The 62510-nt window shown below is 34.1% G+C and overlaps 1 protein-coding gene, 3 long non-coding RNA genes and 2 other non-coding genes across 8 annotated transcripts; 1 reads left to right on the top strand and 5 right to left on the bottom strand.

The window, feature by feature from the left end:
• Positions 1-5234: 5234 nt before the first annotated feature.
• Positions 5235-5343, bottom strand: LOC113772649. Its single transcript, XR_003468615.1, has one exon. It is a non-coding gene; the product is annotated as a small nucleolar RNA R71 (small nucleolar RNA).
• An 8768-nt stretch (positions 5344-14111) lies between these two features.
• On the bottom strand, positions 14112-14692 carry LOC113772603. The gene is made up of 2 exons (XR_003468577.1): positions 14635-14692; positions 14112-14474 (listed from the first exon to the last, which is right to left on the bottom strand). It is a non-coding gene; the product is annotated as an uncharacterized LOC113772603 (long non-coding RNA).
• A 7135-nt stretch (positions 14693-21827) lies between these two features.
• Positions 21828-26169, bottom strand: LOC113769820. Of its 3 annotated transcripts, XR_003468336.1 has the most exons (5): positions 25961-26169; positions 25692-25848; positions 25508-25588; positions 22637-22692; positions 21828-22181 (listed from the first exon to the last, which is right to left on the bottom strand). It is a non-coding gene; the product is annotated as an uncharacterized LOC113769820 (long non-coding RNA). The 3 variants fall into 3 exon arrangements; XR_003468335.1 differs by lacking the exons at positions 25508-25588; positions 25692-25848 and having other exon boundaries at positions 25961-26165; XR_003468337.1 differs by lacking the exons at positions 22637-22692; positions 25508-25588; positions 25692-25848 and having other exon boundaries at positions 25961-26164.
• Positions 26170-30346: 4177 nt separating this feature from the next.
• On the bottom strand, positions 30347-30814 carry LOC113770222 (acidic endochitinase-like). The gene is made up of 2 exons (XM_027314628.1): positions 30810-30814; positions 30347-30689 (listed from the first exon to the last, which is right to left on the bottom strand). The coding sequence occupies exons 1-2, from the start codon at positions 30812-30814 to the stop codon at positions 30347-30349; spliced, it is 348 nt and encodes a 115-aa protein (XP_027170429.1).
• Positions 30815-37287: 6473 nt separating this feature from the next.
• LOC113772052 lies at positions 37288-41493 on the top strand. The gene is made up of 5 exons (XR_003468463.1): positions 37288-37502; positions 39892-39935; positions 40349-40405; positions 40727-40867; positions 41234-41493. It is a non-coding gene; the product is annotated as an uncharacterized LOC113772052 (long non-coding RNA).
• A 5434-nt stretch (positions 41494-46927) lies between these two features.
• Positions 46928-47034, bottom strand: LOC113772617. The gene has a single exon (XR_003468587.1). It is a non-coding gene; the product is annotated as a small nucleolar RNA R71 (small nucleolar RNA).
• Positions 47035-62510: the final 15476 nt, after the last annotated feature.

Below are 62510 nucleotides of genomic sequence, written 5' to 3'. Positions count from 1 at the left end.
ACAAAACCTGCCAGTTTCCCATAAAGAGCTGGTATGTTATGGGCAATTTATTATTTTTTTTTAACTTTCACATATTTAATTTATGTTAAATACAAAACATACTAGTTTTCTTTTGAACGCTATTTAACCAATTTTTTCTATAAAGAGTTGGTATGTTTTCCATAAAGAGCTGGTATGTTATGGGAAATTTTTTTTTTTTAAACTTTCACATATTTAATTTATGTTAAATACAAAACATACTAGTTTTCCTTTGGGCACTATTTAACCAATTTTTCCTATAAAGAGTTGGTATGTTTCCCATAAAGAACTGATACAAAACATACTACAAAACCTGCTAGTTTCCCATAAAGAGTTGGTATGTTATGGGCAATTTATTAAGTATTATTTTTTTAACTTTCACATGTTTAATTTATGTTAAATACAAAACATACTAGTTTTCCTTTGGGCACTATTTAACCAATTTTTCCTATAAAGAGCTAGCATGTTTCCCATAAAGAGTTGGTACAAAACATACTACAAAATCTACCAGTTTCCCATAAAGAGCTGGTATGTTATAGGCAATTTATTATTTTTTTTAACTTTCACATATTTACTTTATGTTAAATACAAAACATACTAGTTTTCCTTTAGGCGCTATTTAGCCAATTTTTCCTATCAAGAACTGGTATGTTTCCCATAAAGAGCTGGTACAAAATATACTACAAAGCTTGCCAGTTTCTCATAAAGAGCTGGTATGTTATGGGCAATTTATTATTTTTTTTAACTTTCACATATTTAATTTATGTTAAATACGAAACATACTAGTTTTCCTTTGGGCGCTATTTACCCAATTTTTCCTATAAAGAGCTGGAATGTTTCCCATAAAGAGTTGGTACAAAACATACTACAAAACCTGCCAGTTTCCCACAAAGAGCTGGTATGTTATGAGCAATTTATTATTTTTTTTAACTTTCACATATTTACTTATGTTAAATACAAAACATACTAGTTCAATGGGTAAAAATATGTTATGAATAACTCAAAGTTTATACTTTTAATAGTTCAATGGGTAAAAATATGTTATGAATAATTGAAGGGCCAATTTTTTACTATTCAAATAGTTCAATGGCTGCTCAAATAATTTGCTCTTATATAAATAGTAAAAGTATGCAAAGTATATGTAATTTTTAAATTTTGACGGGAGCTTTTTGTAACTATTAAAAATCTCAAGGGATGTTTGTGAAATTATCCCTTTTCATTTTTCATGCTGATTATTTCTTCTTGCCTATTTTTCATTTTATCCTTATGTTTAGCTTTGTTCTCCCCTTACGTACGGGATGCAAGTGTTTATTGATGGATGCTTAGTTAAAATTGCTAAAAGTTGACTGATTGCATGCAGGAAACTGGCAGGTTTTGTTAAAAATGTGATTTAAGTTTACTTAATGGTCATGTGATTTTCACGTGATCAGTTCCGTTAAAAATTGGCTAAATTGCCGTTTGACGATGACATTGGTCAAAAATTACTAATTCAGACATCAAATGTGTCATGCCCAAAAGTTGGGGGACGAAATGTGTCCTTTCCCCAAAGTTTGGGGATGAAAACCGGCATTTTCCCACTTCATAACTGTACATGCTATCACTTAATTTGCTGCCTGTAGAAGCTTAGAGATATAATCATGCTTACATTTCTCATTATATTAAAATTTTTAACAATTAATGGCTTGAATAAAAGTAAGATTGATAAGTTCTGATTATGCACTATATTTTGTGGCTATTTTAGGTGGTTCTTAGCTTTTTTCTCTTGATGAAAATCAAGAGTTGAAGTGGCACTTTTCTTAAGAATTAATGCATGAATTTTGGTTGATTAATGTATTTATCTTTGTCCACTTTTACTCATTTTGTGTGGTCAATTTTTGCAGAAAAAAGGAGAAGGAGAATGAATATATCAAGTCGTCGAGTGGAGGAATGAAGCAAGAAGCTTTGAAACAGGAAAATGGACACAGCACAGAGCAAAGGAACCGGGTGTCTAATAGGTTGAGCGCAAGCTGGTTCCTCTGCCGGTTATGTGAGGAACGGGTCATGCAACCAAGGAAGGCAGAACCGATTCCATCACCGGTTGCATCAGCCGAAATTCTTGATACAAGTTGCATAACTTGTGCAGTTTGATTCCTTTTCAAAGCTACTCTTTCTTGCTTTTGTTAGGAACGTTGACAAGATATTTTCATGGCTAGATAAAGGTTGAAGCAACTTCCTGACATTTTCTTACGAAAGTAAGAATTTCGGCAAATAAACCTAGATCTCCGAGCAATCTTTAAAAGCCGACAACTTTTAAAGATGCCTGGGGGACTTATCTACCCAGACCCTTCCCCCCAAGACCGATGTGGGATTGAAAAAGTGATTGAAACACTTTTTGTCACTCAATCTTTTGAGATTCTATTGAAGCTACCAAATTTGACTTTTGAAAACACTTTTTGTCTTATGTTCACGTGGAAAAGAAGACCAACTTTTGTCTTGTAAATAGAAAGGAAATGGTATAAATAGGAGTGGTATTTAGTGTAGACGGTTAGCTAGTCAGTCTCTTTAGGAGGAGTAGTAAAGAGAATATTGAGGAATCTTAATAGAAGAAAAATCACTGTTGTGCTAGAGTTTGAGGAACAAAGTTGCAAAAGTGAAACTTGAGGAGTAAATTTCATCCAATTGAATAACATTTCTCCAACTATTACTCTTTACTTTCTTGAGTTATCCATGCTTTACTACAATTATATTATGTGTTCTAACATGCTAAACTTCAAGTCTAGCTAAAAACCATTTGCTCCTAGGCTGAAGATAAATTTGTAGTTTCTTGACATGGATTAACTTAGTATTAATTTAGGCTATTTTGTGAACTTGAGAAGCTTGTAGTATTAACTTACAAACTATAAGATGTACATTCTAATATAGGATAGGCAGATAATGTTCACAATTAAACAATTAAATGAATATTTGATTCACTTGTAATTCGTATGGTTGGATACATAAGTAGAGTTCAATTTTAAGTAAATGAGATTTATTAGAAAGAAAATAGAAATAGCATATTATTTTATTTCAAGGTTCCATTTTTCAAATGGTAAGTGCAATTATAAAGAATTCCAACATTTTAGGTGGCAAATGTGGGGCTAGATGGAATACTTTGAAAATTCTGGGGGGAGCAGGCGGCAAAGGCGAGGCTACATTAGGAAGGCTAAATTTTTCATAAGCTATTTTATACTTTTCAAAAAGAAAAAAGAAAAGAAAAGCCTAAGGGGTACAATTGTAGCCTGACAAGGCACAAATTGTAGTTAGATAATTAGGTCTGCGATGAAGCAACTATGCTCTTTTTGCGTCTATAATTGAATAGAATGCTGAATTTGGTGTTATTTTGATGGCACAGGAGAATGAAGTGAATTTGATCAGAAACGGTTAAGACAGAAGCAATTTGAAGATGTCGAAGGAACTCCGGCACTGGTTTTATGACCGATTCCTCCACTAGTGTTGGTCTGATGAAGAGGAGGGTTTGATTCCCGAGGAACTCCGGCACCGGTTTTATCGCCGGTCTTGCCGCCGGTGCTCATCGGGTTGTGCCGCACACACTCGCTTTTAAACTGAAGGAAATCTAATCCAGGGGTGATTCACTTGTAACCTTTAGGGGCTATATATAGGAGTTATTTAGGACGTTCTAGGTAGAAAGAAAACATTAGTTTCGGCTAGGGCAACACAACTTAGCATCTTTTCACAGTTCGCTCATGAGAGATCAAAGCAACGGAAGAGAATCAAGAGGCACACAAGGGAGGAAGTTGGCGACAAGCACTAACAAGTCCCTTCATCCCACTTTACTCTTTTGTGTTACTTCTTGAATTCATGCTTAATTTCTTCATGATGCTGCACTAAACTTATTTCTAGGGTTAGGGTTTATGAAAGAGTTTAGATTTATTTCCCCAATTTAATTTTTATTTTATGCTATGATTTAGTTATCTTGGTCTTATTGCATGTTTATGCTTGATCACCATGAACATGAATATTAGGTTTGTGTCAAATAGAGAAAAGAGATTCAACTGTGCACTGGATAATTAAACACATATAGACTAATCACGAGAGTAGGTTAGAGTATGTGTGATACACCTATATCACCAAGAATCTTAATGGGTTTATTTGAACTCCTATGACCATCGAGAGAGGTGTGGGATTTAATTAAATACACTTTAGATACATCGAGAGGTGGTCTAAAGTATATGCTTGTGATGCATTCACAGTTTAGTAAGAAATTAACTGAGGAACTTAATTCTAGATTCTAGATTATCCCTATACCCTAGGCTCGCGCTCATTGATTTTTTTTCTTTTAATTGGATTGATTCGTATATGTATTACACACAAATTACTCTTTAATTCCTTCTCTCGTCCAATTTCTTATATCACAGTAATTAAAGTAGAGAATCAGCTCGTTCCTATGGGTTCGACCCTTGGAATAATCTAGGTGATTTATTACTATGATTGACTATGTGCGCTTGCAGGAATCTGTCGATCAAGTTTTTAGTGCCGTTGCCAGGGACGACATCTAATTTTTTTGCTTTAATCATCTTTGCTTTAATTATCTCTAGTTTTTCACTTAGTTCTTAATCCTCTTGCTTAGGTGCTTGGTGTATGACCCGATCACAAAAAGGCGATATGGTGTATGACACTGAGATAGAGAAAACTACAAAATATCACAGAAAACAAACGCGTTTGCAGAGACAAACAAAGCACCTACAATTACCTGGAATCAATATTGCATTGGAGTTAGCAGGGTCAACTGAGTCGAACGAAGAAACAATGGCAAACGAAAATCAAGGCAATAATAACAACCAGAACATTCGGCAATTTGTGCAACTAGCAGCTCCACCTACTAGACTTCGTCTGAGGGATTTCCAGCGGTCCGTTATAGCAACATCACTGCTTTGTATTAGGCTTAGTGATGGGACCAGAAACTATGAGCGAAAGATAGTGCATTTCAATATGTTACCTGGCTTTCACGGTTTGGCTAATGAGGACCCGCTTACCTTCATTCGGGAGTTTTATTTTATAGTACAAACCTTCCTGCTAAATGGCTTATTAGAGGATGAATTGCGGATGAGGTGTTTCCCGTATTGCCTCAGAGATTGAGCCAAATCTTGGCTATTGAACTTACTAGACGGATCACTAGCAACATGGGAAGATATGTATAACATCTTCATGACCAAGTATTACTCACCACAGAAAATGATAGATTTGTGGAATAAGATATGCACATTTTCTCAGATGGAAGGGGAACCTATTTATAAGGCTTGGGAACGATTTGAGTTGTTACTTGCTCAATGCCCCCATCACCAATATCCATTGGCACTGCAAGTACAATTCTTTTATGATGGGTTAACCTTTACTACCCAATCATGGTAGATTTCACAACAGGAGGCTACACTGGGGATAAAACCCCAGAAGAGTTAGTAGGAACTTATGAGTTATTGTCTAGCAACTCGCAACAAAAGGCGATCTGGGGCATGAGAGCGAGTGTCCATGAAGTATGTGTGCAAAAAGATTTGGGATTGTAGGTGGCTGAACTGAATAGACAAATGCAGCAAATGTAATCCTTACTCACCCGTGAACCTTAGCAGTTAGAGGCTTGCGCTAATTGTAAAATGTTTGGGAACTCTATCGCAGGATGTTATAATAGGGAAGCCTCTACTATGGTTGAGGATGTGAATTTTACCGGAACATATGGAGGAGGTCAAAGGATGCTACAAGGGAATGACCCTTTCTCCAATACGTATAATCCAAGATGGTGCAACCATCTAAATTTTTCATGGAAAGGGCAAGGGAATAAACCTTTAGGGCCACTAGGGTTTCAAGGTCAACCTCCAAGGCCTTAATACCCTCCCTAACCTGTGCAAAGAAAAGAAATTAGGCATGGAGGATGTGATGCTTCAATATATGCAGAAGATGGACCAATGGTCCAATTCCAACAAGCATCCGTACACAGCCTTGAGAAACAGGTTGGCCGATTAGTAAAAGCTCTGAGTGAGAGAGGTCAAGGAAAATTGCCAAGCACCACTGAGGTGAACCCCAAAGAGGCTACTATGGCAGTCACACTTCGATCGAAAAAAGTGCTAGATGAACCAGTGGACAAGACTAAGCCTAAGGTACTAAAGCAAGAGGAGCAATTAGAGGAAGAAAGATGAGATGAGGCCAACGAGAAGGAGCTTAACCAGGGCAATAACGTCCCAAAGGGTAATACTCCGGCAAAATTGCCAGAGATCAAGCCATATGTGCCACCAATTCCATTTCTGCAAAGGCTCAAGAGAAAGACAAATGAAGGTAGATATCAAAAGTTTTTAGAAATGTTCAAGAAGTTGCAAGTGAATATCCCATTTGCCAATATGCCAACATATGCAAAATTTCTCAAAGAAATCATGTCTAACAAGCAAAGATTGGAGGAATTCGCTACAGTACCATTATCTGAAGAATGCATCACCATGGTTAAACACTGCCTTCCTATAAAGAAACAGGATCCAGGGAGATTTACAGTACCTTGTTCCTTAGAAAATATTCATGTAGACAGATGTTTAAGTGACCTGGGTTCTAGCATTAATTTAATGCCCCTATCTTTTTACAAGAAGTTGAAATTTGCTGAGATGGTACCTACAACGGTAGTTCTTCAATTAGCTGATCATTGAGTGTGATATCTGGTGGGAATAATTGAAGACATGCTCATAAAAGTGGATAAATTTTACTTCCCAGATGATTTCTCTGTACTTGAGATGGACGTGGATCTTAGCATTCCTATTATTTTAGGTAGAGCATTTATGGTCACAGGCGGGGCATTAATAGATGTGCCAGAGGGGAAGCTAATTTTGAGAGTAGGTGAGGATAGGTAAGAGTTTAATGTGTTAAACTCATTAAAATGTCCCTCTACTGATGAATCATGTTTGCGTGTTGATATGCTTAATTGGTAGTTCATGATACGAACACACATGAGTTTTATAGAGACCCAATTGAGCATGCCATTGCTCTTAGTCTAAATGAGCAGGTAGCGGATATCAGCTTGTTAGACTCGATAAAAAGTTTGGAAGGACAAGGGGACTTAACTTTTGCTAGAAGTCAGCAATTTGAAAAATTTGTGAATCTAAGTGACAAGTCTTGTCCTAAATTAGAACTGAAGGCATTACCTTCTCACTTAAAATATGCTTTCCTTGGTGTTAATGGTTCATACCCTGTTATTATTTCCTCTTCCTTAATGATATTGAGGTTGATAAATTGCTAAGAGTACTCAAGGACCATAAATCCACTATTGCCTGGAGTATCACTGATATTAAGGGCATTTGTCCATCCGTAGGCCTGCACCGAATCTTACTCGAGGACAATGCGAGGTCTTCAATTGAAAATCAAACGAGACTCAATCCCAACATGAAGGAGGTAGTCCGAGTAGAGGTAATTAAATTATTAGATGTTGGAATTATCTATCTCATATTTGACAGCCTTTGGTGATTCCTGTCCAGGTAGTCCCAAAGAAAGGAGGAATGACAGTGGTGAAAAATAACAAAGATGAATTGACATCAACATAAACTATCACACGGGATGGCGTGTTTGCATTGACTACAGGAAATTAAATGCTGCCATCAGAAAAGATCACTTCCTAATACCATTCTTAGACCAAATCTTGGAGTGATTGGTGGGGCAGCAATTTTACTGCTTCTTGGATAGATATTCAGGGTATAACCAGATTCCAATCATCCCAAAGAACTAAGAAAAGACGACTTTCACATGCCCGTATAGCACATTCGTCTACAGAAGGATGCCATTTGGACTCTGTAATGCACCTACAACTTTTCAACAGTGCATGATGGTCACCTTTTCGGACATGATTGAGGCTTTTATGGATGACTTTTCTATTTATGGTTCTACCTTTGATATTTGTCTAAATAACCTGAGTCGTATCTTAAAGAGATGTGTAGAATTCAATTTGGTATTAAAGTGAGAAAAGTGCCATTTTATGGTGTGTAAGGGGATAGTCCTAGGCCATAAGATTTCAGAAAAAGTTGTAGAGGTGGATAAAGTTAAGGTTGAGATAATTGAAAGATTACCCCCATCGAACTCTGTCTGGGCAGTAAGGAGTTTCTTGGGACATGTTGGTTTTTATAGAAGGTTCATAAAAGATTTTTTTAGAATAAATAAGCCTCTTTGCGATTTGTTGGTGAAAGACGTAGCTTTTATGTTTGATAATGCATGCTTGCAAGCTTTTAATAAAATCAAGAAAGAGCTTACATCTGCACTAATAGTCATTGCATGAGATTGGAACTTGCCTTTTGAATTGATATGTGATGCTAGTGATTACGCTGTTGGCGAGGTATTAGGGCAAAGAAAAGATAAAAAGATATGACCTTGATCTGCTTCCCCTATTTTTGCATCAAGTTCAACTGATATTTACTCGATGATATAGGCTAAACTAGCTCTTGTACAAAACATCAAAATTTTAGCCCTTTGAGTCACCTTTTCAATGCCTCAAGAATCATCCAATTTGAAACTCTTTAGACCAAGAAATTACCAAAATACCCTCGACTGGTCAGAACTCTGTTTCACCTTTCGACAATGAACATGTACTTCTGTATTTTGATTTTTTGACAATGAAAACGACTAAACTGGATTTTGATGTCTTCATGCCAAATGTATATCTATCTCGTATAAGAATCACCTCAATCCAATGCTTTTAGCTCAAGATATAGCCAAAATAACACGAGGTGTCAAAGCTAGAAAACTTCCTTAATTGCATTTCATTTCTTGCACTTCATATTATCTTTTTATCATTTCAATCCATCATCAATCATTCAATTATCTTCTCAATTCACTCCATTTGATGATTGAGTCATTAAACCTACAAAAACATGAAGTTTTCACCATTAAAATCCATAGAAATGCAATTTCCGTCACTTTAACCACAAAATGCATATTTTCACTAGAGACCTAGTTCATTAGCTATAAATATGACTAAAACACCCCAAAACTAAATAATAAAACATGTTTAAAATACTCAAAATACGTAATTATACCTATAATGTTGCATGTTTAATGAGATTTCTTCTCTTTACTTAATTTTGTAAGTAAGTGATTGATATAGTCAATAAAAGCGATACTCTTCCTTTGATTATTCTTACGTATTTGCTACGAGGGAATGTCTATTTATTGTCTTTTGCTTTAAAAAAAAAAGAAAAAAGACAAAAAAAGAAAAAGACAAAAAAAAAGAAAAACAAAAAGAAGAAAAAAAAGGAAAAAAAAAAGAGTGAATAAGAGATTTTGTTTTACTCCAACGATTCTTATACCAAGTAACTGGGGGTTGGCGTTTACAAATGTCGACATTCGAGTAAAAAGGTACTCGAATTAAGAGTATGCATAACAATTTCAGCTAAAAGTGTCGATCTTCGAATCAAAAGACATTTTCACTATTTGAGTAAAAATTAGCGTGATTAAGTCCCTCTAAGTTGTGAAATTTGAGAAAAAGATGATTTTGGGAGGAGGATAGCTATAAATTGACTATGTGATTTACTTATTTGTGAAATTAGGTTAGGATGAGAGATTAAGTTTAATTTGTTGAATTAAGGGTATAGCTATCTTTCCTTTGCTTGATATGATGAGTATTTAGCGTAAATTGAACAATTGTATAATGATTGTTTGCCAAGTCACGAGGAATTAACTTTGAAAAAATACATATAGCGTTTCACCTCTTGAATCACTGTAGTTGATTATGTATAGATTGCTTGAGGACAAGCAATGATTCAAGTGTAGGGGAGTTGATAAGTGATTATTTTGAGCTATATTAAAATGACATTCTATATTATTTTCAGTCACTTTTGCAATGCTATAAGAAGGAAATGGATTATTTTGGCTATAATTAGTTTAAAATGTTCTTAAGTGTTTAAATGAGGTTTATGTCCCTTTTTACTTGTATTTTGTCCATAATTTTTATAGGAGTTGGAAATAGACTTCATTTGGATGAAAAAGGAAAGTTGACAGCTTTGACACATTTTAATATTTTAGCTATAACTTGAGCTACAATGATCCGATTTAGATGATTCTTGAACTATTTTGAAGATAAGAGATAGATCTACCATTCCCATGAATCCGTTTTGAGATTTTCCAGGTCAAAAAGCCGAATTACAGAAGCCAACTTCTATGGTCGAAGTTGAAACAAGGCATTAAGCAGTCAAGGGTATTTTAGTCATTTTACAGCCTATACAAATCCAAATGAGGTGATTCTTTTGCATTGTAAAGCTAACTCAAAGAAATACAAGTGTTATGTTTTGGTCAAGAGTTAATTCAGCTTATATCATCAAGAAAAGCTCAGTTGAATTTGATGCAAAGTTGGAACAACATTTAAGACTGAACAAAAATTGTGAAGCAAAGCAAGGGAGCAATCTGGCCGACAATCCGGCCAGTTTCTGGACGGATATTTGGCTAGATTATGGTCAGAACTTATTGGTCTCCACTTGCTCAACTTATTTTCTCCTTCAATAATTCACAGCTATTGATGGACATGTGACAACTCTTTTGCAGCTGTACAAGTGATATTTGAAACCTCATTTCTTGACTAAATTCATCTATAAATAGCCATGGAGTTGCAAGAAACAAGAGAGCTTGGAGAGTTCAAGAAATACTACAAAAATATAGCTCTTAATTTTCTTAGTGTTAGGTTAGTATAGTATCGGATAGTTTAGTTCAACTTGTTAGTTTATCCTTCTTATTTATTAGTTAGATAAAGATGAAGTTAGATAAAGATGAAGAAGGAGATGAAGATGGAGGAGATGAACTCATGTGACAAGGGTTACATTTCTTTCCAAACTCTTTATCTTTTGTACTTTATTCTATTTTTTTAGTTATTATATAAGTATGGATTTTATGTTTATCATGTCTTTCTAAAGTTTATGCCTTGGGTTTTGGTTGAACTTCCTAGGATTGTATTGTGTTAATTTCTTGGCTATGTGATACTTTTATTTTGAGCAAGTTATTTAGCACTTTAGTTCTCTAAATCATGATTAACTTGGTACCATTAATTGTGATTATCTAAAGGTGTTGTTTATTCAATGAAAATTAGGATTTAACACTAGTTCAAGAAGTGCTAAACCTTGGGATTACACTCACGAGAGGAGAGGTGCACCTTTGTGGCTTTAGTGATTCATTTCTTGTAATTTCATAGAGGTAATTGACTTGTAACTAACTTCAAAACCACGAGAGTAAGTGTGGATTAGTTATAGGTATAGTTGATTCACTATGAGAGTAGGTTTCACATGCATAAGGAAATTAAGCCATAACTAGCCAAGATAGTAGTACTCAATGAGCCAAAAATAGGACTTGCATGAGTAGTTAGAGATACCATAAGTTAAGGAGCTTTTATTTGCTATTTTCTTGCATAAGTTTAGTATATTTTTATTTCCTTTAATTTGTTGGTCGTCTAAATAATAGAAAAGTTTTAGTAGTGCTGGTAATTGACAATCTTCCTTGTGGGTTCGACCCTTAATACCCTATACTCGCTCTCGACCCGTATACTTGCAAAAAATTGCATGTAGGGTATTTAGAAATTTATAAATGTAAAACTTGACTGTGGAATGAGTTTAATTGTTATATATGTACTCCGTGCTCGTCAATAGAGAATTAAAGCTCCAAATGAGTTGTTAAACTTGATATAAAATACTTCTTGAGATTCCCGAAATATTTTTCTTCAAGTCTCCATACTTTTTTTTACAGTTGTAGCTAAAATTCTTGCTGGAATTGAGTTGTAAAAAGTTGTGAAAAATTAGAGTAAGTGGTTGTACAAGTTGCACACATGTTTACAGAATACGCACCCTTAAGGTCGCGTATTGTGGGTGCGTATTGCCTCCTTTGCAAGTTTGCACTTTTCTGATCAGTTTTCAACTTTGTTCTATATTTGCACCAATTTCAACTGATATTGATTCGATAAACGTTGCAGCCCCTTGAGGTATCTTTTCAGTGCATAAAAAATCATCTAATTTGGAGCTCTGTAAACGGATAAGTGATCAAAATACCCTTGACTGGTCAATCATCTATTTCGGCTTTTGACAACAAAAATGGCCGACTGTATTTCGACTTTTTGACTGGGAAAACTCATGAACTAGTTTCTAATGTCTCATAATGATTGTAGAGCTATGTCTTAACTTCAAAATGACTCAAGAATTATCTCAATCCGATACTTGTATTTGAAGATATAGCCAAAATACCAAAAGGTGTCAAAACTGTCAAACATTTCTTCTTTTATACTTGATTGCATTTCAGTTTTTGAACATTTTACACTTCATATTATCTTTAAATCACTTTAAATCTCACTCCATTTGATAATTGAATCATTAAACCTATAAAAATGTGAAGTTTTCACCTTTTGAACACATAGAAATGCAGTTTTTCACACTTTGAACCATAAAATGCATAATTCACTAGAAACCTAGTTAATTAGCTATAAAAATGAATAAAACACACCAAAAATAACTAATAAAACACATAAAATACACACTTATCAAAATTTGCCGCACTTGAATTATACTTAGCCTCAAGCAATAAGGATTACAAACTATCCCAATAGTTAAAATATACTCCCTCCATCCCGTAAAGTCTGTTGTACTTTGGAAACAACGCTTTTTATGTATAGTAACATCCACTTATCTGTAAGTTCTTTTGTTCCAAGTTTGCCCTTCACATTTCACTGAATCGTCCAAGAAACAAATGGGTCAAAGTGGGACCCATCAAAAAGCACTCCATTGTTCCGACTACAAAAAATTCATTTCCTTACCAAAATCTTCCTCATCCAAGAAACAAATGGGTCAAAGTGGGACCCACCAAAAAGCAATACTTTGTTTCAGCCACAAAAAACCGGTTTCCTTATCAAAATCTTCTTCTAGCAGATTTCTTCTCCATTGTTTTTTCTCCTAGTAGAATAACATGCCTTATTATTTTGCTCGTTTAGTTTTTGGATCAATCTAAAATTATTCACTTATTTTTACACTATTTTCTTGCTTTCAAAATGAATTTATTTTGTGAAAGTTGATTATTCTTAACAATTAGTGTATGAAAAATAATTTAAAATTGAAAGGTTTAAAAAGAAAATCACTAATTAAGCCATCTCGATATTCCATTTACTGCAAAAAATCGAAATTATCCTCTTGATAACAGAAGTAGTATTCAATTGAAGTTTGAAAGAGCCATATACACATTCTTGGTGATGAATTTGGCTAGAATCGGAACCAAGAATTTTGCTGGAGTCGGAAGTCAAACATGGTACAAGTTGGGACATTTGGATGTCCTTTGGGACCATACATCAATTTATGGGCCAACTACCACATGCATTGGCATATCATTAGTGAGGGCAGAAATGAGATTTCATAGCTTAAAATAGTTTGAAATGTTAAACATGACAAACATTTTGGGACAGCCCAAAAAGAAAAGTATGACACTTTCAATGGGACAGAGGGAGTATCTCTTTTTGCTTATGTGTCTTTCAGACTCATTTCTCAATGACAAGGTAAATCACTATTAAATAACCATTCATTTCACCACAAATACTCATTATACCAAGTAAAGAAGAGAGAATTATATCAAGAATTAAGATTTGCTCAACTCATTTTCTCCTCTCACTTCAATTTCACCTTTAAGCAACTCATATAGTCAAATTAAGACATACAACTTCCATGATTATCTTTATTTATTCAAAAGAGGGATTTATTCAATACAAACTTCCTCAAGAAGTGAAAATGTCTTTTGATATGAAGATCGACATTGGTAGATGAAGACCTTCGATTACTCAATTTCATCACTAACTAGAGTTGCTTTTGCATACTCATAATTCAAGAGCCATTTTACCCAAAAGTCGACATTTGTAGATAAAGACTCTCAACTACTAAGTTTCAAGAATCATTGAAATGAACATTTTTTTCTTTTTCTTTTTCTCACTTTTTCTTTCTTTTTGTTTTGTTTTCTTTTTTTCTTTTTTTTTCTAGGAACTTCCCTCATATAAAATGATCACAGAAAAAGTAACGCAAATATTGACTATATTCATCACTCAAATTGTAAAATTCAATCAAGATAGAAAACTTATCAAGCATCCAAAATTCAAGACATAATTATTTCCATTTTACAAGATATACTTTCATCATAGTAAAAATCCTGGTCACATAAGAGCTATTTCCAAGTCGAATAGGAAATAAGATTCTTAAGTCACATAAATTTGACTACAACGGGAGAATTTTGACTACTATTGGCTATGGAACTTCTTCTAAAATTGACAAAATTATGAAACTTCTGAACCATTTTTCTCAAATCACCATAATTAAAAAACCCCCACACTTAAAGTGTACAGTGTCGTCAATGTTTGAAAATGAAAGCAAGAGTAAAAGAAATACTCCCTCTATGGTGAATTGCCCTCTTGTTTGGGATTTTCGATGACTTCACCTTTCTTGAATTTCAACTATTACCTACATAAATGAAAGTCAAAGATTGTAAAAGTTCTACATAATAACCATTAGTTTGCAAAAAGTTGAAAATAAAATCAACAAACTTTACTACTAATGTCCAAGAAGTGCATATGATACTTGTATGGTCAAATAATGAGCTATAGTGAGCCTAATGATTTACCATGCACTTAATATGCAAATTTATGCTTCGAACCTCAAAAACAAGTCATATGGAGGCATCTAATATGTTTATACATACTAATGGAAAAAATCATTTGGTGTTGTCATTCAAGACAGGGCTAGCCTTATTTATGACAACACCAAATGTCGTCACTATGTTTATATTTCTATAACAAGTTTTGGACCATCATAGAAAAAGTTGTGACCAAAGGCTCAATTCTCTCCATTTAATGATTTAATCAATAAACCTATAAAAATATGAAGTTTGAACATCTTAAATTTGTAGAAATGCAATTTTCTTACTTTAACCACAAAATGCAACTTTCTGACTAGAAACCTAAACATTTAACTCCAAAATGAGAAAAGACAAACTTAAATACACATAAATGGCCATACAAAAGTATATAAAATCAACACTTATCAATTCACTACAATCATATCCCCATAGTGAATTAATACAGCAAAAAACAAAAATCCTCTCCTAGACAATGACAGCTTTATTGTCATTAAACTAGAATGACTATTTGTGATGACCAAATGTTGCAGCTAAAGAAATCCCCAGCCTTTTAGCAGTGATGACTTCAGTTGTTGTCATTATTGGAACACGAATAATGAAATGTGGTCACTAATATGACTTTTAGTGACAATAATGACACAACGTAACGACACCAAGATCATCATTGAAGAAATGGCTGGTCTTATCTATGACAACACCAAATGTTGTCACTATGTTTATATTTCTGTAACAAGTTTTGTACCATCATAGAAAAAGTTGTGACCAAAGGCTCAATTCTCTCCTTTTGATGATTTAATCAATAAACCTATAAGAATATGAAGTTTTAACATCTTAAATTCGCAGAAATGCAATTTTCTTACTTTAACCACAAAATGCAACTTTTTGACTAGAAACCTAAACATTTAACTCCAAACTAAAACACACATAAATGGCCATACAAAAGTATATAAAATCAACACTTACCAATTCACAAGAATCATATCCCCATAGTGAATTAATAAGGCAAAAAAATCCTCTCCTAGACAATGACGGCTCTATTGTCATTAAACTAGAATGACTATTTGTGATGACCAAATGTTGTCACTAAAGAAATCCCCGGCCTATTAGCAATAATGACTTCAGTTGCTGTCATTACTACAACATGAATAATGACAATGTGGTCACTAATATGACTTTTAGTGACAATAATGACATAACGTAATGACACCAAGATCATCATTGAAGACATGGCTGGTCTTATCTATGACAGCACCAAATATCGTTACTATGTTTATAATTCTGCAACAAGTTTCGAACCATCATAGAAAAAATTGTCTCCATTTGATGATTTAATCATTAAACGTATAAAAATGTGAAGTTTTAATATCTTAAATTTGTAGAAATGCAAATTTTTTTACTTTAACCACAAAATGCAACTCTTTGGCTAGAAGCCTAAACATTTAACTCCAAAATGCGAAAAGACAAACTTAAACACACCATAAATGGTCATACAAAAGTATATAAAATCAACACTTATCAATTCACAATAGGGAAAATCGTTCAAAACGTCTCTCACATTTTATAAAATGACTTTTTCCTCCTTCACTTTTAAAAGTGTACTTTTACGTCCCTTACATATTCACATTGGTCAAATTTGGTCACTTTCTAGGTTTTCGATTAGTTTTTGGACACGTGATCATTTTCTAGGAGCAAAATTATCAAATCAAAATTTATATAGTTCGATCTATAGTCTCTTACATTTCACAAAATGAATTATGTCATCCCTCACATTTTACAAAATAATTTTTTTCATCCCTCATATTTCACGAAATGAATTTTTTCATTCCTCATTGACCATGTGTACGAATAATTTTTTTTTAAATCCATGTATATATCTATTTGATTTCACCTAAACAGTGCGAATAGCACATAATGTATCTCTATTTGATTTCACCTACACAAATTAATTGTAGTTATATATATGATATTCAATAGATATATGCATGGGTTTAAATCTAACATTTTTGTTGTAGACCCATATATATATATTTATATCTATTCAATTTCATCATGTGAATCTATTCAATATTTGTAAGCTTTTCTCTTTTGGTAATAATTCATTTATTGAGTTGTGCAATAAGACCATCTAATTAATCGGTCCTATTTCGAATTCTATAGTAATACTAACAAATTGCAGTTTAAATCTAAAAATTTTACTCATCACCTTTTAGACCAATAGTTGAATTTCTTGCCTTGTGATTGTTTTAAAATTTGAAAGTGTCAATCACTTACTTCTTTTTTTCATACTTTTCTTTTGTTTATTTTTTCTGTCCAAATTTAATTCGATATAAATACTTGATAATATTTAGAATTAAATATCTTCTTTGTTTTCAATTTTCGAGTAAAAGAAAATGAACATGAGTGAAATACTAACAATTTTTTTAAACCCTTGTATATATCTATTTAATTTCACCTTAACAGTAAGTTCAGGCGAAATCAAATAAAGATATAGTCTGAACTTACTGTTCAGGTGGAATTAAATAGATATATACATGAGTTTAAAAAAAAGTTATTCGTATACATGATCAATGAGGGATAAAAAAATTTATTTTGTAAAATATGAGGGATGAAAAAATTCATTTTGTGAAATGTGAGAGAAAAAAATTCATTTTGTAAAATGAGGGACTGTGGATTGGATTATATAAATTTTGATTTGATAATTTTGCCTGTAAAAAATGATCACGTGCAAGGTACGTGGTGGATTCCGACTAAAAACTCGTCGAAAACCTAGATAGAGACTAAATTTGATCAATGTGAATATGTAACAGACGTAAAAGTACACTTTTAAAAGTGAGGAATGAAAAAGTCATTTTGCAAAATATGAGGGACGTTTTGAACGATTTAATAAGGCAAAAAAAATCCTCTCCTAGACAATGATATCTCTATTGCCATTAAACTAGAATGACTACTATTTGTGATGACTAAATGTTGTCACTAAAGAAATACCCAACACATTAGCAATGATGGCTTCAATTGTTGTCATTTTTGCAGCACGAATAATGACAATGTGGTCACTAATATGACTTTTAGTGACAATAATGATGTAACGTAATGACACCAAGATCATCATTGAAGACATGGCTGGTCTTATCTATGACAACACCAAATGTTGTCAATATGTTTATATTTCTGTAACAAGTTTTGGGCCATCATAGAAAAAGTTGTGACCAAAGGCTCAATTCTCTTCATTTGATGATTTAATCATTAAACTTATAAAAAAATGAAGTATTAACATCTTAAATTCATAGAAATGCAATTTTCTTACTTTAACCACAAAATGCAACTTTTTGACTAAACCTAAACATTTAACTCCAAAACGAGTAAAGACAAACTTAAACACAAATAAATGGCCATACAAAAGTATATAAAATCAACACTTATTAATTCACAATAATCATATACCCATAGTGAATTAATAATGCAAAAAAAAAATCTCCTAGACAGTCATTGAACTAGAATGACTATTTATGATGACCAAATGCTGTCACTAAATAAATCCCCAGCCTATTAGCAGTGATGACTTCAGTTGTTGTCCGTATTGCAACACCAATAATGACAACATTGTCATTGATATGACTTCTAGCTTTCACCTGGGGTTGGCGCCAAACTTTTAATGGCAATAATGATGTAACGATACCAAGATCGTCAATAAAGACATGGCTGGTCTTATCTATGACACCACCGAATGTCGTCACTATGTCTATATTCTTGTAACAAGTTTTGGGCCATCATAGGAAAAGTTGTGACCAAAGCTCCAATTTGAATATATTTATAGAGGAAAAAACCTGGGGAGCCCTTAAACTATTATCGTTGTTAACTTTTGGCCCCTCATCTAAAATTTGTTTCCGATTGATCCTTAAACAATTAAAAATGCATACTTTGAGGACTTCCGATGACTTTGAGCACAAATCTGACCAGAATTAAAGGGCATTTTTGTCTGTTCATGTTTTGCAGATTTGTGCTTAAATTCATCGGAAATTGCAGAAGAATCTATCCCCGTTTTTGCAATCTGCCCAACCAATCTATCCCCGTTTTTGGTATAGGCCACCACAGAAAGCATCGTTCTTTGCCCTTCAGCATTAGTAACTATAGTAGGCTTCCCTCCTTCCATGGCAGCCATTGCTGAATTCGTTGTCCCCAAATCAATCCCAACAACCTTTTCATTCACTACACTCAAAAACCTATAGAATTGAGGTTTATAAAAATGGAGTTTTATAATGCAAAAATGGGTTCTGAAATTGGGTTGCTGCTGCTGCTGATGAAGACGCCATTTTTATCAACTTTCAGGCTGATTTTTGGGCCAAAAGATAAACTTTATTGGTGAATAATTTGAGCAAAATCGAGGGAACAGATTGGTTCTTAATTTTTTAAATTTTTCTCTTCACAGAGAGAAGAGAACATAAGAGATCGATTGTGATGGGGAGGACGATTTGATGGCGAGAGAGGAGAGGTTTCTTTTCATCTTCAGTTCTCCTTTAATTCCGGTCAGATTTGTGCTCAAAGTCATCTGAAGTCCTCAAAGTATGCATTTTTAATTGTTTAAGGATCAATCGGAAACAAATTTTAGATGAGGGGCCAAAAGTTAACAACGATAATAGTTTAAGGGCTCCCCAGGTTTTTTCCTTTATATTTATATTGGAAAACAAATATATATCTAATGATACATAGGATACACAAAGAAAATTTTAAATAAGATTTTTTAGTTCTTTTGTTTTTGAGAACATAGGTTTCTGCAATTTAGGTTTTCAACAATCAATATGGAAATAGGTTTTCATCTAGTACCTTTTGCATCTTCTTTTCTTCTCCAACTCCTTTTTTTTTTCACCCTGAAGAACAAGGGAAAATTAGAACCAACCATAATTTTTGCACTTTGTTTTACTGAAGAACAGACACAAATTCAAAATCAAACACAATTGCGTTTCATCACCAACAGTTTTATTTAATCTGGGGATCGATAGCCCATTATTTATTTATCATTTTTGTCGCTGGCATGAACAACCAGGACTGCATTTCATCTCTGTAGAAAAACGAGAGGAACTGATCAGATAGCAGCATAGAACTTATTAATAACGTAAGCACTGATTATTTCAATATAAGTTACGGAGTGATGAAGGTAGGGAAAAATTATGATTCCTCTGTAATTGAAATACTTCCTCACAAAGGGAAGAACGTCACGAATTAGCACATGATGTGGCCATGTGGGATGTAACTGCCCTCAGGTGCGACACGAGGGGATATAGGTAGTGCCAAGAATAATGTATTATCGCCTGGATACGAAGCCGAATCATCCCAACTCCGGAAGAGAGCACTGGTATTGTCAAAATATTCCACCCAATCGTAATCAAGAAGGCCAGTCCTGAATTCTGATAACAGCGTCAAGAGCATGAACAGGCAGAGGCCATTCCGGTGCGGCATCTAAGTGCATCTGCTTCTTCTCCAGGGTATTGTATTCCAATAGTGCCCGAGCAAGATCATCCAAGGATGCCGGGTTTCCACTATGGATATGAAACTCTACACCATCTAAAACAGTTTTGCCTAATGGATGAGAGTCTGAATAACCACCTAAGAAATTGTTCCAGAGATAGGATGCCACTTCACGAGCATCATCGATGGAAGTAAGGTTCGGTTGTCCTGCGAGAGAAATTAACAGTTGGATGCTTTGGTTCTGGCAATCTTCTAACTCTGAACTTAGTTGTGGACAATCACTCGGCGCACAACATTGAGATAAGTTCAATTGAGGTGTTTGGCGACCGCCAAAATTTTCCAGAAAGGCAATATTCGCGCAGTCAACTTTTGGTTTACCGCATAAATCTATCAATCTTCCTTCTGTACCGCTTCAGCCCCAGTAGGCGGAAATTCCAGCAGCTTCGAAGGACCCAATCAGAGAAGCCATCAATAGGAGTGTTATTGCTAAGAACAGTGGTTGCAAACTTGCAAAGAGACAGCCATTCTTTTTTCTTTTCTTTTCAGTAGCTTTGCTCTGGTGAGTTTAGCTGCACAATGATTGGCCATGTTATAGATGAGTTTATCTCAAGTAGATGTTCACCATCTAGAAAACTCAAACATCTGTACACAACAATGTGAATGGTATTATTTCTGTACACAAAAACCTTATCCGTTGGCGTTTGCTGGATGGAGTAAGGTTAATTTCAAGGACCAGAGCAACTCAATCTAAATGGGTTCGAAAGATATTTTGGTAGACTCAATTTCCCAGACTACTTGTGGACTATATAGCCACATCGATTTTCTCTATAATCTAATGCTAGTTATGTCAACATATATGACTTCAACATGACTCTCCACAAATGAACCTATAGATTAGGTGAACCTCAATATTTTTAACTATTGTATTTTCTAAGTCAAGATAAGCTGTTAGTCAAATTCTAAGGATTGTCCTTCTAGGCTGACAATTAACAAGGTTGGGTCAATTACATAATTGCCGAAGAAAGTTGACCATTGGTTGAAACATGTAAATTGGCTCTAACATCCACGTACCCCCCAAAAATTCTGGGACCATCCCATCTTAAATTAATGTGCTTTTACAAACTTTTGGGACCAATCCTTCCCATGCGATTTGTGTTTTTGTAAAATTACTCACATTTTTGCAGGACGGAGGAGGATTCTGAGGAGTTGAGAAAACTGAGATTTCTTTATGGAATGAAGTTACTATATATATTTTGTGAATAAGTTTGCATATGGATTTTCTCCATTGATCTCTCCATTAGTTTATATCTTAATTACTATAATTTTATAACATCAACACGGGTAATAATATATTTCATCACTTATGTCAGTATACATAAAACGATGAAGTTTTAATATGAATTAACAGTGAAAATTTGTCAATTTATAATTTGAATTAAAATGAAGTAGGAGTGTGTATAAAAATTTGTGAATTTATATTTTTTTATTTTATTGACCAACTAGTTTCATTCCCTCGCAAATGCACGGACAAAATCTTCAAGGCTATAAGAGTATTATAATTTAGGAAAAGTTCAACCTATAATTGAACAAAACTTTGTAAAATTCTGATTAGTTATAAAACAAATTATCTCAATAATATAATTTGTTTTAAAAATTTTTAATATTCTATTCAGTACATTAACCTATATATGCTCTTCAAATTTGCTATCAATGGCTTCTCAAGATAAATTAAAGAAATCTTTGCATAACATTTTTTGCTTTAATCGTATTGATCATGTCTATACAAAAGTGAATTGAAAAAAGAAATCCAAAAGGATCAGTTTTCTGCCTATACAAAACATAATTTTGTAATACAAAAGTGTAATCGCAACCTAATTAAGGCAATTCCAAACCACCCTTGTAATAATCAAAATTATCTAGAACCAGTTTTTGCTGTTGTAATAATTCTGCAAAATAATGTTCCAGTCGTCCCACCCTGAAGTTACAGCATAAGTCAACATTTCCATGAGAGCTATTAGAATCTCCTCCTGATTAGCGGCTAACACGTGAATGGTTTTAGTAACAATGACCTGCGAGTTACAATAACTTCAACACCAAATATAAAGATAAGCAACCGCAAGTTGTATCCATTTGCATGACCCATGTAGCAGCAGATCGCTGCACAATTTACTATCAGGGTAGAGCATCTAAACTATTCAAGGTTAAAGTTCAGTTGAGATTCCTATAAACAAAAAGCCCAAGAAAAATGCAAAGATTTGTCCATAAAATTAGATGGCATGACTTGAAAATCACTACATTTCTTATGGCAGCATTTTCAAATATAGTTTACATCAAATAAGGTCCGATGGTAATGTTAACTTTTCTAATGCAGATCATTACACTTGACTCCCCCCCTTTTTTTTTTTTTTTTGGAAAATGACTCCCCACCTTTTTCATGAATGGGTATCTTTTCTTAACGTGGATGGTCTTGACACCTTGCAATTTATATAATCAAATGGCAATTTCTCATTCTTCAGCTGTTTACCTGTAGAAGAGTTGGCCAACAAATCTGACGTGAAGTTTATACACAGACTTCGGCTACTGCAAGTATACAACTCGTATATGAGGATAACGCGTATTCGAATATCGATTCCACAGGGAAAATTGACCAATTATGGACATTATTCGAATTCCTTTATTATCTAAATGATTACAAGTGCAAGAAAGTAAATCTAAACTACAAACATGGAATTCAAGAACTAGAAACAACAGCAAATGACTCCCAGGATTAGTTTTCTCTCTACCATTGTTAGTTTTTTTTTTAAATAAGAATTTTATTTATTTTAAGGAAATTTTGGCAGAGTTTCCCCCTATAAATAGACGAAACTCCCTGCCAATAAACTCAAATTCAAGAAAAATTTCACATGGCCAGCTGAGCCAGTTATTGAGTTGCAATTTGCTGAAGATGCTTTTAATAGTCCCCCTCCAGCTTTGTAGAATCTCTACCATTGCTAGTTAAATGACTAGGTTATCATGTTTTATCTCTTTGGCTAAACTACAGTGTAATTTCCTAATTTATGTGAAACTCGCTTTCATCGGTGAATCACCTATACCATAACTACTTCACACCTACTTTTGTGCTTATGAAACTAGTTAATTATAAACTCATCAAATCTGGAAAAACAATTGGTAAAAAGGCAAAATAGTGCCCCTCACTTTTATGAGTGAATTCTTTTAGGCCCTATTTGATAACCAATTCAACATTTAAATTTACGGAATTTAGATCTTAATATGTTTAGATGTGTTTGATAACTAAAAATTGAACATCTGAATTAATTAAGTCGTACTGAATTTCCTACGCAAAACTTGCTCCCAAAAATAAGTGATAAGCTATTCACTTATCACTTAATATTATATACACTCAAATGTATAAGATTTAATATTTAATAATTTAACAACTTAATAGATTCAAATTTCATATTTCATCTTTTAGTTTTTAGATTTCAATTTTTAGTTTTAGTAATTTAATAGATTTAAATTTCATATTTCAAATGCACCCTTAGTTTCATACTTTTATGAACTAGGTTTGAACAATAACTTTTGGTTCATCATCCAACACCTTAGATGGTTTACAACTAGTAGCCAATTAATTGTGAACATGAAAACCAAAAGTATTAAATAGCTTGCTCAAATGATAAACACAACCACCAACCAAGTTCAAATCAACCAACAAAGAAGAGATTAAACCAAACCACGGGCATGAAACTTAATACAACATAATGGAAATAAAAGACCCCAAACTTCTATTATAACTAGCAATAGAATCAAATACAAGAGTTATTGTTGTTCACCACACAAGAAAAGACTAATAGTATAGAAATAAGCAAGTTATTGTTGTGTCCACATGAAATTATGTTATATGTCCATAACCATTCTAACTAGTTTCAGCACAACTTAGCTTTAGCTATAGATCAATTTAAATACAATAGGAGAGTTATCATGGATAGTAAGTAAACGGTGACTCACAATAAGATTCATTCTACTGCTCATTGGGAATAGTGATTCATGGATAATAACGCTTGTTTTATAGACTTATTGACTGATCATCATCAATTTCTAATTTATAATATTACTCACTTGTAGTATACTTAATAAAGTTAGCGGTGCACATACGATTAAGACATATTGTGTCAAAATATATGTGTTAGGTGATATTTATCATAAGGGCTCTTTTTTTAATATAATAACTATGTTGTGGCATCAAAAAACTAAAACCAGAGGTCACTAATTGGATTAAAATAATGCACTGACATGTGATTAAATCACTTATGGCTCAAAGATTAAAATCTTTTTTTTGTTAAAAAAAATTAAAGCATTTAATTGTTGATCCCTGCTTGAAAAACTACATTAACAGTAGGTAAACTGGTTCGACTAATGGCCAAGCTTTTGGAGGCTATTCTTAAACAAAACATGTTTGTCCTACAATCACGGTAGAAAGTGCGAAGGTGCTTTAAGTTGACCAGGTTCAATTTGTTGAACCTGTAGATCTCACAGCTGGGATACATAGAACAGAGTTGATTCTTTGCTTAGTTGAGTCAACGATCAACTTGAATCAAAGATATTTTAGCCCATCTACATTGTTAAACCTTTCTGTTTACCACATAAAATTACTTAGAAATGAGGATTTACATTTAGCCATACTAGATATGTGTGAACAAGAATAAAAATCTGAAACTTTTAAGCAATTGACTATGGGCATCATATTAAACCACGATATTGTTAACATGAGTTAGACAGTAATGATTTTAAGCCTTATCATAGAAAAAGAAAATGTGTCAGCAATCAACTTGATTCCATAAGCAATTGACTAATTCCCTTTTATATGTCAGTTGAGTGTTGTTAAAAGTTATGCCCAAAAGTCATCATGTGCATGTGGTGAGTATGCATAGAAGAAATTGTGGTCGTGTTGAGAACAATCACACCACAGCTTATTTGAATCCATCAACTGTGACAAATACAAGTTCATTAACTTGATTAAAATTGCATCCACAAATAAAGCCTTCAGCAGAAGTAGTAATTAAATCGCAGGAATGCAGCATTAGGATGAAATAAGTTCCCTTGTTGAATGTCAATAACCTCAATTTTCTTTACTCCATTTTCTTTCCGTCGGTGGATTCTTTCTTTCTCCATTTTCCCCATCCTTTTGTGCTTTCTAGATTCTTCCTTTTTTCCACCTTTTGTGCTTTTAGAATCCATTAAGTGCTAATTGAGTACTAAACTTTATATTGGATTTTGGGAAAATGTATATATCACGTTTCAAACCTTGTCTAAAGTCTGAACTCATTTTATCAAGGGACACAGAGTATTTATCTTTGAGTTGCATATGCAAAAAGCTGGAGTTGAATAGACCACAAACCTCCAGGATGTGATGCTACTTGCAGTCTATCCTTGTTTTGCTCATCATCCTCAAGAATAACAACTTTATTATCTCCTAGAGCTGACATTAAGTTGACACCACAGAATTAAGACATGGTCTTCTTTACTATAGAGTATATTAGAAACCAAAATTGCATGATGACAAGGTTTTATGTGGGGCTTACGCTTTAAAAATGTCAATGCTCCAATAAAAAGAACATTGAACAGCAGAGAAAATGCTAAAAGAGCTCATACACCAATCTAGTACTAGATTTCCATAAAAAATAGACCTCTGTCCTTAAGAAGGGTCTTTCCAACTGTAGGTTTTGAGCCATTGCTGGGCTGTAAAACCAAAGTCAAGAACAATTACTAGAATTAATATCTAGCACTCAGAGTTAGGCAGTGCTTTGTAAGAAAACGTCAAATTTCAGTGCAAATTCTCAGGAGATATTACCTTCCAGACTGAAGAACCCAGTTCGAGAAAATTAGGCAGGAGTAAGGAGAGAGCACTCGGATCAGTCTTGCGATTGGTGAGGTGATGGGTTGATACATGGTAGGAGTGGCGAAGGGTAGAGGGATGGCTGAAGCGAAGAGCGATGGGGGAAGTGGTGGTGGAAGAGCCAAAATGTTAGGGCGGAGAAGGTGTCAAAACTATCAAACATTTCTTCTTTTATACTTGATTGCATTTCATTTTTGAACACTTTACATTTCATATTATCTTTAAATCACTTTAAATCATCAACAATCATCCAAATATCTTCTCAAATCGCTTCATTTGATAATTGAATCAATTGAATAATTAAACCTATAAAAATATGAAGTTTTCACCATTTGAACACATAGAAATGCAATTTTTCACGCTTTGAACCATAAAATGCATAATTCACTAGAAACCTACTTAATTAGTTATAAAAATGAACAAAACACACCAAAACTAAATAATAAAACACATAAAATATACACTTATCAAATTTTGCCGTACTTGAACTATTGCTTATCCTCGAGCAATAAGGATTACAAACTATCCCAATAGTTAAAATATATCCCTTTTTCCTTATGTGTCTTTCAAATTCAATTTCTCAATAACAAGGTAAATTACCATTATATAATAATTCATTTCACCGCAAATACTTATCGTACCAAGTAAAGGAGAGAGAATTGTATCAAGAATTAATATTTGTTCAACTCATTTTCTCCCCTCAGTACAATTTCACCTTTAAGCAACTCATATAGCCAAATTAAGACATACAACTTCCATGATTATCTTTATTTAGTCAAAAGAGGGATTTATTCAATCCACAACAAATAACTTTCTCAAGTAGTGAAAATGTCTTTTGACGCGAAAATCGACATTGGTAGATGAAGACTTTTAGTTACTCAATTTCATCACTCATTAGAGTTGCTTTTGCATACTCATAATTCAAGAGCCGTTTTACCCGAAAGTCGATATTTGTAGATAAAGACTCCGGGTTACTAAGTATCAAGGATCATTAAAGTGAACATTTTTTTTCTTTTTCTCACTTTTTCTTTCTTTTTTCTTTTATTTTTTTATTTTTTCTTTTTTCTAGGAACTTCCCTCATATAAAATGATCATAGAAAAAGTAATGCAAATATTGACTATATTCATCACTCAAATTGTGAAATTCAGTCAAGATAGGAAACTTATCAAGCATCCAAAATTCAAGGCATAATTACTTCCACTTTACTAGGTATACTTTTGTCATATTAAAAATACTGATCACATAAGAGCTATTTCCAAGTCGAATAGGAAATAAGATAAATTTTACTACAAAGGGAGAATTTTGACTACTATTGGCTATGGAACTTCTTCTAAAATTGACAAAATTATGAAACTTTTGAAACATTTTTCTCAAATCACCATAATTAAAGAGGAAGTAATCCTCCCCCCACACTTAAAGTGTACAGTGTCCTCAATGTGCAAAAATGAAAACAAGAGTAAAAGAAATACTCGCTCTATGGTGAATTGTCCTCTTGTTTGGGATTTTCGATGACTTCACTTTTCTTGCATTTTAACCATTACCTACATAAATGACAGTCAAAGATTGCAAAAGCTCTATATAATAACCATTAGTTTGCAAAAAGTTGAAAATAAAATCAACAAACTTTACTACTAATATCCAAGAAGTGCATATGATACTTGTACGGTCAAATAATGAGCTATATTGACCCTAATGATTCACCATGCACTTAATATGCAAATGTATGCTTTGAATCTCAAAAACAAGTCATATGGAGTCATCTAATATGTTTATACATATTAATGGAAAAAATCATTTGGTGTTGTCATTGAAGACTTGGCTGGTCTTATCTATGACAACACCAAATATCGTCACTACGTTTATATTTCTGTGACAAGTTTTGGACCATCATAGAAAAAGTTGTGACCAAAGGCTCAATTCTCTCCATTTGATGATTTAATCAATAAATCTATAAAAATATGAAGTTTTAACATCTTAAATTCATAGAAATACAATTTTCTTACTTTAACCACAAAATGCAACTTTTTGACTAGAAACCTAAACATTTAGCTCCAAAATGAGAAAAGACAAACTTAAACACACATAAATGGCCATACAAAAGTATATAAAATCAACACTTATCAATTCACAATAATCACATCCCCATAGTGAATTAATATGGGAAAAAAATCCTCTCCTAGACAATGACAGCTCTATTGTCATTAAACTAGAACTATTTGTGATGACCAAATGTTGTCACTAAAGAAATTCCCAACCTATTAGTAGTGATGACTTCAGTTGTTGTCATTATTGCAACACAAATAATGACAATGTGGCCACTAATATGACTTTTAGTGACAATAATGACATAACATAACAACACCAAGATCATCATTGAAGACATGGCTGGTCTTATCTATGACAAAACCAAATGTCGTCACTATGTTTATATTTCTGTAAGAAGTTTTGGGCCATCATAGAAAGAGTTGTGACCAAAGGCTCAATTCTCTCCATTTGATGATTTAATCAATAAATCTATAAAAATATGAAGTTTTAACATCTTAAATTCGTAGAAATGCAATTTTCTTACTTTAACCACAAAATGCAACTTTTGACTAGAAACCTAAACATTTAACTCCAAAATGAGAAAAGACAAACTTAAACACACATAAATGGTCATACAAAAATATATAAAATCAACATTTATCAATTCACAAATCATATCCCCATAATGAATTAATAAGGGAAAAAATCCTCTCCTAGACAATGACAGCTCTATTGTCATTAAACTGGAATGACTATTTGTGATGACCAAATGTTGTCACTAAAGAAATCCCTAGCCTATTAGTAGCGATGACTTCAGTTGTTGTCATTATTGCAACACAAATAATGACAATGTGGCCACTAATATGACTTTTAGTGACAACAATGACATAACATAACGACACCAAGATCATCATTGAAGACATGGCTGGTCTTATCTGTGACAACACCAAATGTCATCACTATGTTTATATTTCTGTAAGAAGTTTTGGGCCATCATAGAAAGAGTTCGTGACCAAAGGCTCAATTCTCTCCATTTGATGATTTAATCAATAAATCTATAAAAATATGAAGTTTTAACATCTTAAATTCGTAGAAATGCAATTTTCTTACTTTAACCACAAAATGCAACTTTTTGACTAGAAACCTAAACATTTAACTCCAAAATGAGAAAAGACAAACTTAAACACACATAAATGGCCATACAAAAGTATATAAAATCAATGCTAATCAATTCACAACAATCATATCCCCATAGTAAATTAATAAAGCAAAAAAAATAATCTCCTAGACAGTAACAGTTCTATTGTCATTGAACTAGAATGACTATTTGTGATGACCAAATGTTGTCACTAAATAAATCCCCAGCCTATTAGCAGTGATTACTTCAGTTGTTGTCCTCATTGCAACACCAATAATGACAACATTGTCATTGATATGACTTTTAGCTTTCACCTGAGATCGTCAATGAAGACATGGCTGGTCTTATCTATGACACCACCAAATGTTGTCACCATGTCTATATTCCTGTAACAAGTTTTGGGCCATCGTAGAAAAAGTTGTGACCAAAGCTCCAATTTGAATATATTTGTATTGGAGAACAAATATATATCTAATGATACTTAGGACACACAAAGAAAAATTGAAACAAGAATTTTTAGTTCTTTTGTTTTTTAGAGCATAGGTTTCTTCAATTTAGGTGTTCAACAATCAATATGGAAATAGGTTTTCATCTAGTAGCTTTTGCATCTTCTTTTCTTCTCCAACTCCTTTTTTTTTTAACCCTGAAGAACAAGGGAAAATTAGAACCAACCATAATTTTTGCACTTTGTTTTGCTGAAGAACAGACACAAATTCAAAATCAAACACAATTGCGCTTCATCACCAACAGTTTTATTTAATCTAGGAATTGACAACCCATTATTTATTTATCATTTTTGTCGCTGGCATGAGCAACCAGGACTGCATTTCATCTCTGTAGAAAAACGAGAGGAACTGTTCAGATAGCAGCATAGAACTTGTTAATAACATAAGCACTGATTATTTCACTGAAAGTTACGGAGTGATGAAGGTAGGGAAAAATTATGACTCCTCTGTAATTGAAATACTTCCTCACAAAGGGAAGAACGTCACGAATTAGCACATGATGTGGGATGTAACTGCCCTCAGGTGCGACACGAGGGGATATAGGTAGTGCCAAGAATAATGTATTAACGCCTGGATACGAAGCCCAATCATCCCAACTCCGGAAGAGAGCACTGGTATCGCCTGGCCTACACTGACAAGACGGGTTGTCAAAATATTCCACCCAATCGTAATCAAGAAAGCCAGTTCTGAATTCTGATAACAGCGTCAAGAGCATGAACAGGCAGAGGACATTGCGGTGCAGCAGCTAAGTACATCTGCTTCTTCCCCAGGATATTGTATTCCAATAGTGCCCGAGCAAGATCATCCAAGGATGCCGGGTTTCCCCTATGGATATGAAACTCTACACCATCTAAAACAGCTTTGCCTAATGGATGAGAGTCTGAATAACCACCTATGAAACTGTTCCAGAGAGAGGAAGCCACTTCACGAGCATCATCGATGGAAGTAAGAGGTTCGGTTGTCCTGCGAGAGAAATTAACAGTTGGATGCTTTGGTTCTGGCAATCTTCTATCTCTGAACTCAGTTGTGGACAATCACTCGGCGCACAACATTGAGATAAGTTCAATTGAGGTGTTTGGCGACCGCCAAAATTTTCCAGAAAGGCAATATTGGCGTAGTCAACTTTTGTTTTACGCCATAAATCTATCAATCGTCCTTCTGTACCGCTTCGGCCCCACTAGGTGGAAATTCCAGCAGCTTCGAAGGACCCAATCAGAGAAGCCATCAACAGGAGTGTTATTGCTAAGAACAGTGGTTGCAAAGAGACAGCCATTCTTTTTTCTTTTCTTTTCAGTAATTTTTGCAGCTTTCCTTTGGTGAGTTTAGCTGCACAATGATTGGCCATGTTATAGATGAGTTTATCTCAAGTGGATGTTCAGCATCTAGAAAACTCAAACATCTGTACACAATAATGTGAATGGTATTATTTCTGTACACAAAAACCTTATCCGTTGGCGTTTGCTGGATGGAGAAAGGTTAATTTCAAGGACCAGAGCAACTCAATCTAAATGGGTTCGAAAGATATTTTGGTAGACTCAATTTCCCAGACTACTTGTGGACTATATAGCCACATCGATTTTCTCTATAATCTAATGCTAGTTATGTCAACATATATGACTTCAACAAGACTCTCCAATTGATTACAAGGTCCACAGATGAACCTATAGATTAGGTGAACCTCAATATTTAACTATTGTATTTTCTAAGTCAAGATAAGCTGTTAATCAAATTCTAAGGATTGTCCTTCTAGGCTGGCAATTAACAAGGTTGGGTCAATTACATAACTGCCGAAGAAAGTTGACCATTGGTTGAAACATGTAAATCAAAATTGATGATGAATTGGTCTAAAAAAAAACCTTCTTCCTTCTTCCTTCTTCCAACAGTGGCGTACATTGGCTCTAACATCCACGTACCCCCCAAAAATTCTGGGACCAGCCCATCTTAAATTATTGTGCTTCCACAAAATTTTGGGACCAATCCTTCATATGCGATTTGTATTTTTGTAAAATTACTCACATTTTGATTTCCTCAACTAGTTCTCTCGTTATCATGCCTCTGATTTGTGATATCCAGCCGTTGTTCGCCCTACATGTTATGAGTTTGTTAGATATCATCCCTCAAGATGTTGCAGGACGAAGGAGGATTCTGAGTACTAGAGAAAACAGAGATTTCATTATGGAATGAAGTTACTATATTTTGTGAATAACTTTGCATCTGGCTTCTCCTCTTCATTGGAATTTTCTCCATTGATCTCTCCATTAGTTTATATTTTAATTACTATATTTTTATAAAATTGACATGGGTTATAATATATTTCATCACTTGTGTCAGTATACATAAAACGATGTAGTTATAATAAGAATTAATAGTGAAGTAGGAGCGTGTGTAAAAATTGTCAATTTATATTTTTTTAATTTTTATTAACCACATAAAAATGCACATCTAGGAAAAACACACTGGCCAACCATTGCTTTCTTTTCAAGTGTACCTAAAAACTTTTGAATTCTCACCACCAAATGAACAGGGGAATGTTGGCATGTTGAGCAGATCTCCTTGTCCAATGTTTTTAGCTGTGTTTTCAGACTCGAATTGGGCCGGCCGGTTCGACCGGTCGAACTGGAAACCGATCAGGTATCCGGTCCGAGTTATTCCAAATAACCCATTGGAAAAAGTTTGGTCAAACCCGGTTAAAAATCGGGCTGAACCGTGCAAACCAATGCAAATCGGGTTAATTTCTATTTTCTCATTTTGCTTGATTTTTCAACCGACCAGCCCTAATTCTTGATTCTTCCCATCATATTCGCACTAGCCGTCACCACGAAAATCACAGCCTACTTTCCTTTTTCCTCCTCATCCAATTTTCCTCCTCACTCTATGGAGACATGACAGTAGCCTCATCTTCTACGCCAGTGACTTCATCTCGCTAAGGTAAGTTTCTTTCTCTTCATTTGTCTTTTTTTTTCATTTTTATTTATTGCAAGTATAAAAGTGTTAATTGGCATCTGCTTTGGTCTTGGAGATCGACTCTATGTACTCACATTATTTGTTTTCATACTAGTAGTAGTTAAAAACAGGCATCAATACAAGAAGCAGAATAGTAATAATTCATACTACTATTTGGGAATCAAGTTTTGTATTAGTGTTTTTTCATTTTTGGCATCCGTATTTTAGATTAAACTTCGCATGTAAGAAGTAAGAACTTGCCAGAGATTATATTTTGCAATAATTTGAGACATATGAATTCTAAGAAAAAGAACTAAAATGTATATATTGGGCCTAGAAAATTCTTGAATAACTCAATGTATGGAAGCTTAATATGTGAATACCTAAATAAATACTATGATATGTTTTCAACTGAACAAAACTGATTATACTTCAATTTGTTCTGTTTTTGTTCTTTTAGATGATGTTGTTGCGCCGAAGTTTCAGATTGAAACAAGTTATTACAGTATTTCAACTTGAGGAAGTTGATGAATATACAAATAGAGGTGTACTTTTCATTGTCTTTAGATTTTAACATGTATTAGTTTTCTATTTAGTTTAGTTTGTTAGTTTGAATAGATTTGGAGGTTATTGTTCTTCATTTGTGAAGTTATTCTTTGGATTGTATTGTTTGAGTTTTCAAAGTTGGTTTTACTTCATGGGTATGATATGTAGGAAATGTGTAGGAAAAAGAAAAACACCAAAATGTATATACTTTTCATGGTATTTCAGGTTTTATATATTTAATATATATTTATGATATCATGATGATATCATCCGGTTGGGCCTCGATCGAACCCAGTCGAACCTATTGATCTCTGACCCCTGAGCTCGGTCGAGTCGACACCCGGTCCGAATTTGAAAACATAAGTTTTTAGGTGATAAGACGTTTAATGTTGACCAAAATGCGATCTAACAAACAAATCGAGAAGAAGGGAGCAGCAGTCAGTATGTACTCAAATGAAAACACTCAAGAGTAGACACCAAAATGACTTTTTATTGAGTCTCAAACACTCAGTCAAATCAAACATGCACCATAAACTCCAGAGCACAGCTCTTATAATATTTGAACTCTTATTGTTTTTGGTCCAAGGCTGCGATGCCAAGAATGGCAATCTATAATAGCAACAATGAGACATTCAGCACCAATTAGCCTCGTATCATCAATGCGCAATCGCGCATAATGTGCGGTTTGCTACACATTCTTGGCATGATGTTAGGAAATCAAAGTTGAATTGGCAATTGACTGTAGAATGGTGCGTGGATATGCCAATTTTTGCCTTAATGTTTTCCAGCTTGTTAGCGTATTGAATATGTAATAGAGTTATATAGGTGTAATACTGGAATTGTATTTCCTCTTTGTCACAATTTCATTCCTATTTAAATAGAAAATTTACATTTTGCACAAAAAAAAAAGGAAATCCGGTGAAAAGAAAATCCGACTCACAATTCCCAAGTTATTTAAACTGTTAAATTGGACCTTGACAACTTGTCCACCAGCATAAACGAATAAAACGAAAATACCCCAAGTCTGTGAGAAGTACTGGCTTTCTTTTGCCTACATGGATGACTTTTATGCAGCTCATAATGCAACATATCCTACAAGCGCTACAACTTTTCACCGAAAGCAATATTGCAGCTTTCTAATTTTATCGGCATTGGGTCCTTCTGTGTATGACCCTGACATTGACTCTATTAGGTGCAGTTTTTCTTACTTGGCATCATGACTTCACCTTCAATGAAAATCTAATAGCTATCATAATCTCCTGGTGCTTAGAAATTAAATTCTTTTAGTTCTTTTTGATGTATGTCACACTACCCAAAGAACAAATATAGCCCTAAACAAAAATCCATTCCGAACAAAGTATACGCTGTTTTAGTTGTGCAAACATCTCCAATAAAATTATTGTTAGGACTGACCCAAAAATAAACAAATTAAAGTTAGAACAAAGTAGGCGGTATAACCGACCATATACTGCTTAGGCGGTAGACACTAGCCATATAATATTTAGGTGGTAAAATCGACCATATAAAAGGGTTGTGGCAACCCAATAAAAACAAATAACAAAGCAAAATAAAAGACACAGAAATTTACGTGGTTCGATCAAATTGACCTATGTCCACGGGCGAGGGAGGAGCAATATTTCTACTATAAAGAAGAAATACAAAAGCCATAGGAAAGCGGTTCCTAAGCCAAAATAACACTGACAAAAGGTTTAGGAAATATTCCTAAATTCAAAATAAGAGAGCCTAAAATATTTGACTACAAATGGGTTAGATGACCCAAGAAACTAATATCCTATATAATACTCTCTTGAGTGGTGCGCTTAAAACCTTCAATAATCTCTTCTATTTATAGGCTCACCAAAGGGAGCTTTCTGCTGTTGGCTTCAATGTGGGACGAAGAAAAGCATCGGTTAACAAATCTCCACCTTGATGAGTCCCCAACATCGAGAGATTATAAACTTGCTCCATCTTTTCCATATAAGCCCCAACGGGCCATATCACAAATAACGAACACCAACCAAATCCAAGCACAGCTTGAACTTGTAAACTGGAAGATGTTTTGTAAACATATCGGCTGAATTGTCCTTGGTATTGATTTTCTGAATAAAGACTTTTCCCTCAACAATGATATCCCAAATGAAGTGATACTTCACATCAATGTGGTTCGTCCTCTCACTACAAGAAATATGCTTTTCAGTGACAAAAATTTATGTGACAACAAAAATCTTGTCACAGATAACCTAATTCAGTGACGACATTAGGTGTCATCACAGATGAGTACAGCACAAGCATAATCAGTGACAACATTGGAAGTTGTCATTCTCAACTCGTCACGAAATAGTTGGCGCGCATCTCATTTGATGCCGTGGGAAATGAATTTATGACAACTCAAGTAAAGTCGTCACAAACGGTCTCTCTACAGTGACAACATAACTTGTTGTCATTGAAAGTCTACCCGATTCCAATTTTGTGACAACTTTTTGCATCACTGTATACTACAGTATTTTCATCAACTTTCACTAATTCTACTATGACACCCTAATTTTATTTTTTAGCCCCCAATTCTTTTATATTAGCAAAAGCACCGAAGATATGACACCCTAATATTATAATTTAGCCCCTATTCATTACGTATTAGCAAAATGCAAATGATATAATAACAAACTATTTTTAGATATTTGTAATTTTTGCTAAGTTGACATAATAGACATGTCTGAGCATAAAATTTTTTTCACGAATTGTTTATTATTACTTATAACAACCCCCAAAAATCAATAACTGAAATAATTTGAAAAAGTGTAATTGAATATAATTTGTAGTCTAATGTTAGCACTGTGAAAGATTAGTATAACGTGTAATACATCATAAGTAATAATTATTTTCATATGGAATGGGTATATATGAAATTAAAATTATTCAGTAAAATATCTGTCGTGTAATAAGATTGAGAGTTGTAACACATTTAACAGAATATTTGATTACATGTTTCTTTTAATTTATTATAAAAACTAAGTAAGAGACAAAGAGTAGGATAGCATGAGTAAGAAGTGCTATACTGTATATAAGCAATTCTATAGTATTTTCATCAAATTTCACTAATTCTACTATGGCACCCTAATTTTATTATTTAGCCCCCAATTCTTTTATATGAGCAAAAGCACAGAAGATATGACACCCTAATTTTATAATTTAGCCCCTATTCATTACGTATTAGCAAAATGCAAATGATATAATAACAAACTAGTTTTAGATATTTGTAATTTTTGCTAAGTTGACATAATAGACATGTCTGAGCATAAAAATTTTTTCATGAATTGTTTATTATTACTTATAACAACCCCCAAAAATCAATAACTGAAATAATTTGAAAAAGTGTAATTGAATATAATTTGTAGTCTAATGTTAGCACTGTGAAAGATTAGTATAACGTATAATACATCATAAGTAATAATTATTTTCATATGGAATGGGTATATACGAAATTAAAATTATTCAGTAAAATATCTGTCGTGCAATAAGATTGAGAGTTGTAACACATTTAACAGAATATTTGATTACATGTTTCTTTTAATTTATTATAAAAACTAAGTAATAGACAAAGAGTAGGATAAGCATGAGTAAGAAGTGCTATACTGTATATAAGCAATTCTATGCATGTTAAATTTTTGAAACATGTTTTATTGTGTAAGTTTTATTGTAAGGTAATTTCTTAAATAATTTGTATATTGAGTTGTCCAAACCCAAAAAGATGTATATAGACACAAACAAGCACACATATATATATATATACATGCACAAAAAAGAAACCAATATCAAATAATTTATTTGATATTTATAGATGAGATTAAGGAAAAAAAAAAGAGATTAAGTATGAAAAAAGAAACCTGGAAAAAAAAATTTGACCAAGGAAAATAAAAAGAAAAAAGATGTATGAAGCTAAAGGCGTGAATCCTGGAATCTCAAAGACGTGCTTAGATGCCAAAAAAAAAAGAGCGCCAGTCTGAAATCTGAAAGAGGCGCGAGGCGGGTGGCTGAAATTTCTACAAAACGACGTCGTTTTTGGTTGTTCACAGACAAACAAAAGTCTCGCCGCTTCTCTCTTCCAACACTTGGACAAATTTCATTCTCAATCTTTCCTTCCTATGGTGAACACCGAAAAACTCTGGATCTCAAACACCTTCTGCTTCCGTAAAATGCTCCTCTAAAGCACCATTGACGAGTGCCAATCTTCAGGTCAAGCTCGCCGAAGAAGCGAAGTCAGAACACTTCCAAGCTCCCTCCTCGTTCCGCGACTTCAGCTTAGACTTTTCTCCGACCCCCTCTTCAGCTAATTGTGCGGTATGTGTTTTTTTTTTGCTTTCAAAAGCTGCTCAGCCTTCTATTGTAAAGACTAATTTATGAACTAGATTGTTAATTAGCAGTGGGGAAGGTAATACTCTTGGCCAAATCGCATCCGAAACACTTGCGATATGGAGTATGAACAATGACAAGGGTTCATCCAAGAATTTTTTTTTCTTTTGTGGATTTTTTCCCTGTTTTCGAGAAATTTGGACTGATTAAACCAAAAATTGCTTGCTTTATATTTTGATGGAACCTTTTTGTGATTAGGATGGTCAGAACCGGCTTTCTTTGAGGAGCTATGAAATGCGAACATTTTTTGACAGCATTAATTTGGTTGGATGAAAGAGAAATTAAACAATTTGTCGTGCCATTTAATTGCTTCCTTAAGGGGAAGAGAACTTGACTGATTTGCCTAATTTATTTGGCTGTTTTAAATGTACTTTATGCCATACCATGTAATTTACTCTCTGGTTCTCTCTCTCTCTCTCTCTCTCTCTCTCTCTCTGGTAATCAAGCATGCACTTTACTAGAATTTTGCACGTTTGGGAACTGGCCAGAAAACTGTTTTGGGGTTTCAATTGCCGTTAATATGTTGTTGTGCAATGTGTGTTAGTCATACAATGGTTAATCTTTTGTAATAGTTAAGATTTTCATATCTGTATTCCCCCTTTGTTCTTCATTTCCTTGCCATTTTCGAACCTACATTTTAATTTTCCCCTGTTTTTGTTTGCTCATTATCCAATGGCTTCTGTCCTACCCCCGAAAGGCTTCATTTCCTTGCCATTATCTGAGGCAATTTGGGCTTCTGAAATGTTGCATTTTCTGTTTGTATCTTGAGAAATTTCTGTGTACAGTTCTTCTTTTATTGACTTTGTTCCATAACATCGTAGAGGTATCTAGCTTTAACATCTTTTAATTTTATCTGGGAGGGAGAAAATATAAAGAAGAAAGAACCTGAGAAGATGTTACTACATGGAGGGATATTTTTAGAGGGGAAAAGTTCAAAATAAAATTGACTCAAATGAAAGATGAACAAATTTCCATCAAGTGTATCCATTTAATAATTATCATTTTCACCCTAAAACTAAATACTGGAGCAATTTCTTTTCCATCTCAGCAGATTAATTGTATTTTTTTTTCTTTTGTGAGTTTATAGCAACAGTAGATAATATTCAATCATCAATAAATGAATGTAGAAACAAAGGATAACATAACATGTTGAAGTTCAGGTGCTGAAATTGCAGCTACGTCATTAATTCTCAATTATTTTTAACTACAAAAAGGAATTTTTTTCCTCTTTTTATTGGAACCAAGACTCAAAATATGGCACATGATTTTCAAACTGCTCTGAAAAAGGTAAGAAAAAGAACTGCATGACATTTTATATGAAATATATAACAGCAAAGTTTTAATATATACCACAGCAAAACAGAGAAAAAGGAATAAATTCTTTGCTATTCTATTCTCTTAACTTGATTATTCAATTTTTTGTTATCAAGATGTTAGAATGCCAGTGAACAGAAATTTTGCTTTTTCTTTAGACCTTTTGGGTTTATATGGCTGTAAAGAATGGTTTATTCTTTCCCCCATAGGACCAAAAAAATAAAAAGAAATGGTTATTAAAACTTTTGGAGCCACTGGAGAAAGCCATTGTTTCGTAAAAATTGCAAAGACTAAAGGTAAATCCAAAATTTTTTACAATGTATGATAAAAGTTCTCTAGTTTATATATATAATACATTCAGGGGTGGTTATCTTTCATTTCATAGTCTTATAGATGGTCAAAAACCGAAAAGAACAAATTCTAATAAAAAAATGGTCTATTTTATATATATGGTTAATACATCCAGTCTGTATTAATTAGATTCTCTCATAAGTGTAACCAAATCCCCTCTCTAATGGGGCCTTTAATTCCCTAACCAAAGTCCCTGAAAATAGAAAATGACAAATAGAGAGAAACAGAAAGGAAGCAAAAAGAATAGGGATTATGCAGTTGTTGCAGTTCCAACTTGCACCAAGTGATTGCTAGTGCATTTGTTGGTATTAACATTTGTTGATTGCTAGTGCATTTGTTGAAGTCTCTCCTCTTTAATTTCTATTGATTTCATGGTTAATTTCATGGCTGCTTTACATATGGCTTTTTTGGATTTTAGGAAACTGCTTTCATGGTTAATTTCATGTTCATTTCGTGGCTGCTTTACATATTACTTTTCTTGATATATGATACTGATTTCATGGCTTTTCATATGAATTTTCATATTACTTTTATGGCTGCTTTTCATATGACTTGTAGCCTTAATGTTTGAAAAGGCTAGTTAACAAATTATTCTCTTTAGTTTGATATTAGAAAAGTATTTTGTACTAAAGGCTGATGTGTCTATATCTAGGAATTGGTGTATGCCACCGGGATATTAAACCTCAAAATCTATTGGTGAGCTTTTATTTTTATCTCCTCTTTAAAGCTAGTATTAATCTAGATGGGGGGCTTTTATTTTTATCTCCTCTTTAAAGCTAGTATTAATCTAGATGGGGGTCATTTAATTCAATAGTCTTCATTTGTTGGTGAAATTGTAGTAACATCTTGCTTAGAACTGTGCAATAGCACTTGTTTTCCCCTCATGTTTTGTGCAGAGTACTCTGACTGGTTTGTGTTCTAAATTCTTACCCAACCAAGTATAGAACATGATTAGCAGTTTTGAGGATTTAGTACCTCATGTATTCAGGAGTTTATATCTTTGCACGGCCTAGGTGATAGACGTGGGCTTAAACTCTCTAATTTGTTTCTTTCATATTGCTATTTTAAACTCTGAACTTTGAAGTTTGACAATGAAAACCATACTGCAGGTCAATCCCCATACTCATCAGCTGAAGATATGTGATTTTGGAAGTGCAAAAATGTTGGTATGTTGTGCTTCTCCTGATATTTTGGCACCTATTTCTCGTTCTCATTTAGCCTCTTTTAAGCTGTTCAAAAGAAGCAGTTCAAATTTTTGAAGAGGTAGTTTGTCTTGAAATCAAAAGCTGTTTTCCAGAGGTACCTCGAGGCTGTTTCTCAGAATTGACCTCTTCCAGCATAAAAGAAACTATCGGGAACCCAAAAGCTAAAAGAACATCTCAAAGCATCGTTTAAGTTTACAATTAGCTGGAATTAGTTGATGTTAAGTAATCAAGAATTGGCCCTTGATCATACACTGTTCGCTAAGACTGCATTTCATTTTGCAGGTGCCTGGTGAACCAAATATATCTTATATATGCTCTTGTTACTATAGAGCTCTAGAGTTGATATTTGGGGCGACTGAGTATACTACTGCAATTGACATGTGGTCTGTTGGTTGTGTAATGGCTGAACTGCTTCTAGGACAGGTTTGTGAATATATTGATATTTTTCCTAAAACTTTTTTGTGAACCCAGTCTTTAATTTATCTTGTCGTGATTTTTTTTTAACGCCAACATGTAGCAGCTTTTTCATGGTGTCCCTTCGATGTTGAATTGAGTGTGTATTTTCTGCTTCCATGATACTGGATAGGTAGCTAAGTAACTTCGTGTGTCTAAGTTACTACTTTCATTACTAGGCTTTATGCGCTCAAGATACATGCTTCATTATAAACACGTGCTTTGAGATCCCACCTGCAAGTTCCCCCATCTAGTGTTTATAATATGGTGCCTATCTAGAAGTGTAGTTCCAGTTTTAACACCAGTGCTCATTGCTTCAATTTTGGTAACGTGTAGGTTCTAACACGATTCCCAAGAAGAAGAAGCCAGTCATTGCTGTGAAGATGGTTTTTGAATTGAAGACTACAAGGCCTATCGTGCTCATGTTTTGTTCTAGATGGGAATCGTGCTCATATTTTTGTATAGAACTTTACTACTCTCTATTGTGGATGGGAAATCACTAGTATTGTAACTGAATGGCTTATTTTGGATGGTGCATGGTTTATGACTCATTTGAGGCAACATTTATATATATATGTATTTGGGTTGATCTTCTATTGGAAATGAATGTTGGCTTTCTTTTCGTATGTTGGCTTTTTTTTTCTCCTTGCTACTCAATGAACGTTTTGTGATTGTTGGCAGCTATGTTGCGTAATTAACATTAGATTATTGCTTTTTACAAAAAAATAAATGACAATAAAAAAGTTGTCACTGCCAACAAGTTTCACTAGTGACACCAGAAAGTCGTCACTTTTTATGGATGGAAAACAATGACAATAAAAGTCGTCACTGAACGGAAGCATAATGTGACAACTCCAAGGGTTGACTATGACAAGAATTTAGCCAGCTTAGTGACAATAAAAGTCGTCACACAATGTACAACAATGAGTGACGACAAGAGTCATCACAAAAGTGAAATCGTTTGTGACGACTTTCAATAGTCGTCACATGGACCCCCTTTTGTGACATAGAACTAGTGACAGCTCTGTGACAGCAGTAAAAGTCGTCACTGACTTTTTTTGTGACGACTTCTGAATTTTTAGTGACGACTTTCGCCTGTCACAGAAACGCAATTTTCTTGTAGTGTCTTATGATACATCTGATCTTTAGTCAAGTGTATGGCACTTTGACTATCACAGTGAATAACAGTAACATCTTGATGTAGACTAAACTCGCTAAACAAACTCTTCAACCACAAGACTTCTTTGATTGCCTCGATCACAGCCATATATTCTGCTTTTGTAGTAGACAAAGCTACGACAAGTTGTAGAGTAACTTTCCAACTGACAGCACAACCACCAATGCAAAATACATAGCCTGCAAATGATCTTCTCCTGTCAAGATCCCCAGCGTAGTTTGAGTCTACAAAACCAACCAAAGAGTTATTATTTATTCCAAACTCCAAACATGCATTTGAAGTACCTCGCAAGTATCTAAGAATCCACTTCACACCCTGCCAATGTGTTTTACCAGAGCAAGACATATATCGGCTAACAATACTGACTGCATGTGAGATATTTGGACGAGTACAAACCATTACATACATAACACTGCCGACTGCACTGGAATAAGAAACCCGTGCCATATAATCTTTCTCTTCATCTGATTGTGGTGATTGAGCAACAGATAGCCGAAAATGGCTAGCAAGAGGAGTAGATACTGGTTTAGCATCTTTCATGCCAAAACGCTCCAAGACTTTCTCAATGTAATTTTTCTGGGTCAAGAACAACTTCCCTACTCCTCGATCTCGCTTGATATCCATACCAAGAATTTTCTTAGCTGCTCCCAAATCTTTCATTTCAAATTCACTACTTAACTGTAGTTTCAAAGTGTGAATTTCTGACAAATTCTTGGCAGCAATAAGCATGTCATCAACATATAACAATAAGTAAATGAAAAAACCATCATTTAACTTCCGGAAGTAAACACAACTATCGTACATGCTCCTTGAATAACCATGACCCAACATAACGGAATCAAACCTTTTATACCATTGTTTTGGAGAATGCTTCAATCCATATAAGGATTTCTTCAACAAGCAAACATGGTCTTCCTTACCTTCAATCTCAAAACTCTGGGGTTGCTTCATATAAATTTGTTCTTCAAATTCACCATGCAAGAAAGCTGTCTTAACATCAAGCTGCTCTAACTCCAAATCACACATGACAACTAAAGCGAGCAAAACACGAATAGAGCTATGTTTAACAACAAGTGAAAATATTTCATTAAAATCAACACCTTGCACCTGACTATAGTCCTTTGCAACCAATCATGCTTTATACTTTGCATCTTCAACCCCTGAAATACCTTTCTTTTTCTTGAAGACCCACTTACATCCAACAATTTTCTATATCTATCGGCGGTTTTACAAGAACCCAAGTTTCATTCTAATGAAGAGATTTAATTTTTTTATTCATCGCAATCAACCACTTTGCAGAATCATCACAAGAAACTGCTTGTAAATAGGTGGAAGGCTCACCAACTGCATCAGTTTCTTCTGCAACAGGCAAAACATATGTAACTAAATTTGCATATCTTTGTAGTGGTCGAATGTCTCTCCTTGGTCTATCTCTGGCTATGAAATACTCCTCTTTTTCTAAATTATCTTCAACAGCAGATTCAAGTGCATCTACTGGCACATGCTGAGTAGAAGATTTAGTTTGAGAAGGACCAGAACTGCCAATATCAAGCTCCACCTGCTTCTGTGTACTATCAGTAGTACAAGGACTAGAAGACTCCTTCTTGAAAAATAACATAGACAATTCATCAAAAGTAACATCTCTACTAATCACAAATTTTGGAGATTTGGGATCAGGACACCATAATCTGTATCCTTTTACCCCAGAAGCATACCTAAGAAAAATGCACTTTTTATCTCTAGACTCCAATTTTTCATCATTAACATGCATGTATGCTGGGCACCCAAAAGCTTTTAAATTGGAGTAATCAGCAGGAGTACCTGACCAAACTTCCTCAGGAATTTTGAAATCAAGAGATGCAGAAGGAGAACGGTTGACAATCTAACAGGCCATATTGATCGCCTCTGCCCAAAAGTCGTTTGTCAACCCTGCATTGGAGATCATACATCTTGCTCTCTCCAAAAGCGTTTTGTTCATACGTTCGGCCACACCATTTTCTTGAGGCGTCATTCTGACAGTGCGATGCTGAACAATTCCTTCATTTTTGCAGAATCTATCAAATTCATTTTCACAAAATTTCATGCCATTATCTGTTCTCAACTGCTTAATAAGTTTTCCTATTTATTTTTCAATCAAAACTTTCATTGCTTGAAAGTTAGGAAAACATCATTTTTATACTTAAGAAAATAGATCCAAACTTTCCTTGAATAAGCATCAATGAAAGTCAACATGTACCTAGTGATAAGGGTTTATTTTACGTATTTTTTAGTGCATTTTAGTAGTTAATTCTGGTTTCATTATTTAGTTTTATAACTAAAATAACTAGGTTTTAGTAAAAATATACATTTTTGGTAAAAGTGGCCAATATTGCATTTCTTTTTATTTTAATGGTAAAAACTTCATTTTCATGCAGGATTAATGATTCAATCACCAAAGGATGTCAAGTGAGGTGAAAAGTAGATAATTGGTGATGAATTCAAGTGGTAAAGAAGAAATAAGGTGAAAAACGTTTAAGTGAAGAAATGCTGTTCAAGACAGTTTTGACACTCTTCGGTATTTTGACTATATCTGGAGCTACACATATCAGATTGAGGTGATATTTATACCATTTTAAAGCTAAGAAAGATTACCTACAATTCGTATGAAGACATCAAAATCCAATTCTACTGCTTTCATGGGCAAAACGTTGAAATACAAAAGCTACATTCTATGGTCGAGAATGAAACAGGAGTTTGATCAGGTAATAGTATTTAGACCATATCTCAGGCTACTAAACTCCGATTTGGATGATTCTTGAAGCATTGAAAAGATAACGCAAAGGGCTACAACGTTTGTGTTTTACACAAAAGCTAGTTCGGCCTTCATCATAGAGAAAATTGTTGTTGAAGCAAGGCCAAGTTGAAAACGCAAGTTGACAAAACGCGAGTTGATGCCGCGTTTTGTAGCCGAAAATCTACAATTTGCTCAGCCATTTCTCTTGTATTCATACTACTGTCCAGCCATAAGTAGTAAGGGAATTCGGTGCACATGCTTCAGAAAACAAAAGGGTAAGAAATGTGACTTATTTTCAAGTAAAAAACATTGGTTATTGACTATTTTAACAAATTTCAGATTTGCGAATCAAAGGGTGGAAAATTTGACCAAGAAAAAGGAGTTTTGAACCAGCTTTTATGCATAGACATTGGGGAGGTCAGGAGGATCATACGTAACCAGATTTTCTGACAGCAAAACTCTCTCTAGCTAGGAAATTTTGCAGGAATACTTGGAAGCTTCATCTTGTAATCATCTAGTACAAGACATAGTAGATTCTTGGAGAGCTTCACCATTACTTAGCTAAGCTTTTCTTTATTTTTCTTGTAAACTGAGATGTTTTCCATTAATGAAGTTATAAGTTTGATTATTATATCATCAATGAGTAGCTAAAATTTCTATATCTAGGGAGTAGATGAAACTTATGGCCAAATGATATGAATTGAATGTGATTTATACTTGTTGTATCTTGTATTAATTTGTCTACTTGTGTATGCTTGATTACTTGTTGTTGTTTGATCACCAATAGCAGGTTTATAGTTGTTATTATGCATTGAGAAATGGTAAAAATAATGGAATAATATGAGTAGAGTTTGAGCTGTTAATTCATGAGAATAGAATTACACTCAAGTGGATTAAATCTGCATTTCATGCATGAACAAGAGCAGTTTCAGTTTTCACCAAGAGATTAGGGAAAACTAAGCTGTTTTAGACCAATTTTATCATGAGAATGAAGTTTTGGCAATTTTGGAAATAAATCCCTGGTTAAATAAGAGTAGTAACAAGTGTTAAATTCATTCATTTGGATCATTTGTGTCATAAGTGGAATCTACATCCTTAGATTCAAGTATTTGGTGAATTTTTCTCCATTTGTAATATTGCAATTATCTAGCTAAGGATTTTAGATAGTAAAAAGATTGTAGTCAGATTTAATTCTGAATTTTCTACTCAAATATATTGTGAGTCTGAATAATAGAGTAAATTGGGATCTAGTAATTGTTTAAATTGCTTCTCGTGGGATCGACCCGATACATACCCTACATTACGATTTTGGCCTGTATACTTGCAGTCAAACGGGTATAAATTCGGATTTAACTTGCACTTGTAGTAAAAATTCGTTAAGTTTTTGGCGCCGTTACTGGGGAGCGGCCATATTAGGGCCTAATCATCTCTATTAATTTAGACATCTTTATTTTTTAGTTAAGCTATCTATAGCTAATTTTACTTTTTAATCAGTTTTTGATAAATAAAAGTTGCATAATCTCTCTTATTTCTGTTTGTAGTATATGCACCGGACATCTCGAGAAGTAGCACCTTTCGATCCAAAAATTGAGAGGACATTACGTAGACAAAGGAGGCATACACCACAGCAAGAGGAACAAGAGGTTTAGCAATCGATAGAGAAAACCTTAATAGAGCTACCATTTGAGGAAAAGATGGCCGAAAATGAAGCAAATAGGCGAGTTCTATGAGATTTTGCTCTACCGGGAACACAAGGGTCTCAAACAAGTATAGCAAGGTCTACGGTAAATGCTAATAATTTTGAGATTAAACCATCACTTATTCAAATGGTTCAACAATCTCAATTTGGAGGTAATGCAGTAGAGATCCTAATTCATACTTAGCTACATTCTTGGAAATATGTGATACCATTAAAATGAATGAAGTTAGTGATGATGCTATAAGGTTAAGGTTGTTCCCATTTTCTTTAAGAGATAAGGCAAAAATCTGGTTGCACTCTCATGCTCCTAACACTTTTTCCACGTGGGATGATTTATCAAAAGCATTTCTGAACAAATATTTTTCACTGGGTAAAATTGCTAAATTAAGAATGGATATTACTAGTTTTAGTCAACTAAAGAGTGAATCATTATATGAGGCATGGGAAAGATTTAGAGATTTGCTTCGGAAATGTCCACATCATGGACTACCCGATTGGCTAATCATACAAACCTTCTATAATAATTTATTTTTTCTACTAAAACTATGATTGATGCAGCTGCAAGTGGAGCTTTAATGGGTAAATCACCCCAAGAAACTCAATATTTGATAGAAGAAATGGCCGCAAATAACTACCAATGGACCAATGAGAGAGGTAATACAAGACGTCATGTAGGTATGATAGAAATAGACACTCAATATGCTGAGTGCTCAAATGAATAATGTGATGAAATTGCTAAGTAGACAAGGTGGAGTTGATCCAAACTCATCTAATGCACATGTAGCTTATTGCTGTATATGTAGAGGTGAACATGATGCTAATGAATATGTGGATTCTGAGCAGGTACAATTTGCCAACAATTAAAATCGTAATGCTCAAAATAACCCCCTAGTCGAACACTTATAATCTGGGATGGAGAAATCATCCAAATTTTGGATGGAAAGACCAAGGCAATCAACTAAGGCCAACCAATCCACCGGGATTCCAACCAAGGCAACCATAAGTTGAAACCAAACCTGGTCGGGAGATTGCGGTGGAAAAACTCGCAAAGGTGACTTTGGACAGATTTGAGCGAGTAGAAGGAAAATTGGACCAACTTACTACGATGTACAGGAATGTAGAAGTTCAAATTGGCCAAATTGCAAGTTCCTTGAACAATAGAAATCAAGGAGAACTACCTAGCAAAATGGAGGTTAATCCCAAGCAGCATGTTAAGGCCATTACTCTTCATAGTGGTAAACAATTAGAAGATTACTCTTCGTGGTAGAAGTTGAGAAAGGTGAGAGTGAAAAACAAGAAGAAAAAAAGAAGAACCAAGAGGCGATAATGGAGGAAAATAGCTGGGAGAAATCAAGAGAAAGTCAACCATCATCTTCCGCTACCATTCCGATACCTCCTGTGGTTCCATTTCCTCAAAGACTCAAGCAGAATAAGTTTGATAAAGATTTTGAAAATTTTGTTAAAATTTTCAAACAATTGCATATTAACATTCCTTTTGCCAATGCTATTTTACAGATTCCCTCATATGCAAAATTTCTCAAGGAAATCATGACTCAGAAGAAAAAGCTGGAGGACTGCGAAATAATAGCATTAACGGAGGAGTGTAGCGTAATCATACAAAATAAGCTACCACCGAAATTGAAGGATCCAGGAAATTTTTCTATACCTTGCACCATAGGTAACATTGATTTTTCTAAAGCATTGTGTGATCTTGATGCGAGTGTATCATTAATACCTTTTATGGTAGCTAGACAATTGGGTTTGCATGAGTTTAAACGCACTAATATTACTTTGCAACTAGCAGATAGGTCTATTAGATATCCATTAGGTGTGTTGGAGAATTTATTGATAAAAGTTCAAAAATTTATCATTCTAAAGGATTTTGTGGTTTTAGATATGGAAGAAGATATATCTATACTAATTATTCTAGGTAGACCTTTTCTAGCTACTGCTGGTACTATTATTGATGTTAAAAATGGCAAGCTTAAATTTCAAGTAGGTGAGAAGAGGTTGAATTTAATTTGAATAAAATGAAAAAATACCCTTCTTTCACCAATCATGCTTATTCCATTGGTACAATTGATAAACTAACCCAAGAGATGAGCCAAATTAATTTTGACTTCGATCCTCTTGAGTATTGTTTAATGAGTTTAGGTATGCAAGAAGGAGATTGTGAAAAGATTCAAGAATTGACCAAGTATTTGGATTTTCAAGCACCTTATAAAAGAGGTAAATTGTATGAAAGTTTTGGCCAAGGAAAAGGGCTTCCACAGCCTTCGGAAATTGACCCTCCAAAATTAGAGCTCAAACCACTTCCAACTCATCTAATGTATGAATTCCTTGGAGAAAATAGCACTTTACCTGTAATTGTTAGTGCTGACCTTGATGATGAGCAATGTACAAAATTGTTAAGAGTTTTAAGGAGGTATAAAAAGGTAATTGGATGGACAATTTCAGATATTAAAGGTATAAGTCCATCTATATGCATGCATCAAATTTTATTGGAGAACAATTGCAAACCAGTGGTGGAATCACAAAGAAGACTCAATCCAAACATGAAAAAGGTGGTAAGAAATGAAATTCTTAAGTGGCTTGATGCAAGTATAGTCTTTCCTATCTCCGATAGTGTTTGGATTAGGCTAATTCATGTGGTACCAAAGAAAGGTGCAATAACTACAATTGTGGGTAAAAATGATGAATTGATTCTATCTAGACTCGTGGTAGGGTGGAGAGTGTGTATTGATTATCGTAAGTTAAATACGGTAACAAGAAAAGATCACTTTTCTTTACCATTTCATGATCAATTATTGGAGAGAATAGCCGAATACGAATTTTACTGTTTTCTTGATGGTTTTTCAAGATACAATCAAATAGCTATAGCTCCGGAGGATCAAGAGAAAATCACATTTACGTGTCCTTATGGCACTTTTGCCTTTAGAAGGATGCCATTTGGTTTATGTAATGCTCCTGCAACTTTTCAACGGTGCATAATGGCTATATTTTCATATTATATTGAGAAAATTATGGAGATATTTATGAATGATTTTTCTGTGTATAGTTCATCTTTTGACCATTGTCTTCATAATTTGAAATTGATTTTGCAGAAATGCGAGGAAACAAATCTTGTATTGAATTCGGAGAAATGCCATTTTATGGTAAAAGAAGGAATTGTCTTAGGACACAAGATTTCCTCCAAGGGAATTAAGGTGGATAAAGCCAAAATAGAAGTCATCGAGAAATTGCCACCTCCGAACAATGTCAAGGGGATAAGAAGATTTTTAGGACATGCCGACTTTTATAGACGTTTCATTAAAGATTTTTCTAAAATAGTAAAGTCGTTATGTGATTTATTATGTAAAGATACCCCTTTTTAATTTGATGACAATTGTTTGATTACATTTGAAAGGTTGAAGAAGGAATTGATTTCGGCCCCAATTATAACTTCGCCCGATTGGTCACTACCATTTGAATTGATGTGAGATACAAGTGATTATGCGGTTGGGGCAGTTTTTGGACAAAAGAAAGAAGGAAGATTGCACGTTATTTACTATGCTAGCAAATTGCTAAATGAGGCACAACTCAATTATGCAACAACGAAAAAGGAGCTATTGGCGATGATATTTGTTTAAGATAAATTTAGATTTTATTTAGTTGGATCTAAAGTTATCATATATACGGACCATTCGGCTATTAAATATTTGCTACATAAGAAAGATGCAAAACCTAGACTAATTCGGCAAATTCTTTTATTGCAAGAATTTGATGTGGAGATAAAAGACAAAAAGGGAACCGAGAATCTAGTAGCGGATCATCTATCACGCTTAGAATATATTCCAGTCAAGGATCAAGTTCCTATTCAAGAGAATTTCCCAAATGAGTTTGTCCTAGCAATTATCAATTTTCCATGGTATGCAGATATTGCTAATTATTTGGTAAGTGGAGAGATTCCAAAGGGATTTAATTACCATCAAAAGAAGAAATTCTTGCATGATGTCAAAAGTTACTTTTGAGAGGAACCATTGCTGTATAAAACATTGTGCCGATGGTATGGTACGAATATGTATTCCCGAAAATGTGGTACACAATATTTCATATCATTGTCATAACCTTGAAACAGGTGGTCATTTTAGCATTTCAAAGACTATAGCAAAGGTATGGCAATCAGGGTTTTATTTGCCAACTATGTACCGAGATGTTCGGGAATATGTTAAAAATTGTGATGCATGCCAAAGAACTGGAAATATATCTCGGAAGAATGAAATGCTCCTAACTACTTTCTTAGAAGTTGAGTTATTTGATATATGGGGTATAGATTTTATGGGATCACTTCCGAGTTCTTTAAATAATAAGTACATCTTAGTAGCAGTGGATTATGTTTCTAAATAGGTAGAAGCAATCACTTTACCTACTAATGACTCTAAAGCTGTACTCCGATTCCTTAAAAAGAACATTTTTTGCAGGTTTGGTATACCGAAAGTCATAGTAAGTGATGAAGGAAAATATTTTTGTAATAACAACTTGATTCCTTATTGTTTAAATATGGCTGTAGGCACAAGACATCACTTCTTACCACCCTCAAGCCAACGGACAAGCAGAATTAGCAAATCGTGAGATAAAACTCATTTTGGAGAAAACTGTGAATAAATCACGCAAGGATTGGGTTACAAAGCTAGATGATACACTATGGGCTTACCGAACGGCATTTAAGACTCCCTTAGGGATGTCGCCGTATCGTTTAGTCTATGAAAAAAATTGTCACTTACCTGTAGAGATTGAACATAAAGCTTATTCGGCTATTAAGGCAATTAATATGGATTTTAATCTTGCATGTGGAAGGAAATTATTTGAGTTAAGTGAATTGGAGGAACACCGGTTACATGCATATGAAAATGCCAAAATTTATAAAGAAAAGATCAAATATTGGCATGACAAGCATATTATTCCTAAACAATTTCAGGTAGGGCAAAAGGTACTTTTATTCAACTCACGCATGAGGTTTTTTCCAGGAAAATTGAAGTCAAGGTGGTCGGGATCATTTGAAATTACTCAAGTATTTCCTTATGGAGCTGTTGAAGTGGCAAATTCAAGAAATGAAAGGTTTAAGGTCAATGGCCAATGATTAAAACCCTACTTAGCAGGTGAAATCGTTCCCAAAGGGTTTATATGTCTTTTGGGCGACTTTTCTTCAATTTAAGAAACCTAACGTGTGAGTCGAACCAATGACTATAAACAAAAGCGCTAATTGGGAGGCAACCCAATATTTAAGTTATATGTATTAATTTGTAGTGATTTTGTGTTTAATATATGTATTTTAGTTGATTTGTTATTTTTGTGTTATAGGGTTGGCATATGGAAGCAAAGATGACCATTTGAGGTGAAAAATACGAACTTTGATCAAACAACTCAACCCCTTGATTTGCATTAAAGGTGTTTTTGATTTGTTAAAAAGGGGTAAAATGCATGTTTTCAGTGTTTTACATGTGCGTTCATTGATATATTTGACAAACAAATTATCTATGATGCATTTTGAGTAATTGGGGTACATTTTGTAATTTTTCAAAAGTTTAATTTCAGCTAAATTAACAGTAAAAAATGCATTTTCCAGGAAAACACACCTCTAAATCGCGTTTTCAATGAATCGCGATTTCCATTCTGCACCAACAGAAAAGAAAATGCGACTTCAGGAGGTCATGTTTTAGTGCCTGGATCAAACATCAAAAACGCTCCAAGAGAAACGTAACTTCAAGTCGCATTTTCTCACAGAAGCGCGTTTTCAATCCTGCGAAATTTGTGAAGAAGGGGTCGTTCATAAGCCCCTGAAACACGATTTCTCTTCAATTTCCTCCATTTTCATTTCCTCCAACCGTGTTTCTCTACTTCCTCTCAACCCCAATTCACCAATCTTCATTTTTACTCCATAATCTTGCTAGGAATCATCAACCCAACACCTTTTGATCATCATACAACCTTTCTAACTGATTAAAATCCAGCAAAAACACCTAAAATTAGGATTTTGAGGGATTGAAGGTTAGGGTTCTTAAACTCTAAATTCTTCAATTGGAGGTCATTTGGAGGTTGTTTCATAGGGCTTTTCACATATTTAGCATCACCAAATATTCTTCTACGTGATTGAGGTAAGTTTTTTCATCAAATCTTTGTATTTTAGAAGCTCATTTTTTTCAATTTCCTGAGCTTTCTGACATCTTTTAATCTCGAATTTTTGATGATGAATGATGATGTTTTTGACATCATTGATACTTATTAAGGTTATTTATGATGATTAATAGTTTTTATTTTTTTAAATTGCTATATTTGGGCTAAAATTAGGAAGTTGGATTAAGATGTTTTTAAGTCATTGGTTATCAATGATTATGGTTAATAATGGCTAGTGGATGATGTTTTAGCATGTGCATTGTGTATAGTGAGTAATTTAGTTACTTTTGTGGGTTAATTAGTTAAATTTTGGCCTAACCATGATTATAGCTAATTGCACATTATTGTTGTTAATTATACATTGCAATAATCATGATTGATGCTATTTTCACTGATTGGGTTATAATTGTTACATATTTTGCTTGAATTGGTGATTTTGGTCAATTTTTGGCATTAAATATGACACTTCTTGTGTGATACTATTAGTAAATTATTGGATGATTTATATCTTCAAGATATAAATTGGACGATTATTTGGATCAATTCAGGGTTTATTGCCAAATTATCAACTGTGTCCTAGTACATGTGGCTAATCGCATTCTTTTTATTAGGTACTATGAGAAGAGGAAGTAGAGTGATATATTCCTCTTCTAGTAGTAATGAGAGGGAGGAGACGTCACCTTCTCCTCCACCAGTTAGCCGACAGCCTGGTGAGGGCATCGCTCGTGGAGCGGAGAGATCTGTGTTTGACAATGCTAGATTCAATAATCGCAGGAATCAAGAGTGGCATGAGGAGCATGCTAATTTGGAGTTCTTGTTCGAGATGCACATTAGTCCAGAGACACTACAAGAAAATTGTTCATCAGTGACAACACAAAGTCATCACAGAACATACAAATATCGTCACAAATACCTTTTATTGATGACTTTTTGATCGTCACAAAGTCGTCACTAAATCCCCGTCGGTAAAAGTAAACAGTGACGACCTAAAATGTCGTCACTAAATAGTTCTCATTAGTGACGACTTTAAGTAGAGTATTTTTGACAAAAGATCAAGTCGTCAATAAAATACTTCCGGATTGTCGTCACTAATGACAACTATTTAGTGACGACCTGAAATGTCGTCACTAAATAGTTGTCATTAGTGACAACAATCCGGAGTGTTTTATTGACGAATTGACCTTTTGTCAAAAATGCTCTATTTAAGGTCGTCATTAAAAAGCACCGAAAGCCATTGTATATAACTATTTTACTGACAACAATTATCGTCACAAATGTAACTTAGATTTAGTGACAGTCTCTGTTGTGACAAGGAGTTTTTATTTTCTATTTTGTGACAACTTTTTTTTGTCATTAGATAATTTCTCAATAGCTTAATAGTCATAATTTGGCCTGTAATCATTGCTAAATCATTGATTTTAAACAAACCATACAAATAAACATGAACGATTGATAACCAAAAGTATTTGCATTAGATTACATGGTAATAATATAGCATTCTCAAATGCCAAATTCAAGTGTACATTGCCCAACTAATGCCTACAAAAATAACATTTGTCCAAAATATCACTTGTACATAAGGTACATTTACAAAAGCAATCACAGTTTAAGAAATTGAAGAACATCTAAATGAACCAGTCCATGAGCAAAAGGCAATTTTGTCTTCAACATTCTTCAACCATAACCATAGATATCTTCCAAAAGCTAGTATGAATAGCATTTATCTGTCATAAAAGAGTAAAAGAAGTAGGTAAGGGGAGGAGTACAATAATAAAGAACAAGTAATGAGACTTAGATTATCAAGACAAAAATTACAATTCATTAAGAACCTCATATAATTTGGGCCCACATATTACAACACCAGCAAGAAGTTAGAAATCACAGTCCAATCTATACAAATACAACACTGCATAAGCTCAACTAAAGAGCTCTCTAAAACAGTTTTTTTTTAGTTTTCTTTCTTCTTCTTTAAATAGCTCAACTTATTGAACAATTAAATTGGACTCCCACAGTAATTATTGTTTAATCTTTATGCTTTTGGTTGTTTATATATTAAAACACAAAAAACAACTTATTATACGAGGTGTGAATACAGGAGGTACTAGCCCTCTTTGATTTTAGGAGTTTATGCTTCATAAATCATGAAGGAAACGATGCCTCTGTAGGATTAAACTGTGCAAAGAGAATGAGCTATTTGCCTCACAATGTGAAAGTGAAGACCATCTAAACAGGTGAAACCAATCAAAGTTCACAAACGCCCCCTTTGCATTATATTCATTTCTTTCAAGTCACTACATAGGCAAAAAGAAGATTGCTATCCATGCATGGTCTGTCGCTTGTACTTGGAAATAATATACTATTGCAGATGAACAATCAGATTTTTACCTCTCTATTGATAAACTAACAGCACTATATACATGATACCTAGATATTTCCCAAAGAATAAGTTCAGATAACAATGATGCATAACATCAGCCCCAAAAAATGTTATTACACAACCATCAGCCCCATAACCATAACCATAAACTACACAACCATAACAAAAAATAGTCCACAATGATGGATAACATCAGCCCCAAAAAATGTTATTACCAGCTATTACCAAAAAACAGTCCACAATGACCACAAGTTACCAAAAACAAATCACAGGTTTGCTATTACCACAATGAGCTTCTAGCTGTAACTCCTTCATTTTGCTCTACAATCACAGGTTTGCTATTATTGATATATGCATAAGAGACATGAAGCATTGGTATTCAGTTGAAAGTGATATTCTTAGAGGGGTTCAAATGCAACCAAATAGGGACTTAACTGAATGAATTATGGATGTTTTAGGGTCGAATTACGAAGTTCAGGAACTCTGGGGCTAAATTACAAAAAAGAAAATGGAATGACCGGAATTGCAAATTTAAGCAAACGATCGTCTTCCCCAAGCAGATTAGGCATCAATCTTCTATTTAGACCTTCACTCGGGCATTTTAACAAACAGTACATGGGCATAGAAGGATCCAGCAATTTTTGCTCAATTGGGACTGTAATTAGCCCCCCAAAATTTGTCAAAACACAAGAGATTTCAGTCCAAACAACATACAATAGCATACAATCTAAAATCGTTAGCAATCAACATGAAGTTGGCACTGAACAAACGCACGGCAAACATGCTTTGAGACTTTTCAATGTTCATACTAAAAATGGAAAACTAAAATTCAAAGAAGGCAGACGGCTTACAGCGTTTGCTTGGCGAAGTCTGCAGGCGATGGTGATGGTCGAAGGAAGGTACGAATGATCAGGCGGCTGTAGCTGCCATGGTAGCCGCGCTGGAGCTGGGCGCCAGTGGTGGGTGGCAACATGAAATCGAGGAGCGACAGTGAGAGAGAAAGGCCGTGCGGGAAGGGGAGATGCGTCAGGCAGCTAGGCGGCGCACGAAATGGAGGTGCCGTGGCGGAACTTGGAGGCGGCGGAAATTGGATGAGAGCAGAGTGACGGCAGCTATGGAGATTGCGCGCTGTGATGGCCGATGAGCGGCTGTTGCTCTGTATTTTCTTTGTGTCCCCTCTAGGCCAAGACCTTTCTCTGTTTCTGGTTTCACTTCCTCAATCACCAGCCCCCAAATGAAACTTTAGTCTTTTCCTTCGTTCCCCTGCCGATGTCCCCCTTTTCTTCCTCGACATAAATAGAGGGGGCAAAAGATTGGAAAAAAAAAGGAGAGAAGAAAATGTAGTAGCATGGCTAACAATTTGACAGACGTTTAAGACTCGAATAGACAGCTTCTCAAACCTGATCGATGCACCAATCAAGCGGACTCCTCTTCGAAATAACGGACATCCAACTCAATGACCAATCACGTTTGCAGAAATGAACTTGAAACAAATCAGCCACAGGTTAGATGAATCGAGTCGAGTGGGGGGAGTTCCGAGCACAACATAGCTATGATAGCATCTAATAATCAAGAGCTGCTAAAAGATTTTGGGCAGAAATTTGCAAAAAATATTGTAGAATATTAGGGATTTGGAAAAATTGGGGAAAATGTATAGGAGAGAGAAAAATGAACCTTTCCAATGAAAACCTTGCCCTTTAATGCTGGACAGCCATGGTGATGCTAGTGAGAAGCCAGAGAACGGATTTGTTGTGTGGGTGAAGGTATCAGGTACCGTGCGGAAGCTCTGTTTTGTGCTCAGTGCAGAAGCTTGTTTGTTTCAGCTGAGTGAAAGTTTGTGTTGCTCAAGTGTTCCGTTGCTTTAACTCAGACCAAGTGTTCCGTTGCTTTTGTTTTCAGAATGTGTTCCACTGCTTTGGTCTTTGCTTTGCTTTGGATATTATTTTTGTTGCGCGGCACTTTCACTATGATTTGATCAAAATTTTGACTTCACTCATTTTCCCTCCATTTGATACCAAAAATCATGTTTTTTTCTAGATTTGTAATATGGTTTGAACCATAGATTTTAATGTTGTAGTATTATTCTTTATTTTTTAGGAAAAAATAAAAATTTTCATCAACATAGGTGTCAAAATTTGTTAATTTCATATAATTGAAAATGTACTTTTATAATTTGCTAATATTTTATACTAATTTCTTATAATTGCAGCACTAAAGAACATCATGTAATTGAAAATAATTAAACTCAAATTATATGGTTATAACATAGTTTCAATAAAAATAATCATTTTCCCAACATTTGAGACCAATCATCATGCTTTTTTTTATTTTTAATTTGGTTTGAAGCATAGATTTTATTGCTATAGTATTATTCTTTATTTTTTAGTACAAAAACACAAATTTTCATCAATATAGGTGGCAAAATTTGTTAATTACATATAAGTGAAAATATACTTTTATAATTTGCAAATATTTTAGCCCTGCAATTTTTTATAATTGCAGCACTAAAGTACATCATTAATTGAAAATAACGAAAGTCAAATTCTATGGTTATAACAGACTTTCATTAAAAATAATCAAATGCTATTAATAAGACATTATTGTTAAGTCAAAATCAAAGAAAATTTAGTGATGACATAATGTTATCACTAATTTATTCAAGATTATAATGACAAGAAAAGTCGTCACTAATTAAATTGCTAGTTTTTAATATTGTCAATTGCTAGTTTTTAATACTTTTGTGAAAATATTGATAATGGTTGAGAAAATTTTGTTACATTACTGCAAGTGATAAATGTACTTTTGTTCTTTTTCAAACATTTATTTTAATGTTTAATTTTGTTTAAAACTATTGTACTAGTATAGATTTGCAAAACAAAACTTAAGTTCTCAATAGTTAAAAAATTCATTACAGAGAAAACACAAAGTAGTAGTTGCAAAATGTGTATAAATTACAGATATTTTAATGTGTATAAATTACAGTTTATTTTAATGTTTAATTTTGTTTGAAACTATTTTACTAGTATAGATTTGCAAGACATAGATTTATGGGTAATTTCTTTTTTTTTTTGCTTTCACATATTTAATTTATGTTAAATACAAAACCTACCAGTTTCCCTTTCATAAAAATATTAGTGCAACACTTTTTGAATTTTACTTACAAACATTTATGTATTTAACATAAATTAAATGATTCAGAGTGAAATGCCCATAAAGAGCAGAATATTTGTTCATGTAATGGAGGAAACCCACAAAGAGTTGGTACTTTATGGGCCATTTCTTTTTTTAAAAAAATTTAATTTATGTTGAAAAGATAACCTGCCAGTTTTCGTTTTGTAAGAAATCAGTGTAACACTTTTTGAATTTTACTTACAAACATTTATAAATTTATCATAAATTATATGTTTGAGAGTAAAATGCCCATAAAAAGTTGGTACTTTGAATAGATAATGCTCATTTGCCCATAAACTACACTCCCTGAAGGCTATTTTGTTAATTACTTTGTAGTACTTTGTTATTCCTTTGCTAATACTACTTGGCATGTAGTACAAAGGATAAATCTGGCATAAATTTCTTATTCCATTGATAAAAAGACCTGCCTGCCTTATAACTATTGTAATGAAAGATATATCTTTAGAGTTTATAACAAATTATTACTTAAGTTTGAGAAAATTATAAAATATTTATGCATAGTTTATCAAGATACCATTCGCAATTTCCTAATAAAAAAATATGGGCTAAATTGTAAAAGCTAGGGTGCCATAATAGAAATAATAAAATTGGTGTATTACATATGGGGGTTAAATTGCAAAAGTTAGAGTGCCATAGTAGAATTAATGAAATTGGTGAATTACATATGGGGCTAAATTACAAAAGTTAGGGAGTAATAATAGAATTAAAGAAATCGGTGCACTACATATGTGGCTAAATTGTAAAAGTTAAGGTATCATAATGGAAATAATGGAATTTTTTACAACATTTGGGGCTAAATCGCAAAAGTTAGGGTGGCACAGTAGAATTACAGAAAGTGACTTAGAAATAAGTACTTTAAACAGTGACGATTAATTCTTGTCACTAAATCCAAATTGGTAGAGTGACAGTGACGATATTAGAAGTTGTCACCATATAGATAATTTTAGTGACAACTTTTTCAAGGTTGTCACTGAAGACTTAGTTGCTTTGAGTAATTATGACAACTTTTCTTGTCGTCACTAAACAACCACGTTTTGTGACAACTTTTGTCGTCACTAAAAAATGATGTCACTAATGACTATATTTCTTGTAGTGTAGTTTGTGACGAAAATAACGAGTCGTCACTAAACATTTAGTTGCTTTGATGCAATTATGACAACTTTAGGTGTCACGACTAAAGAATCTCCTTTTGTGACGACTTATTGTCATCACTACAAAATGTTGTCACTAATAATTTTTTTTTTTAGTGATCCGTGATGACAACAAAAAGTCGTCCTTAAATAGGCCAAGCAATAGTGATGATGTTCTTAATGTCGTCACTATTGTGTGTTCTAAACACTCTCGCGCTCTTGCTAAATCTTGGCGGGAATTTACTAGTGACGACTTAGCAATCTTGGCGGGAATTTACTAGTGACGACTTTTCTAAGTCGTCACAAATGAGTTGGCTCCCATTAGAGGTTTGTGACGAGTTAGAAAGTCGTCAATAAAGGATCCACTTTTGTGACAACTTTTTTTCGTCACAGAGAAAAGTTGTCACTGATGACCAATTTTCTTGTAGTGAGATAGAAATGGTGTATCGCATCTCGGAGGCTTTTGCTCAACTTGGGTGGGTTTCGATTCTCACCCTACCCAACCATTATTATCCTGACTTGGTGCGAGAGTTCTACGCCAACATTAAGGGTAAGGCGCGCCACAATGGTGACATGGTTGAGTCTTGGGTGCGAGGAAGACGTATAATCTTGTCTCGCGAGCGCCTGGCTAGGATTTTGGAATGTAGTGATCAAGGCCGGGTGGTCGACTTGAAGAAGGAGTTTGTTCCCCCAAATAGGAAATGGGATCCATCGTCGGCTTTGGCTAGGTTTGGTCTTGAGTACCGACCTTTTCGCTCTATGAGGAAGGAGACGATATTGGCAATTGTTTTCGAACCTCGCCATCGTCTCCTTATTTATATGATGGCTCACAATATTATTCTCAAAAAGACGAGGCACACGGAGGTTCGCAAGAGTGACATCTACTTCCTTGATTACATGTTCCATAACCGGAATTCTCTTTTTGCTCGAATTTCCCTGCCGAACATCATCATTAGCCACATTCGGTCTACGGCAAGGCGTAAGATAACTTCTTTCAAATTATCATTTCCTCGTCTATTGACTTTGATCTTTCCATTTTTTGAAGTCTGATTGAAAGGCATGCGGTGGGAGAATGTTCCACTGAAAACTGAATTATTAGTTACTACTCTCCGTCGACTTGGTATTGGCACAGGAGAGATTCCTCGACTTGTTCAAGAGCAGAGACGGAAGGCTAGATATGGTTGAGAGAAAGCTGGACCTTCTACTGCAGCACCTCTTTATCCTCAACCACAAACCAATTGGCAGCGACTCTTTGGTCGCTTGGATGGCCTTGAGCATCATTTAGCCAGAATAGATACTCGCCTAGACCACATTGAAAATCATCTAGGCCTACATCCACCTCTCGTCAATGATGATGAAGATGACGATGAAGAGGATGATTAGGCCGCCCCTTTGGATGGCTTTTCTGTTACTTCCTTATTTGCTTTTTATTGTTCATCTTTTATTTGTAGGATGTTTAACTTAAGTGTCTATTTTGAATATTGAAACTTGTGGCAGTTGCTTGTAGCTAGTTGCTTGTAAATGGTTGATCAGTCGATGGCTCGTGATTCAAGGATAAACTGGACCGCATCCATCTCATCTAGGGAGTAACTTGTTCCTACTTTTATTTCTTTTCTTTTCTTTTCTTTCCCTTACACATTGAGGACAATATGTATTTTAAGTGTAGGGGAGAAATTGTGTGGTACTTGTGACTTTTTAGTTGTGTTTGAAGTTGGACAAGTAGTTGGCTTAAATGTTGTTTATCTTGGGTTTACTGGCAGGGAGTTTAGTTCAGTTTTAAGGGGAGACTCTGTTAAAATTTTTTCAAAACCTTATACTTATATATATAATAATCATAATAAATAAATAAAATTTTGTCAAATATCCTTTTGAAATAAATATACGTGGTTGATAGGTTGCGATTTTATCATTTATTTTATTATTAATTTCCCTTATTACCTGACCCAATGTGGATTAATTATTAAATTCTACTCATTTTTAGTATTTTGCATTTATTTCAGGGAGTAGAACGAAAATATGATAACAAGTGTCAATTTGACTGAAAAAGAGGCCAAATAATAGAGTTTATCCCAAGGGCATTTTTGGAACAAATAGATGCTAGCCCTTTTCAGTAATTTTGTCGAAGACAGCATGGAAAAAGAACCAAAGGGCTGAAGTCTTCTTGGGATTGCATGGGCCACCGCCGCACAGGAGCCAAGCTTTAGAATAGCTAGGTATTAGATGGAAAGAAAAACGCAGAGAACAAGCACTATAAAAGCTTAGCCGTGAACTTTTCCTTTCATCTTTAGTTCCTCTTTGACTTTTCTTTTCGGTATTTTTTGTCCTTTAGTAGCTTTGCTCCCTGTGCATGTCAGGGAGAATTAGGAATTAGCTATCACTTCTGGTAGTTTGCTTTTCTTATCGATTGGGACGAATTGAATTTTCTCAACTCTCGGAGATGATGGCCGCGACTCTTGTTTCAATTTTGTGTGGATTTTGTTCATCAATTATGAACTAATTTCCTCACTCTAGTCAAGAGACAATAGATGCTTTGGGTCGCCTAAAATTGTGAGATCGATTTAATTTTATCTTTTTTTTTATTTATTGGTATTCGCATATTCCCTGATTACAGTGCTTATGATTGTTTAATTAATTGATTGTTTTGGATCCGGATAATTAGTTAATTTGATAATCTATTGTCAATTGGGACGTTAAATCCGTAATTGTTTAATTGTCTCAAAATAGTGATAATTGGCATGGTTGGATTTGTGTCAGGGGAATACGCGGGATAATCTAAAATAACCTTGGTAGTGCGTTATTTGGTTAGAATAGAGTTTCTCTAATACGTAAAGCAATTGGGGAATTAAATCTTATGGGCGTACCTAAAATTATTTCTCAATTAGAGCAGTGATTAACGGGCGTACCTTAATCATCGACACAGTAAGGAGGGGTTGACTGTCATCGCTTGTTTGACAGTTATAACCTATTTATTAGTAAGTAATTGGAATTGCCTTTGTTTCGATGATCAATTAGGTGAACCATTGCTGAAATTATTTCTTGGCTAGATCCTTAATCATCATTCATTAGATTTTAGTAAATTGTTATTTAATTTCTAGTTGGTTATTTTATTTTT

This window comes from Coffea eugenioides, chromosome 5 (assembly GCF_003713205.1).
Source record: "Coffea eugenioides isolate CCC68of chromosome 5, Ceug_1.0, whole genome shotgun sequence".
Classification (NCBI taxonomy): Eukaryota; Viridiplantae; Streptophyta; class Magnoliopsida; order Gentianales; family Rubiaceae; genus Coffea; species Coffea eugenioides.
Note: the sequence above shows the minus strand (reverse complement) of the source record. Positions and strands in the feature narration are given on the sequence as shown.